Source organism: Aethina tumida, chromosome 7 (genome assembly GCF_024364675.1).
Source record: "Aethina tumida isolate Nest 87 chromosome 7, icAetTumi1.1, whole genome shotgun sequence".
NCBI lineage: Eukaryota > Metazoa > Arthropoda > Insecta > Coleoptera > Nitidulidae > Aethina > Aethina tumida.
The window spans coordinates 15,156,248-15,218,722 of record NC_065441.1 but is presented as its reverse complement, the minus strand read 5'-3'; the positions used below and the strand labels follow the sequence as shown (position 1 = coordinate 15,218,722).

The window sequence follows — 62,475 nt, the reverse complement described above, 5'->3', positions numbered from 1 at the left end:
GGGAATTGAAATAAGTTGTTCCGTTTTATTTAATTTCACCTGATACAACAAAATATTTGTCAATAATTTTAGGGATATTTTTGATTTTATAATATAAATTGACCTTTTCCACAGTGATATTAATGTTGCTGGAAATATTATGTACTCAGAAGTCGAGTGTATAATTGTCTTTGTTGTCGACTTTCTATTATTTCTTAAGATTTTATAGAATTATTTATACACATTTTTGTCATAACAAAAATTCTATACAATTTTAAGAAATAATAGAAAGTCAGTCAATTATAAACTCGACTTCTGAGTACAGAACGTTTTCAGCAACACTAGTATTACTACCAATATAATGACAAATTTTCTAACCTTAATAACATATTGTTCTAAGTTATGCCACTAAGAAAGTAATGAACTAATACGTTAAACAAATACTCCAAAATGTTAAAATATAAATATGAGAAAAGAACTGAGTAAAAGTGATCAAATCGTGATAAAAAATGCCAAAAGACTTAGGTTGTCACTTACTTCACCTCTACTCAGAAGTTGAGTTTTCAATTGAGTGACTTTTATATTTAATCACTTCTACTCAGGTCTTTTATTATATCTGTAATTAAACATTTTGTAGTATTTATTTAACGTAATAGTTCATTACTTTCTTACTTACATAATTAGGGATTCATTTATATTTGTTTTCTTGTCGTTTGTTTGTAAATATAGGTGGTTGGTTGTTAACCTATGTTTTAATTAAATACTTGAGTTTCAAATTAAATACAGTAATCCAATAAGTAAAGGTAATTAGTGACCGATTTTGTAATTGTAAGTAGTGAGAATATTTGTGTGTGAAATATTACTCTAGACGAGGGAAACTGGATAAGTCCACTTACATCTAAGAAAACTGATCGTCAAAAGCAAAGATTAGTGGTACTAAAAATAATATTAAAAGGAAATTATAACATCGAAGACGCTGTGCAAAATCGTGTTAATTTGACGTAATGGGCCTTTCAAAAAGTTTGATATATCCAATGATAAAATTGGCACCGATATGCCGTTACAAAATAATGTCTGTTGTTTAAAATCCTAGCATAATTTGTTTAAATATAAACCGCAAACAAAACTAATTTATGCAACACCGAAACCATAAATAGAGTCGATGGAAATTGGGTACAATTACGGCAGAAAATGAAATTAAACACACTTTAACGTTACACACACAAACAGGTCAATTAAATCTCGGTTTGAATTTAATTAGTCTTTTTTTATATCTAGACGGACGTAAACGTAGATCGAAACACTCGATCCGACCAACTCCGGCCAATCCGCATCCGTAATTAATTTCCGATTAATTAGCCGCGATCCCACGCGCAATTAGACCCCGTTGTTCTGTCCGCACGTTTTGTTTTTCCCAATCGAATTGTTGCAATGTTTCCCATTTAATAGATAAACATAAGGGTTTGGGCTTAAGTTGTCGGGTCATTTATGTCGGGTCCCTAGTGCCGGGAGATTTCAAAACGGAGAGGCTTGACTCGGAAAAATCAATAAAACCAATTTATATCATCTTATTATATACGAGAGCGTGGGTTTGTCTTTTATAAGGAGGATTTTCCAGTTTTCAAATATTCATTTCACTCCAAGTCCTACAATTACATCCGGGAATAACTTATTGGCCATCCTTAAGGGCCACTCTTAGAGAAATCGTAACGTAATAACGAGCGGTTAAGAAATAATAAGAAAATTGGCGACGTGACGAAATGGGAGTAACAATATAATAGTGTTTTTACGGTTTTTATTTCCGCCTTTCGTTTACCGGTAATGCGGTTGTAAAAATGTAAAGCTCCCTTAGTCCGCCTAGGGGCGCATTTTGGTGCTTTCCTCTCTTTAAACTTGTTAGACTTAAGAGGCGTACATTTTAAACTTGATATCGTAAAAATGAGTTTTACACACTCACATTTTACTTGCACTGATAAAATAGAAGCTTAAATGATTAATGGCAACTTCCTAATTTAAAGTTGCACTTCTTTATTACATTTAGTTACAGTTAAAGTTTATGTTTGTTATGTTATTTCATTAAAAGTTACTTCTGTTGTTTTGCAGGGGTATACATTACACATTAATTTTTGTGCACGAAGACAATCACAATTTAAAACTAAAATCTCACTCTTGCTATTAGTGAAAAATGCGTTAATTAAAACACAGGAATATTTTTTTATTCCTTTCCGCATATTTGTACAAAACTTTCCCGGGCAGATTAAATTAGTTTAGTTACTAAATTGCAAATATTCCACTGAAAAAAATAACTTTCAAATTCCGAACGAATAACTGAAATTGTTCCTCTTAAATATCTAGTCGGAAAATTGTTATTACTACAAATATATCGAATTAATTTCGTTTACGTTCCATCGATATCATTTTCAACAATTCAATTAGGATTTTGTTAAATTTAATTTTGAGTGCAATTATTAAACTGGAATAATAAGGTTGGCAACAGTTTTTGAATGGGAAAATTAATTTTGTAATTAAAATCACAATTTTATTTAATAGATTGGATTATTATTAATTAGACATAATTACTAGATAAATATATATATATATATATATATATATATATATATATATATATATATATATATATATATATATTAATTATAATTCATTTCACCATGTTTGTGTTTTTTATTTGAAATATCATGGGAAATATATTATAAACTCCTTTCTTTTACAAAAACACAGATTTTTTAAATAGATTTTAATATTTTACTAACAATTACAATTGGGATGTCTATTTCTATAAATCTTTCTAATTCATATTAGACATATCTGACAAAAATTACTAATATTTCTTTTTCATTGTTTCAACTGCAAATATGTGAGAATTCTTATGAATTTATTCAAATGTTTTCAGACATGTCTTGCAATAAACACTACTAGAACACATCATTTTTTTTTTGTTTTAACTAAAAAAATACTAAAATATATCTTTTTTTATGTTAACTTCAAAACTTTGAAAATCCATAAATTATTAATTTAATTAGATACACGAATTAAATAATAAAAATAAATAATTGTGATTATTATTTTGTTTAGACATTTTTGTGATTATTCAATATCTGTAAAAACTTTAATAAATATTTATAAATTTATTCAAATTTTTTTAATCATATCTTGCACACTAGAAGAGTCTAGAGAGTATATTATTATTTAAAATATTTCTTTTCTTTTATTTTAACTTCAAAACTTTAAGAAGAAAATTTAATAATTTATTTTAAAATATTGGAAAATATAAATTATTAATGTAATTAGATTAATTAGTTGGTTTAGCCATTTTTGTAGAGTTTTTTAATTTCTGCAAAAATTATTAAAATTTGAAATATTTATAATTAATAATCGTAATTTGTTTGGTGACATTTATAAATTTATTCGATTTTTTTTAAATATGTCTTGTAAAAAGTACTATAATACTCCTTTCTCTTTTTTTAACTTCAAAACTTTAAGAATTCATAGATAAATTTAAATATTTTAGTTGAAAATATTGGAAAACTATAAATTATTAATTTAATTATATAGATCAATTAAACATTAAAAATAAATATTTATGATTATTAGTTTGTTTAATCACTTTTCCACAGTTTTTCAATTTCTGCAAATTTTAAATATTTTTAATTAATAATTATAATTTGTCTGGTGACTTTAATAAATTTATTCAAATTTTTTTAAACATGTCTTTCAAAATTACACTAAAATACTTATTTCTCATTTAACATATTCCTTTCTTCTTTTTTCAATTTAGAAAATACTCCTTTTTCTTTCTTTTAACTTCAAAACTTCGTTCGTCCTGTTTTAATTTCAAAAATGCTAAAATACTTATTTTTCTTAGTCTTAACTTAAAATTTTTAATGATACATGAAATGAATAATATAAATATTAGTTTGTCCAGCCACTTTTATACATTTCTTAAATAATATTAAAATATTTATAATTATTAATTATAATTCGTCTGGTCATTTGGAAATTTATTCAAACCCTTTTAGTTTTTTTCTTTCATGTTAAATATATGTAACAAAAAATATTAGAATCATTATAAAATGTTTTAAATGCAAACATACTTGGGAATTTTTAATGAGATTTTAAAATTTTAGTTCATAATTATTGACGAAGCCATAAATTACCAAGTTAATTAGATACCACAATTAAATAATATAAATAATATGGTCTTTTTTGTATTTTTTTTATCTGTTACTATCATGTCATGTCCTGCCAAAAATACCTAAATTCTTCTTACACTTTTTTAATTACAAAATATTGACAATTTTCAAATAAATTTTAATTTTGAAATAAAGAAAATTAATTGTATAAGTGAATGCAAACTTTAGTTAATATGTGTATTCTAACTATTTATTATTATTATTTGTTTATTTTAGGACATAATAAAAATATATTTTATTATAATATTATATTATAATTATATTTAATAAAAATTATTGTGTATTATTATAACTTAATATAAGACAGTTTTGAATTTAATTAACAAGTAAAATTTATCATTCAATTGAATGTCAGATATTTTTTATGTAGGCAGCAAAATAACAAATTTAAAAACTCAACTCAACGATAAATTATTAACAAGATGCGAAGATATAAAATATAAGTTGTGAGAAAGTAAATTTGAAAGCATTTTATAACGGAACAACTTGGCAAAGTCAATTTATACCCGACAATGCGAGACTCGCACGTCAGAAATAATAAACCGTCGTAAAAATTTGAAAGCAACCGTGAAAAATGCCACCTGAAAACTAACACAATAACGCAGACCGATCCGTCTTTTAACCGCATCCGAAGAAAAACGGCGGAAAACGACGCGTCCCAATTTCATCATTCGCAGACGTTCGCAACGAGAAAAGTGGCAAACTTCCGTCTGGCATCCCATACATTATGCACACACGAATCAACACGTGACATTATTTACATCCGTCCATTTTTATTGCGTCCCGGGACGAACGCGTTTTAACGGCGTTACGCGGTCCGTTAGCACGTCATAACGTCGTTATGGGAATTACGTCCGCAAACGAATCGTTTGCGGATTGCGTACCCCAATTTCTATTAGGTTAATTAAATAATACGCAACGTGCGTACGGGCCCGACAAACACAGGCAACGATTTAATTAATGTTATTGTTTTAAATACAAACGAGCACCTATGGCAAACGGCATATTGAACAGAAAAAGGTTTGAAAGAGATGAAAGAATTAATAACATTTTCCATGGTTATATAAAACATATTTTTATAATCTGACCTTCTATCTAAATCATTAAGCTATATAGAGCTGATATTAGACATTAATTTTGGCAACATTAATATGGGATAATTCCTTGTCTAAATAACTTATAGATAAATATTGGAAATTGTAAAATTTATTATGTTGTAACCGCAACATTAATTACAGTTCAAGGCTTTAAATATTCTTAAATTTTACTCATTGCAAACTTTTAACGGCTTTTTATCTTTAAAAGGATAATAGACAAATAAATTTTGAAAAACTCATTTTGAGGGTTCGAAGTCAACTTACCTCAATTTATATCGGCGGGGTGGCCACTGTAACCTCAATAACTTCAATAGCTCTATAGAACAAGTTATCACTTATTCAAGGGATCTTTTAATTCTCTTAACGATTCTTTATTTTATTTATTTTCCCATATTTTCAGAAAATACGCATTTGAAGGGGAGCAACTAGAAATTGTGACGTAAAAACAAAAAAACTGCTTAAATTTACTACAAGATAATACTGATGAAACTCAGAAATCAGTGAGATACGGATGGAAAACTAATGCTTAGTGAATAAGAACCTTTACGGACAAGCAGGCAAATGGATTGGCCGAAGAGGACCGTTAGAGTGGTCCCCAAGATCAACGGATTTAACTCCTTTGTACTAAGATATATGGCATCAAATAGTTGAAGCAGTACGTCATAATAATCATAATAGTCTTTATTATTGTCTCAAAATAACACTTTGAACATTTAACTAATTAATAAAAATACTTTACATCATCACAATGACAATTAATTATTTCAATAAATTCATTTTTTTGCAGACTCGTTAAGAGAATTAAAATACCTTTTGAATAAGAGCACACAATGGAAGATTTTGAGGTTAGGGTGGCTACCCCCAACGGTGAAAATCGAGATGAGTAATGTTCTGCGTTGGTCCCCTCTCACAACCCTATTTTTCAATTATCCTTTTAAAGTTTAAAGCCATTGTTAGTTTTCGGTGGGACATACAATAAATTGAAGATAAGTTAATAACTTAGCTGGAAAAAATTATAGATTTCAATTTTATTATAATTAATATAGGATTTTCGTATTAAATATTTTTTTAATTAAGAAAACAATTTGTTTATTATTGTAAATCATTGAGAGGTTTCGGTACAACACACAATAATTATGTTTTAAAATTATGCGAATGCGTCGGATTACTGAAAACAATTGTATAAAATTTTGATCAAAATGTTTTTATCAAATAATTAGAACTTGATATGAAACAAAAAATATTTAATTTTACTAAAAATTTAGCTAAGATATCGACCATTGATAATTTACGATGGGACACACTATATATAATATATGTTTATTAGAATTAATATGATAGAGAATTGGATGATTACCCAAAATTGTACTGTTCTATTTTAGTCTGATTGCAAAATGTTATAAAATATTACATAAGTAACATTTAGCAAATCTGATACGTTAATTTAAAAATACGTTAATAACTTACCTTTTTATATAATTAAGAAAAAAAATTAAAAATTAATTAAATAGTCATAACTTTTATCTTTATTTAAGTAACTTTAAATATAACAAATTGAAGATAAATATTTTATTTAAAGTTTTATAACGTAGTTCGTTCAGGTTTCAAATGTTTAAAATGAACGATTTCAGTGTTTTTTATGTTACTTTTATGAAATATATTTAATTAAAAATTAACAATTTTATATAAAATTTAAACAATTATTTGAATATTTGCAGTTCTGAAAATATTTTAAATCTATTATACATTTTAAATATTTAATATATACAGAGTGTCCCAGAATATGTGGACAATCTCCAGGATTCAGATAAACATATAAAAATAATAGAAAAAGTTCCTAAATATTCTTTTCTTTTAGCCTTCTTTACGGAGATATGAGCCCATAAAAGATGTCTCCGGAAATCGTTTGTTTTTAAATAACATTTGAAGTACTAGGTGGAATTGAATAATATTTTAATATGATGGTAACCTTAGAAAGGGCCGTTTAAATTACGTTTGGCCTGTTTAGTTTGCCGAGAATCGGCTAGTTATAACACATTAATGCTATTTTTGTTACACCCTATATGATGAAGGCACAGCAATAATATTTTTGAACAGCATAAACCTTAAACTAAAAAAATGTACTCCTGACATTGATAAAAGGAACCGTTTACGAAAAAGAAAGTTTTTGTACAATATGATTTATGTTGAATTATTTTGTATGTGGTTTCAACAGGATTTTTTTCTATTCTTATGCTCTCCCTAACTCTAAAAATTAAAGACTGTAGGACCCTCTAGAATGCCTCTACATTAGTCCTTATTTCGTCACAATAAAAATTAATCATTTCCATTATGTTTTCTCGATTGGTTATTGGATTAGCTTATGACTAAAGTCATAAAACCTAATAGATTTACGTCAGGTGATCGAGGATTTCCGAGGGCGTCCCTTATGGTGCTGTATCTTCATAAAGATCGTATTAAACAAAATTTGTCCTATTATTATATTATAATGTGTTCTATCTGAATCCGGGAGATTGTTCACATAGTCTGGGACACCCTGTATATAAAAATAATTAAAATTAATTAATAATGTTGTGTTGATTACATTTTGTACAGTTCTGTCTCAATTTGTCTGTTGTTTAGCACCGTAACATGTCTCAAAGAGACTTTCTTCTGAAGATTTTGCTTTTATAATTACAATTACGGAACATGACAAGGCAGTAAAATTAATTAAAATTCAAGGTTTAAGTAGACATAAATAAGTTTTATGCATTTATCTCAATTAAGTTTTAAATTATAACAGTCCTAAGTATTATAATCCCATAAACCCATGTAAAGTTAGAATTACTACATGAGCTAGTCTGTCATAAATTTGCTCCGTTATTATTTTGGTTCTGAAATATTTACGAAAAGTCACGTGATTAACATATAGCAGAAGAATAAGGAGAATGTATGAAAATATATGACTGTTCTTTATGGATATAAAAAAAATATTAGACTATTATACTTTTTAGACATAAAAAACAGTTATTCTAAGGCATTTAAAAATCGTACGTCACCTAATAATCCCATCCAGTGCAGCGCATTGGCGTGTTACGTATACGAAACTAATATCTCAACAAGTGTTCCAGATCCTCGCCGAAAAACGCGTCCCAGGTGTCCCGGAACTTCCCATCGTCCTAATGCGGCATTAAAACGGGACGGTCACCACCCACCGAAAACCCCCACATTGTATCCGTCCGGGTTTATAAACCATTAGGGCCGACTCCGTATCCGGTTTTAAAACGGCGCGCAACGTTCCGGGTGCCTGGAATTGTGAAATTCGAGACGGCAGCGGCGGCGGCGACGGCGGCCGCATTGTGCAACTTTACGAGCGCGATATTATTATTGCTTGACTTGGAAATTATGCTGTTATCACTCAACTTCTTCGCTCGGAACCGATGCGAGTCGTAACTTTTGTCTTTATGCGATTTGCACTTTCGGTTTACGATCTGAATACTACCGTTCCCTTAATCTAATTAGTTTAGTAATAATTCGTTGGCTTTTTCGTTTTGTTGATGCTTTATTTCGAAATATAATCAGATAAAAGTTCATTAATTGGATTACCTAAATTAATAATACAACAAACAAACTGATATTTTAATTATAAATTTGTTCATTCGAAAATTTATTGACAACCTCATTAACTCATTATTTTCCTGTTTAATGATTGCCCATCAAATTAAATTATAATAAAACGTAATTGAAGAGCTGTAAACTAAATATTATAACAGAGAATATTAATTATTTTGTGACTAAACATTTCACTCTTCCAATTACTGGTTTTTAAAATTATTTTTTTTTATTATCGACTTCTATCCAATCATATTTAATGTTTTTATTTTAAAATATTGTAAAAATAAATAATAAAATGTCTTAATTTGATAAATTTAGCGGTCACTTTTATTAATAATACATCTATATTTTTACATTTATTTAATTCATAAAGATACTAAAGGCTTTCTATACTCTTCAATATATTAATGTAGTTTTGTTAATATTAATAGTCAATAATTTAATAAGTTTAATAAATACAGTATTTCTACTTAAAATAGATTAAAGTAAATATTAGTACACATAATTTAATTACTTACTAATTCAAATAAGTATTTCAAGAGTCACCCTTGAAATATGTGATATTAATCCTATAATTTTGTTTGTCTTAAAAGAAAATTGTTTGAAATCACGTTCTTTTAAACTCTGATTACATTAGGTGTTCATGCCAGTAATATTATAATCTCTACATTTCTGGTTTAGACATTTCTTTTAATTAGGTTATGTCAATATGACAAATCCCAATTAATTTTTTCTCAAATAGTTGCTAAATTATTTTAACAAATCGAATAAGGTTTTGCCAATATAATTATTGTACTAAAATAAAATAAAAAGTTGAAAAAATCTACGTCATATTATTTTTTTAACCAATTAAAAATATGGCGAATGCGCCCTTAATTGATTAAAATATATTAAAAGTAAAACGTTCATATCATGTTACTTAATTATTATTGACAAAATTAATTTATTTCAAATAATTTTACAGTTTCTTATATAAGTTCTATAAATCCTTTTTAATGATAATTATTTATTTGGTGCATATTTTACATTTAGAATATGTTTGAAAACTTTCTAATCTACGGAAACAACATCGAAAGCTTCTGAAAATGTTTTATTAATTTGGAAAACAGTTTGAATTTTGCACAAATATAATCAATATACGGAATTTTAATTAAATATGGAGTTTTATATGGGTTTATTGCATTTTAATTAAATTGTTGGTTTCTCAACGACGAATAAATTCAAAATATTTGATGCTTGATGGAAAGTACACTGATTGTGTTATTGGTAAAACCGACGTAACATTATTAAATAAAAAAATATCTGTAGTATGTTTGTTATTTTAATAATTGGTAAACTCTGTTAAGTATTTCCACAAATTTTGCAGTTAAAATAACTTAAAATATATATTTATAATATTTCATAAAAATAGAAGTTTTGAAGTAAATTTATATGTATTAAACATTAATTTATTATAATGTTGAATGATGGTAATAAAACTTATGAATATATAAAGAAATAGATTCCATTGCATAAACATAATTAATTAATAATTAAAAACGCAATTTTCGTTTTACCACTAGAATTTAAGAGCTGATAATTTTTCAAATAGTTTTATGATTCATTATATGTTTTATAATTTATTTTTAATGATAATTATTTTTCAGTTAAATAATTTATGCCTAGAATATGCATAAAAACTATTTTTTTTTAATTTAATATATAAAGCATTTAAAGTTGTATTGTCAGTTTGAAAAGTTCGGAAAAGTTCGAATATTACAGAACCATGCAAAAATATTTGCAAAATAATTTACGTGCATAGTTGTGTTTTTATTAACGGAATTTTAATTAATTGTGAAGTTTTATATGGCTTTATTGCATTCTGTTTAAAACTAATTTTTAATTTATTTCTCAATGAACGAATAAATTCTTTATATTTTAATATTTTAAAGTTTTAAATTTTGGAAACAATAAATAAAAAAAAAACAACTAAAAATTTAAAACGTGTGTTAATATTTAAAAAAAGCAGTTATTAGTTTTCAACTATTAATTACCACAAATAGTTAATTAACTAATTTATATATCAATGTTAAATATTAATAATTACTAAAGAAATAACACTATTTATATTAAATTTCAATGAATACTTTGTGTGTAAGTTGCCAATTCATTTCATAAGCAAATCTTAATATTTCTATTTAGTTCTTACATTCGCGCATCTGACTCTTGTTTCAATGGTAGGGGAGCTGAGGCGTGCCTCTAACCAATGAGATAACTCCAAATATCGAAATATCAAGTTCCCGAACATTGCCGAATTTTCAGTTTCAAAAAGTACTTGTGAAAAAGTTTTTAAGTAGTAATAAGACTCAACTGCATTTCTTATGTTAATAAGCGGATTTTTAATTAAATATTAAATTTAATATATGTGTTTTTCCAGTTTAAATTATTAAAAGCATTCAAATTGGAAATTATTAATTATGTGTAAATAAAAATGTTGCACCACTAAATAAAATTATAATCAAATTTAATAATAATAAAAATAAATAATAATAATAAGCAAAATAATAATTATTTATTGCAACTATTCAAAATAAATTTAAATAAATAATAAATGACATATTTATATTTTTTATGTTATGGTTTAATTCGTCTATATAACCTTCTGGCAGTGGGAATATTAGGATTTGTACTATTTAGTGTCTAAAATAATATCAATAAATATATAAATATATAAATAATTATTAATTTAAAAAATTACCACTTCAAGAGAATCGTCATCAAACTTGTAAACTTTCATCCCGGATACTCCACCGACTGTAAAAGTTGCAGTTATGGTGTTATCTTCCAATTTTGTAAATGTCTGCAAAGAAAAAAAATACAAATACAACATGGGATAATATTGAAGGAAAGGCGTTACTAATTGTAAGTAATAAAGTGCTTTGATCAAATAATTTTAAAGATAAAATACCTATACACGTTGATAATTAAGATATTATTTAAGATAAGAAGAGACAACTTTGTTTATTCTATAAAGGTTTCTTCTTTTAGAGAATTTTAGACATATTAAAAGAAAAATGTTACCGTGAGAGTTCCAATGGGTGTTTCTTCTGTAATTTCTTCATTGAGAACAAACGTGTTGGAGGAATTCGGAAACTTCGACGTACTGATGAGATGAATTTTGTTGTCCTCTCTCTTAAATTCTACAGTGGGTCTTTCAAAAGCGGCCACTGACGCATAATCATCGGGCACGCCTTCAAATCACACCTAAGATAATAAAAAAACCAAATTACTAACACAAAGATAACTCACCAACGGCCAGAAGGTATTCCAAAAAGTTTTCGTTGCATTCGAACTTGTACATGCCAGTAACGAGATCCATTGCTCTCCAGATTCATCGGCGTCCAAATGAACTGTGACAATGTTTATCTGTCAATGTGACGTACTGATAATTGCGTTGATGATAACGAAAAATTGTAAATTTCGTTAAATCATCAATTAGCTAAAGGAACAATTGGATCATGATCATGATGAATCATTTCGAGGTTTGGAGAGGCCCGAACCATTGACCAGAACACCGTTTGAAAAGAGCCCGGAATGAATTAGTTAATAGCGAAAGAGGACCATAAATCATTTCGACGAAACGGCACAACGGGACAAATGGCGACGTTGATGGATCGGTTCCTCCCGTTCCCGGAACCGCGATGCATCACAGTCTCTCCATCACGTCGCGATCCAGATTCCCGTTCCTAAAGGATTCGTGTTCTGTTGATAAAAATGTCGCTGGTATTTGTTTTCATCTGCGCGGATTACGGGTTATTAATAACTGTCGGCGTCGGTTATTATTTTTCATCAGAGGCTGAAATTAAAAATAATTTGCGTGTTAAGAGGATGGATGAATAGTTTAGTGCGGCATCAATTTCGTGGGTCGTTTTAAGGGGAGCGACTCTTGGGAGCACTTGGGGTCTTTCGGCGCTTCCGGTCTTAATTGAGTAATTTCCAGGAGCCAACTTAAGCCACCTCTTCAACAATTCTACAGGAAGACCAGCAAATTCGTCTTTCACTTTGTTACTATAATAATCCTCACTCCTTATCTTCTCTATTAATACAATATATGGTTTCACATGATACGTTTCCATTGTGACTAATTTTAGATGTCAGATGTTAGATAAGTTATTACTTGATAATTTGCCCTAATTTAGATAAATGTGGCACCAACTGATTAAAATGTTTTATTAAAAAATTAGGAATCATATTAATTAATCATATACATGTATAATTTAAATACAACTTATTTGCAATTTGAGATTTTATACAATAAATTTGAATAAATTATGTGACTAGAATTAATTTTATTTCATCAGGCCATCTTTCATATTTTAATAAATAAATTTATTTAGATTATCTTCACATTCCTTTATATATGCATATATTTTAATTCTAATTTAAGACGCCCCAAATATAATTTTTTTTGACGAATTATATAATTATAAATAATTATACTAAATAAAGGTTTTCTTTATATACACATAAAATTTAACTAAAATTTAAGATTATATGATCATAGAAAATCCGAATCAATTATGAAAAATTCTATTAAAAATTAAAATTTTAATTAATTCTGTTAATTTAAATCTTTTTTTTGACTAGGATTAATTCTATATCTTTTTTTATTATTATTTAAATATAATAATATATTATAATTAAAATTAAGGTCTCCATAAATATAAAAAATATAACTAAAATTTAAGATTTTATGAATTTAGAAGTTTGAATCAATTGTGCCATTATGAATAATTCTGTTAAAACATATTTTTCTGCAATTTTCATTAAATATACATAGTTTAATATTAGTTGTTCAATTTCATTTTTTAAAATTTATTTGAAATTTAAGTTTTATACAGTAAATTATATATTTTATAGAGTAAAGTTCTTTAAAATTTAACTCTATAACTATAAAAATATAAATTAATAAAGAATTGAACTAACTAATTCATAATTATAGAAAATTTTAATCAATTATATAATTATGAAAAATTCTGTTAAATTAAATATCTTTTTCTTTAAATTTTTCTTAAAATTTATATAAAATTTAGGATTTTATAAATATAGAAAATTTGAATAAATTATTTGACAAGGATTAATTCTATATATTTCTCATATTATTCAAATAAATAAACTAAACAAATTTTTATGAATTTTTTATTATTCATTTGTTAAAACATATTTTTCTTCAATTTTCATTAAGTATATATATATAAAAATTTTACTTAATATTAATTGTGTTAAATTAAATTTTTTTCATTTTTTTAAATTGATTTAAAATTTCAGATTTTATAAATATAGAATTAGGATTAGTTCTATTTAATCAAATTCTTCTTCATATTTTTTAAACAAATAAATTATACATATATTTAGATCTTTTTTTCTTTATCCTTTAAATATAATCATAAATTTTAATTAAAATTTAAGACTTAATAAATAGAAAAAAGTAATATATTATATAATTATGTATAATTCTGTTAAGTGGGATTTTTTTCATTATTTCTTAAATATGGTATATGTATATTATTCATTAGAATCAATGAATCGATTATATAATTATAAACATTTTTGTTAAGACAAAACTTTATTCAATTTTCATTAAATACATACATTAACAAAAGTTCGTTTAATATTAATTCAGTTTCAACTTTTAATTTATTTAAAATTTATGATTTTATAAATATAGAAAATTTGATTTAATTATATGACTAGGATTAATTATAGTTAATCAAATATTTCTACATATATAAAATTTATTAAAAACATTCATAGAAACAGGAATGAATATATTAAAAATATATTAAAAATCAAATGTTATAATGAAAAAATGTTGTGTTACTGTTATTAAAAAATAGTTTTATTAAATTCTTATGAAAATATAAAAAAATTGAATTACATCTAGCCAAAAATTATTTTTTTTTTTGAAACTTGACGGAAAAAGGCACAATAAACATGCATCGGAAGCGATTGTAAAAATTAATATTTCGCCCGTATAGAATTTCGAAATGGCAACACACACAAAGGGGAGAAACGTCAACATGAATAAAATGCAATATGTAATTTCATACTGTCGGTTTATTAAATTCGCGCCGGGGGGCGAACATTTTCCACCCTACGTCGATTTTACCACGCACACATTTTTGTCCTACGCGTATATTGTTTATTATTACATGTCGGTAATTAAATTTACAATCCGTCTGCTTTTCTGGTACGAGAGAAATCAATTTTTGATTCTGCATTTTTTTTATATCGGATTAAATGTATTTTAGTATAAATAAAATTTGACAGTCATACAATTAATCATCTAAAGTTTATTTACTTTGTAAACAATGTAAATAATTTTTGCACGGTCATTGAATCTCTCAACAAATACGACTTGTTTAACAAGGATTTTCTATTTCAACAAACACCCATGACAAATTAAAATTATATCATATATAAAGACTGCCTTACCACTAATAAGTACATTGTGAAAGCTCGTAAAAATGGTGCAAATCGCAGGAAAATACGTGCAAGAGAAGCAAGAGAACTTTGTGGCTTTTCTTTTGGCAGTTGGTTAGTAAAACTCCAAGTTAAATTATAACTAACAAGTTTTAACAGCAACCAAATGTCTTAGGCATACCGGAGGAATATGCTAAGCGTGCGGAAACGGCAAAAACCGAAACGACCATCGCAATAAACGGTAAAAACATTGAAATCTCCACAAAGTCGCCTAACTTCTCAAGAACTGCCACCTACATTGACGGCGAAGAAGTTGACGACAGCACCGAACGCCACAAGAATACAAAAGTAATAAATTTAATTTTCTCAATTTCGTTTAATAATTACAATTTTTTGTTTGATTAAAGAGTGTGGCCGTTTTGAAAGGAGACGTCTTGGAAATCACATCAAAATACGCAGATGGCAAAACTGGATTGAGAAAATACACATTTACTGATGCTGGTTACACTCTGGTAAGTTAATTTTTAGAAGGGTTGAAATTTTATTATTTTTTTGCTTCATTACAGGAATTATCCGAAACTGATGCTCCCAACGCTGTTATTTACAATAAAAGAGTCTGATTGAGTACATATCGTTTATTGTACATGCAAATAATAATAAAACAATATAACTAAATACAGTTTTTTATTTTTAATATAGAAATTTTAATCATTTTTCAATTTAAAAAAATCATACGATACATTAGACGGTTCAACGATGACACACTCGATTCTTATCAATAGACGGAATATTATAAAAGATGAGGTGGTCTCGAAAATATTATAGTGTACTTTTGTAATAGCACTGCTTAAACAATCGAAAATGGTCACCATTGCAGGAAAATACGTTCACGAGAAACACACCAATCTTGTTGAATATTTGGTTGCAACTGGTAATTATTAATTTCCAATTTAATTACTCGTAATAATTATAATATTTCTTAGGAATTCCTGAGGAACTCGCTAAGAAAGCTGACGCATCCAAACCAGAAGTTGTGATCGACGTTGACGGCAAAAAAATCCAACTGGTAACGACATTCACCCCGGAACATGTTTTCACCTCGAATTACGTTGACGGTGAGGAAGTTGACGAACTTTCCGGCACAGTAAAGGATGCTAAAGTTAGTTAAAATAGTTAAAAGTTTTTGAATATTTTATAGTATTATTGAAATTATTTTAGAGCACTGCAGTAATCAAAGGTGACGTTTTGGAAGTCTCATCGAAATACAATGACGGAAAGGTTGGATCGAAGGTTTACAAATTCACTGACGAAGGATTCACAGTTGTAAGTATTTTATTACAGTTAATTAGTTGAGTATTTGGGAATAACTGAAAATCGTCTAATATGTTATTTTAATTTTTGCTTTGTTTCGTAGACTCTGACCAAAACTGGAGCTCCAGAGGCCACCCTAACCTTCAAAAGATCGTAAACCTACAGTAAGTATTAAAATATGTAACCTCTCTCTTAAAATAACGCGTCTAAATTTTTGTGGCTTTCATTGCATTTAAATTATATATAATTAATAAATTTACGTAAGATAAGACCTGTGACCTTGAATAATTATATAACATGGTATTCATATCATATTCAATATCAATTTATCATTAATAACCAGATATAAAAGGTCACGTTTTTGATATGTTAAATAGGATCATATTTACTAACGTCAAATTCGTCAATCAATTTTTTTCTATATTTTTATTCATTGCAGGGGCTATCCAGGATTTATCCAGGAGTGACGCACCATCCCTTGATATTGTTATTAAAAGAATTTAATATGTTAAAATTTATTTATTCTATATGTATCAATAAAGTAATATAATTAATTATAGATATTTATTTTGCATTTGAAACATGGATTGTCATGACTTTATTTAGGTCTAGTTAATTAACCTCTAAACGCTGATTTAAGCTAAGAAATGTTTTAATTCAATAAAAAAACTATTTAAATTATATATAAATATGCACATTTATAAAAAAATATGATATACATTAAAATGTGTTAATTTCTTAAATTATTTAAAGTAGAAATAAATTATATTTTATTCAAGGATTTTTGAATTAAATATAGCTATCTAAATAGTAATAACAAAAAATTAAATTTATAAACAATAGATCAATATTTCAATTATTAAATACTATAATTTACAAACAATAGCACAAAAAGCAACCTTCTTATCTTATATGTCACACTGTAAGTATTTTTTAATATAATGGATACAGATAAATTAAGTAAGTCAAACGGATTTTGATGAGTAGAAGATACATTTTTGAATTAATTAATTTATATTTGTTCCTATTATTGAAAAATTAATTAATTTATCAATACAAATAATAATTTATAAAACTAATTCAGTTAAAAAGTGAACAATGTCAAAATGAAAATTGATCAAAATAAAAATGCTCAAATAAATTTAAATAATATTAAATGTAGTGAGTGAACAACTGTTTAATTTAAATGTCCTCGAATCATGTACGTTAATTAAAAGGCACAAGTAGTAAATTAAAATGCAACACTGAACAAATTGTTGAACGATCCGAGGCAAAGTGTGGTTCGTCAGTTTGAGTTGTCGCTAACAAATCGTTTTGTAACAGTCATCACAAAATGTACTTCAACAATTTTATATGTCAGTGTTTTTGTTCATTTAACTTTAATATATTATGGAAATAATTTTAATGTCAAATTAAACATTGAAATTTAATAGTATGAAATAATTTATTAGTACGAAACATATCAATAATAAATTTTGATAATGTAGCTGTCACTATACACATCAAATAATTATTTCATTATATATATTAATTAATAATTACCTTCACACTTTTCAAAAAGTCTGTATAAATATTGTTACAATAATTCATCTAGTAATTTACATATTAATAATCATTTTTTACGTTTAATATGTAACAAACATCTACAAAAAAATTAATAAAGGTAATATCAGATTGTTTTTATTGTTTGTGCACATAGAAAGTTTATCTTATCTCTTTATTGAGATAATATCTATTTTATTTTAGTCATAAACTTTCCATTTATGATTTTAAGTGGGTGTGAATACGTTTGTAGCTCCCAGATAATTGATATTTGGTAAAGGAATCGCAAACATAGACAGTAAAATCTCCTGTGGGATACCAATAAATTCCCGACAACAGGTGCAATTAGTTCTGATTGCTTTTCTATTAAACGTTTCCAGCTTCTATTTATTCACTCCTTCACAATTCTGTTTGTCTGGTGCACTTTTTTTTTTGAAGGCCTTTCATTACACCCTGGAAAGTTCGAAAATAGTTAACAATTAACAATGCAAATCGGAACGTTTGTTGTCCTTTTGGAAGGTTTTAATTAAGTTCTTGGTGGGAGTAGAAAAAGTAGAGAGGAATTGTTTATTTTATTTTCTGAAAAGAGAGAAAGTTATAAATAGATATAAAGCCTTATCAAGGACTTTCGGTAATATTTAAAAAAATCTTTATATTTTGTTCTCCACGTTTTATTTAATACCAAACGTATTTAAAAAATTAACTAAATAAAATTAACCTTAGATAAAGGAAGTTTCATTATAAAACTATAATTAATTTTTCCAAAGTTATTATATATTGTTTATTTATTGTTAACCTAAAAAATTATTTCAAAAGTTACCATTACTTAATTTTTCAGGAAACACGTCAATATAAGTATTACAAAAAAACTGAACAAGAAGAAAATTGTTGACTAGACTTATTAAATTTTTCTAAATACTTTTCTAAAGACTACAACTTTTTATTTATTCTTTATTATTTTCCAAAAATTCTATATACTATATATATTTATGTTAATTTTGATAAAAAAGAGATTTTATTTATTATTACAGAAACAAATTAATTAAATATAAATATTTAAAATCTTGAATAAAAGGAAAGTGTTAATGACACAATACAATTAAAAAAAATGCAGGAAATAAAAATATTAGAGTGGACCATTTTAAGAAAGTGCATACGTTTTATTTCCCATTTGTTGTTATAATCAATATTATCAATAAACAAAGTTCATAATTAAGTCAGAGTGCAAGGATCACCTATTAAGAGGTGTGTTACATTATTATGCACTATCTTATCGTGTCATAATATATAAAAGGCCATTTTTTGAACTAACAAACCGTAGTCTGACTGTGAGTGTAAGAGTCAACAAAACAAAACAACAAAATGGTTCAAATCGCCGGAAAATACTGTCTGCAAAAAAATGAGAACTTGGTCCCCTACCTTGTTGCTTTGGGTAAGAAATTGTAATTACAAACCCTTTTAATTGTAACTACAACACATATTAAAATGTAGGAGTTCCGGAGGAGAAGGCCAAAGTCGCCGACGGTTTGGCCAATGTAGAAATCGAAGTGATCATCGACGGTAACAACATTAGCATCAACAGCAACTCCGGAATTGACAACGCTTCATCCAAATTCGTTGTCGGCCAAGAAGTCGACGATCCAATGCCACTTGGTGTCACCCTCAAGGTACAAAGCGAATTAACTTGTACTTATAGTAAGTCTAATAAATATTTCTAAAAATTTTAGAGCACTGCCAAATTGGAATCTGATGCTATCATCGTTGACTCTAAAGGACCTGACGGCAGCACCGGACAGAGAATCTACAAATTCACTGACGCTGGACTCACTATTGTAAGTATTATTTTCCGTGATAATAAACCATTAATCACATTAACACATGTTAGTTTAGGAAGAATTTTAATCAATATTTTTCTGTTTTCTAATCACTACTTTTGATGTTTCTAGACTTACACCTCTTCCAAAGGCGCTGAAGCTAAGAGGACTTACAAGAGGCTGTAATTTAATTTTTTAAAAACATAACGGATTTTTATATTTTGTGCATACATAAATCAATAAAAAATTTTGTATAAATCAATCTATTTGTTTTATTGATATGATTTTTTATATATTCACTGATGACACTCAATTATTTGCACATTTGTTATCGCTGGTAAATTAAAATGCATTCAAACAAAACGTAATAATAATATACTTTAAAATTCACACACTGAAAACGAGAGATTTAGTTAAATTTTCGAAATATATTTTTTAAATACTAATAATAATAATACATCTGCAAATAGTTTATTCAAAATTTAATAAATTAATTAATTTTATTATAATGATGCAAAATATATTTTTAGTATAAAATAAATTAAACTTTAAACAATTTTAACATTATTTATATCATATTTTTTAATTTATAATGTTATTAAAAACATGTTTAAAGTATAACACAATGCAAATAATTAAAAAAAATAACGAAATATAAAACATAACATTTTTCATAAAACATTATTTTAAGGGGATGTGAGAAATTCTATTGGCTCAACAATCAATCAATGAAGAAAACTTTAGGAACTTACAGGTGATAAAAATATTAGAGTGGTTTATTTTTAAAGATACGATTTTATTTCCCACTGGTTGTTATAATCAATTTAATCAATAAACAAAGTTCATAATTGAGTTGAGAGTAAGGAGTACCTATTAAGAGTTATGCTATATCTTATCGGTTTTAATATATAAATGGCCATTTTTTGAACTAACAAACCATAGTCTAACTGTGAGTGTAAGAGACAACAAATCAAAATGGTTCAAATCGCCGGAAAATACAGCCTCAAAAAGAACGAGAACTTCGTCCCTTACCTTGTTGCTTTGGGTAAGTAATTTTAATCACAATATTTTTTAATTGAAACTATAATACACATTAAACCACAGGAATTGAGGAGGAGAAGGCCAAAGTTGCCGACGGTTTACAGAATGTAGAAATCGAAGTGATCATTGACGGCAATAATATTACCATCAACAGCAACTCCGGAATTGGTAACTCTTCATCGAAATTCATTGTCGGCCAAGAAGTAGACGATCCAATGCCACTGGGCATCACCCTAAAGGTACAAAGTATTAATTTGTATTTATAGTGAATCTAATAGGTCCTTGTAACAATTTTAGAGCACTGCCAAATTGGAATCTGACGCTATAATCGTTGACTCTAAAGGTCCTGACGGCAGCACTGGACAGAGAATCTACAAATTCACTGACGCTGGACTCACTATTGTAAGTATTATTTTCCACGATATTAAACCATTTATAACATATATAGTTTAGAAAGAAATTCAATCAATATTTTACTGTTTTTCAATAATTTATTCTTGTTATTTCTAGACTTACACCTCATCCAAAGGACCTGAAGCCAAGAGGATTTATAAGAGGCTGTAATTTTTTAAAAACACATTTTTATATTTTGTTCATACATATATCAATAAAAAAAATAGCAGAGATTAATTAATTTGTTTTATCAATATGATTTTTTATTTAATCACCGATGACACTCAATTATTTACACATGAGTTATCACCAATAAATTAAAAAACATCCAAACAAAACAAAGTAAGTGCATTTATAACGAATTTTATAATTTATACCCTGAAAAGGGCAGTTTTAATTAAAATTTCGAAATATATATTTTAAATATAAATAATAATATAACTGCAATTAATTTATTTCAAAACTTAGCAAATTCATTCATTTTACTATTAATATAACGATACAAAACATCCTTATTTCAACATAAATTAAATTAAATTCCAAACAATTTCATAATGTATTTTAAATTTATTTGTATTACTTTTTTTATTATTATTAAAAGATAATCAAAGTGTTGAAAATTTAGAATACAATTTGACTGAATGTTAAAAAAAATTAGTGAAACATCATTACTTTTTTCATGAAAATTAATATCAAGTAGAGGTGAGAAATTTAAACAAAAATTTCAATTAACTTTTATCATTTTTTCTATTTACTCAATAAATATTTGAATAAGAAAACTTTCAAAACTTAAATTAAATTACCATAAATCTTAAAATAATGTTATAAAATAATCTTCTTCAAGGGGATTTAACCAGGTACAGATGTTGCTAACTTAATTAAATAAAAAATAAAAAAAAACAGAAACATGAAATATATTTTTATGTTTTAAATTAGAAAAGCATCTTTCAAACGAACCACTCTAAGCAAGAAAAATTGCTGAGTCGAATCGCACCGAAAGTTCCGATGAAAAGTACAATGTTTGTTGTATCGATTGGCTAGGGTCAAGTGGGAAATCATCTCGCCTGGTCTCGTCTCGTCGTAGTGGAAACGCGAAAATGTGTCAACGTGTTCAACTTTGGTCCCGAAAAATATTCCCGACATGTTTCCACTCTTCTGATCGAATATTTCCATTTAGATTTAAGACATGGCTATAAATATCACAATTAGGGCTGATTACAATTCTAAAAAGCTGTCTTATTTTTATCTGCCAATGAATTGTGCAATTTTCAACTACACTAATAGTACATTAAGTTTTTTCTATTTGTTAGAAATAAATTTGGGAGTGGCACAGTAACAAATTTTATTTTAGGAAAGGTAAAGGTCAAATATTTTTATCAGCACTCGGTTATTGATATATCTCTTGTTATCTAAACATTTCTAGAAACAAGAGGACTCATTTTTACTTTGGTAATTTGGGAGATTCAAGAAATTGTATATTTGGTTTAAATATCGCCTTGCACGAGTCATTAAACATAATAAGCTTCATTATTTTAAACACGATTCTTCCTTCATTTCAATTATGCGTCGTCTTCTAGTCTTTCAAGGGTTTTTTGTAAAAACATTTAAATTTAATTCACGAATAAATTAAGTATTCTGGTAACAACAGTGTTAAGTAAAAAATTAATTTACAATGAAGCTACACAAAGTGAGACTTGTGTAATAACTGGTATGTAAATTAAAAAACAAATGTTAAATTTGTTCAGGGAAAAGAAAACGCAGATCTAAATTGTAATCCTGAAATATAAAAGGAAGGTTCCCCCGGAAAAAGAAAATATTTGTCCTTGATAATACGTTATTAAGTTGTTGTTAAAAGGATGATACGTTCTTTCGAGTCGTTTGTTTACCTGTCCCTTTGTTCTCCCTGTCAGGACGCACTTTACCTCTCTCATATTTTTCTCATTAATCCCACATAATAACGTTAACGTTATGGACCACGTTACGATAAGATTAGACACACGGAAACACTTCTCCCGTTGGGCCAACAAATGTATTTCTTATCTAATTAGATTTGAACAACGCGAGTGTTATTAACTTTGGTCTTATTTAATACTCGGATTAAAACGGGTAATTGTTGCAAATTTAATTGCAAATAAAACACTCAAGTGCAACTCCAGCTACAAGGTCGAAGATTTATCTTCTGATAAGATTTGTTACAAAGTGTGATAAAAACATGATATTGACATTGATGTTATACAACAATTTTGGGATCGTGCCATAATTAATGTACAATTGAGACCAAAATTAATACCGTCCTTAAATTGTGTATCAAATTCCCCCCATTAAAATTTAGTTACATTTCCCAGATCAATCTTTAAGGACATATCGTGTTACAAAAAAAAATATATTTAATCAGTGGCTTTTGTTGGAAAACTTATTGCAAAAAAAATTCATTATTTCATTCCGTCATTCTCAATATTCACACTTTGATGTCGAACCAAGTTCTTAATTAAAACATAAATTGCAAGCCACTTTGATTAATTAATTGTTTTTTTCCTGCAGTGTATTAATAGAGTGTATAATAAACTTCTCTCTATAAACTCATCCATAATTAGTTATAGTTACTAAGTAATAATAAACAGAGGACTTTTAATCGATTTGATTGTCGGCGGGTTTCGCTCCCGCAGGATCCATTATTAAGTTAGTGGTGCTCTGGAAGTTGTTCCTGTTTCCATTCCCGAAATATAAAGATAAACACATCACTGATGAAAGGAAATCGACACACGTTAAATAGTACAACTAATTGTGAGTTTGTTTTAGATTAATGTTGCGAGATTCGATAATTAGAATTGATTTGCACGAGGGAGGGATAAGTTTTGATGCGTTGGCGAAACCCGCTTTGATTCATTAGTACATAAATGGAACTGAATAATCAAATGTGCTAAACAAGAGTTTATGAAAGTACTTGTTTTGAACAAGTAAATTAAATTTTGAAATTATAATAAGTTAAATTTATTTTAATTTATGTAACTATGGTTACTTTAAACTACTTCTGCAGTTTAAATGATGATTCCCAGACATTTATTTCCAAAAAATCTATTTTATTCAGTTCGTTCTTAATTTATCTGTCATTTAGCACCTTAAAATGTGACAAAAAATGAAGGTCGTCAACGAGAAGACGGAAGACATGATTCTTTTCTAATTATTTCTGTTAGCCAAAATTGCTCGTTATTCACCATCAGAAGAATGTTGCATGAAGCTGGTTGTCTTCTTTTATTTGAATTTATTATTAGAGTATAGAGAGTGGAAGCAGTTCCTAAAGCAAGGGGGGATTGACTAAGTACTGATTGGAGAGATGTACTGGTTAAAATTTTCTTTTCGTTTTCATTTTAATATATTTTATTATATTAATAATATTATTTATTATATTAATAATAATATATATTAATAATTTCGTCTTGTCTTTTAATAGCTGATTTTGATACTTCTAGACTCTCATATCTTCCTTAGATCCAGAAGCCAAGATATTTTACAAAAGGCTTTAATAAAAAGACAATTCAGTTATTTAAGTCCAAGTTTCAAGTTAAATCAGAGTTATGATAATAAATATATTTATTTAGTATAAATTATTAGTATATAAATGTATAATTTTTATTTTAATTAAAATACAAAAATAACAAACATAAAAGTATATACTACATGTTATATTAGCTTTCATTAAAATATTTAATTAGATTTTAATTAAAAGAACTGGCTTTGTTTAACTACTAGTTATTTAAATCAAGAGTATCAAGTTTGTGTTAATTAATAACAGTAATGTGGTTTTATTTATATTTATATAAATTTTCAGTGATTTAGTTCCATCCAGATTTGATTAATTTTATGTATTCAATTTCAGGTAAAAGAGATTGAAAATTTAGGCAAAAATGTATAATTAATAGATGATCAACGATCTAAGAAGGTTGCCAGTTTTCTCCTGAGGTTCATCTTTCTAAGTCTTTTCTATTTGAAGCTAAAGTTTGCGGGGAGCTCTACACGTGATTGAACATTGATAAATTCGGAGATCTTGCTGGGGGTGGAAACTAATTTATATCGAAATGTTGTAAACATTCCAAAGTAACCTTTACAATATGGGGTCGAGCATTGTCTTGTTGGAAACCTGGATTTAGGAGGATTCTAAGATATGATAATAAACGAGGTATCAATGGACATTTAAATTATCTCTAATGAAAGTTAAGGCTGACCAACTGTAATACCTAGTGACACCCTTAACTCCTTTTATTCGATGTACAGGGTTCTCAATAAAAAAATGACACAGACAACAAACAAAATTAGGTCACATTACTGAACATAACCCCTTCCAAAGCACATTTTAAAGCTGTCGTTTTGTGCACCACTCAAATCTTGCAATGCGAGTCCAAAAGGCCGGATTTTAAGAAATAGGAGCCTTGTTGGTATTTGCACGAGTGGTTACAAAATGATCTTGTAGAGCTAAACTTCTAAGGAGGTAATTTTCACGTTCACTTGTCGCTCGACATGTTCCTAAACCTCTCGTACGTCGGTCACGACTTTTTCAGACCACACTCTCAAATAATCCCACACAGAGCTTTGACTCGGATTCATTCGATTGACAATTTCAATGAATTCTTTGAAAACGATATAACTGAAATGAATACTAAATACTGAACTATGCCTGTTTAATGTGAATATTTTTTACTAAATATTTAGTGAAACATTAGTTTTTAATTGTGTTGTAGGACAATAAAATTTCAATTAGCAAGTACATATTTTCAGTGGGCGGAATTCAGAGAGCGCCGTATCAGTTTTAATAAAATATCTGAAATAATTGGTCAAAGCTCGTTGAATTCATCCCCGCTGTTTATTCATTGTTTCTTTTACGTTTTATATTTTCATTTCAACATCCAATTAGTTGATTTTCTTGCATTCCTAAATTTATCACTCAAGTTATGAATGTGAAACATTCAGGACTGCAAATTGAATAAAACATTAAACGAAAAAGGTTTCAAGTTCCCGAGGGAAGTGAGAGGATGTGTAAGCACTTTTCAATTTTACATTTTTTTATACATACAGAGGGACGGAAAAAATATTGGTAGCTAGTCGATACGTCGGCAAGACGAACCTAAATAATTTAATGGAAACAAATGGATAAAAAATGATGTATGAGAAAGTATTACTTTCGTTCGTCAAAAAAAAAAAAAAAAAATGTATTGAAGTGAAACGTTTTATACAGTATTAAGCGAGCCTACAGATCACAATGAGATAATGTTTTTACATTAATAAAAAAAAGATTACAGCGTGTTTATTCAAAAAAATTAAAACGCCAACAGTTTCGGGCATGCCTCGCCGAAAACGGTCGGAAAAAGGGAAGCGGGGCCCGCGGGGGTGAAAAATATGTAATTAAGGGGCGAAGTAGTCGGTGGGGGACGAAACGTGACGGAGGGGTCGTCCCCTGGAAAATATTATATTCAGTGGTGGCTGGTTCGTAAAGCTCCACGCATTTTTCGGTTGCCGCGGCGCAGAATCAATACCTGTAACATGCGCAGACCCCGAACCGTCCCAAACGCCTCCAACGTTCCCGGTCCGTCCCGGTCGCTCTCCCCCGTATTTACATCGGCTAGACGGAACGATAATTAGGCTGGAAACAACCTGTAGCCCCGTATTCTGTCTCTGCCGCCGTCTCGCTTGCTCTTTGTGTGCATTGTGTGTTGCTTACCCACGTTCCCCCCCAAAACGGAACCCGGGGGGACGAATCTGGACAGGGAAAGGAACGGACGAATTTATTAATTAAGGCCATTTTCGTTAAATGGTTATCAAAGCCAAAGACGAATGCTAATGGAGTTAATTAACTTTTATTAATGACTTATTTGTTTTCCGTTGTTTAATTTAACATTAGTTTCATTTCTATGTAAATTATTTTTGTTTTCTTTTTATCAAACTGCGTCTACAGTATTTATTTCTCTTTGATTTTTTATTTGTGTGTACTTCGTTTTGTCTCTATATACAATTAAATATTTTCTTGGAACTGCATATCAAACAGTATAAATTTACAAAGTCCTATTTTAATTAAAATTTAAAAAAAAGAAAGTTTATATAATAATAAAATTTTCAAGGAATGAAAATAAATGTAATTGAAACTAAATAATTAACAGTAAAATGAAATTCCATTAATTGACAAATAATTAACAGAAGCACTACTAATGACTTTAAATTAAATTCAATGTTTTACATCAAAGCAAACTTGTAAGTTTTCAAACAAAATATTCATTTATTAAAATTAACTTTATAATTTTTTTATGAAAAAGAAGTATTAAGTCAATAAGAAAAATTCCAAAATTACAGTAATTAATTTACCATTTGTAGCTATTGTTTGTTTTGCTATTCCTGAAAATTGATTTAAAACCTATCAAATAAAAATAGCTTTCCTAAAACTTTAATTTTATAAAATATTACACTTCAATAATATAAAATACTTGTTACTTTTATTAATTTAAGATTAGCATTAGTAAAAACTTTTCAAATTAAATTAAATTCTTTTCTTATAAACTATAATGTCTCAATAGACAATAAGGCATTCCCGAATGTTTATTATTGTTTGACTGTGACTTGGATTGATCTACATGCTGAATGAATATTATTTTTGTTTTTCTTTTTGTTTTCATTTTACATTTGATTCCATTTCCTTAATTTCAAAATTACATATATATATATATATATATAAAATATTAAAAACTTTATTTAACTTATTTATTCAGATATATTTTTAATTAAATATTTTTCCTTTAAAGTAATAAATATTTAAATTTTTTGTACAAATGCTGTAAACAAAAATAAAAATAATAATAATTAAATCTCTCATCTGTTTCAATAAGTCAAAAGTATGAAATATTGAACAAACATGTTGGGTTCAACATTAGAGATTGTGAACAATAATCTTTGTAATTCCAAACACGAATATAAGCTACTTACAAGATCTCCTTTTAATATAATTACAACATTTTGTAATCATATATACTACTAACATTATTATATTGTTAATGTATTATATACGATTTTCATATTTATTGTCACTCAGTTCTTTGTCTTGTAAGCTTGTTGACTTTTTGGTCTGCTTTAATTCCAACAGGCGATGAAACCCATAGGAGGTCAACTTTTTGTCTCCACGTCTAATAAAACCTTTATTACTTCTTTGAAGTATCTGACAAGAAGTTTTTTCGAAAGCAGGAAATAAGAAATGTTCTGCATTCTATGTGATATTAAATTTTGAAGCCTATATATAAGATATTTATTATCTCCATGATGAAGTTGCAAAGTTCCTGATTTGTAAAATCAAACTTCAATTTTCATAGTAGCGAATTAACTCCGTTAGAATTCATAATTAGTTTTATAGATGTTATAGGGATAATTTAAATATATATGGTAATTTTATTCTAAACTTCAGTTTTAATTTAGTTTGAATTTAAATACACAAAATTGACTAGTAGATTGTTGAAACAAATGCAAAAGCTGCTAACAAAAGCTATTAACGAATATTTTACAAATGTGTGAAAATACATAAAAACTAAAAACCTTTTCTAGATTGTAAAACTGAACAAAACTACGGTTTAATAATTTGTATGACCTCCTCGATTAGTCGTCGTCTGGGGATGCTCAGAATTAGATTATCGATGTCCTTTTGGGAAATCTCATTCCAAACATCGTGAAGAACTAAAAAAAAGAGTTCTTCTATTGTATCTTGGCTTTTCCATAGGAAGAAGTCTTCTTTGAAGCTTATCTCACATGTTCCTCTCCTCTATATCGTGCATAAAGTGGTGAAATCACGGTTGACTCATGACACCCTCCAAAAGACCCATCGTCCTTATCATTTATTCTCTAGTTAAATATCTTTGCTTCATAGTTAACTAGCACTATAATGACTTACACGAATAAAATTAAAGGTAAACAATGGCTTGGAAGGAAAATTGAACTAATCATCAACGAAGGAATGTTTGGTTTCATTTTAATGTAAATAAACACAAGTGTAAAATTTACATTGTTCAAATTTTTAAACTAAAAACTAAATTATCCTATATCGTGGTGGTGTGTATTTGTTGGTTTTGGAGGTCATGTCTTATATAAGGATATGGTTGGACATTAGATTTTGTGATGTAATTTAAGGTATCTTTTGAGATGTAGGAATGGTTCGTCTGTTTAGTAATAAAAGCTTTGAAAGCACCCATTTGTTTATGTAACTTTTCTTTTAATTATCAGTTTCTATGCCACAGGATATTAGTTTTGCTGCTCAACAAAACAAATTTTAAAATAGCGATTTGGGTCAATTGTTTCGGAAATAATTTGAAGACAAAGTTTATTTTCCATTTCGTTTTCAACCAATTGATGAAAAAACATCGACAGCCAGTAAACGAGTTGCATTCCAAGATTTGTCCCCTGCGAAGCGGAAAGTAAACTAATTAGGAAAATGGAGAGACGGCTCGAAATTGAGATGCGACAATGTTTTCTAATCTCGGAACGAAATGAAAAAGTTGTTCGGCTCACGCAAAAACCGCTTCCAGTAACGAAGTCTACGATGGTTTATTTTCGACGTGGAAAACGTACTTTCATCAAACGGACGGAAATTCTTTTTCTGACCCGTGATTCGTGTTCGTTACTACTAAATTAAAACCGCATCCCTCATTTTCATTTACCATAATTCTTCGGGAAACGTAGATTGGTAATAACCAACTTCAACCGGATGTACAATAAATGTATATTCTTTTAAAAATCCTTGCACGAATGCCACAAACTGGAGATTTGCATTTCCTTCTTGGATAATCCCTTAACGGATTCGTTTTCTCTAATATACACAACTGGAGGAATCCCACTATCAATTTTCCGGTTAAGAGAACACTAACGACCTTGACCACTCCTTGATGGAAATATAATAATAACTGGAAATAAAAATCCGGGAGTTTTGTTAATCAGCAGTTTTATCTTTTATTGGTTCATTCGATTCGAATTTTCTATTATTGCCCGGCTTAACGTAACATAATAAGTCGTTTTATTATCTATTATTATTTGCTCGGATTCTAATCCTCATAATTACTCAACCATTTTCTTTTATAGCTTCCCGTTTAGTATTCTATAAAATAAACTTTGAATTTAACAAAAATGATTGATTTTATTTTGTAACTTTCAAATCCCTCTCCTCATTTTTGCTTTATAAAATATAAAAATTATTTTTTTTCTTAATTGTTTAAAAATATTTCAAATAAATTTCTATAGTATTTAATGAATGTTTTAAACATTTTATTTTACAGATATATGTTTTTAACAACTAAAAATGAAAATCCGGGAGTTTTATAAAAAAGCGGATTTGTTATTGGTTCATTCATTTCGAATTTTCTATTTATTGCGGGGCTCAATCGGACAGAGTAAGCCAATTTTTATTATATATTATAATTATTCGGCCGGATTTTAAAATTGGTAATCGCTAGGGTATTTTTTATAATTAATATACTACTTGTAAATTTACTTATTAAACGATCAATCTACTATAATAATACTACATTTAAATTTCTTAAAGTAAAGCAAATGTATATTGAAATAATTGAAATTTTTAGTTGTTAATACAACAAAATATTTTTTTCATTTGTAAGTTACCATTTTATGATTATTTTTGTTTATTTTTAATTTAATGTACTTGTTAATGTAGTTTGTTTTCAATAGAAACTTCAATTTCATATCCTTGATGTGAACTTAGTAACTGTTTTAACAGCACCAGGTGTCTCAGAATAATTTGGTACTTTGTCCAGTTGAACTTCATTGTCACTTTCGTTGTCAGAACTTTGAAGATCATTCAATATCTTATGTGAGTGAAGTAATAATGTCATTATCGGTTAAAACTCCGTCGTCACTATATTATCATCGACTGTTTGAAAGCAATCCAGCTCAAGAAGATACATTTCTGTCGGAATTTGGCTACTGAATATTGTAGTTTGTAACCGGAGTAAAAATAATTAGTACTTAATATTCGATAAAAATCAATGTATTTTAGCCGCATCAACAAAATGTGTACGTAATAATCGGAAGTACTTTATATCCCATGTTATTCCCGTAGTACACTGTATAAAACTGTTAGTTGTAAACATAAAATAGTGATTTTTTTACAATTACACTTTTTTATAAATCTCTCAATTTTATTGCAAAATTTTAGTAATAAATATTTCCAGTTTTTGAAGTGAAAACTTATTTAGCCGCTTTGGGCACTTTTTGGTAGGGGAAAATCTTATGGGTTCGCGTCACCGACATGTCCGTCCTTCTTTTGTTAATAATAATAATAATAATAATAATAATTCAGACAAAAGAAAAAAAATTGTTGATTTGGCTGGTAACCTCGGTTACTAGACCAACAAATTATGTGTTTGCCGGAGACCAGAAAACTAGACCTTAAGAATAAAATCCTAGAACCAGAGGGTGAGTTATAGCTGTACATTTGAGAGTATTTTGAAATGAGGTAAAATTTTACTAATGCAGTAGTTTCATTAAAGGCCCTCAGCTAAGTCGGAAATATCTATTACTGTTTTGAAAGTGAAGGGTTCATAGAGGAGAATGCCGTCTGAAAGGAATATAGAAATATTCAAAATTTTCAGGATCATCTTTATTTCTGATGATTATCGTGGGCGTACGTTTAGAAGATAAATTCACTAAATAATCGTTCAAGATCAGAATTGAAATGTTTATTAAGCAAAAGTAAAACATACTTGTAACAAAAGTGTGTAAACTGAAAATTAACCTTTTCTAACAAATAATAATATATTTAATGTATTTTTAGAAGTGAAAACTTTTTTAGCCGCGTTGGGCACTTTTTAGTAGGGAAATATTATGCGTTCGCGTCATTGACATGCTCATGACTGGCGCACGCGCAGTATGCTGACACTTTTTGGATGGGTGTTCGCGTCACCGACATGCTTATACCAGTATATCTGTAGCTATACAGTTGACGTATAGTTCTGTGTATATTTTATAAGTGAAATTGAATGGATTTAGTGAAAAATTTATATATAAATATCTAATGATCGAAAACTGAATACTACAAAACATAAAACGAGAATCGATACCGCTCTTACGCGATACTTCATTTCTTACTTTAGTTACCATAAGCCTATTGTATCTTTTTTAGAACAAAATGAAATAATTGAAAGTACAAAAAGTCTAAATATTGTTGAAATTAATGATGACAATGATGCAAATAATTAAAATAATGTTAAAAATCAAGTACCTTGAGATTTAAGTAAATACAAATACTATCCATAAATAATATGATTGTATATAAATTGTTATTTCAATTGAATTGTATTGATATTTTGTCATGATTTTGTATAACCACTAATAAATTGAATAATAAACAAGCATATAATTGTTGCTCGGAGTGTCAATAGATGTGAAAACCAGATTGATGTTGATAAATTTAATTCAAACATTAAGAAATTTCAAATTTTAATTCTCTAAGTTTTCACTTCTATGGGCAGTCTCTATAACTGCCAACTTTAATTTTTTTATCAGGCATTAACTACAATGTATTATGTATAAGTGTATAATGTTATTTTTTATTTGTTAATTTATATTTTGTCATTAATGGCAATGAATATTTCGATTTTTTTTAACCACCATTGTCTTAATGGTATCGTAAAAATATAATATTTTACTTATTAAATTATATTTTTTCATTAATCATTCATGTTTTTTTAATTATTTAATTTTCGGTTATGAATAATTAGAATTTTTTGTATTTCATTATTATATAAATGTTTTATATTATTTTTTAATGTACCCCCTTGTAGTAGTAATTTAGATTTATCTGAATTTGAATTTTTACACTATGATCATTTTTTTAACAACTTTGAATATTAAATGTTTTTGATAATTCAAATATAATAATAATAGAATTAAAAATTGATGTTTTTCTAAATTTTCATAAAAAATTATAAACATTTAAATTTTTAATTTTATTCAATTAGTTAAATAAATCATTAAAGAACAGACTACGTTTTTAATATTTGCGAAATAATATTAGGAGAGTTTTGTTTTATCTTTTGTTAGTTCATTCATTTCGAAGTTCCTGTTATTGCTGGTTTTAATTTAAAACAGTAAGCTGGTTTTATTATCTATTATTATTACTTGCTTGGATTCCAATTCCGATAATTGCTAGGGCATTTTCTTTTACAACGGCATCTCGTTTCAGTCTTTTATTTGTATAGAAATTAAGTTGTATTGCACAAAACTACGAAATAAAATCGCTTAAGCAATTCTTATAAGATCCTTAAATCAAGGATGGATCGGGTGTATTAAGAATGGAGTAAAATAGGTCAGTTGGAGTTGGAGAGTCTGCGTTGCAGGAAATTTAATAAAACGGGGTCCCCGCTTTATTTCAATTACGTTACATTTCTTCTTTGCTTTACTGTATATTCTTGTATATATTGACATTCCTAACACGCTTTCAAATTTTCGAATCGATAGAGGATACGTACGAGTGTTATTAGATTGGGCTGAGCCCCGCGAATTTAATAATACCACCCTCCCACTCTATTTTATGAACGTTAAATTTCAAAATTCGTAGGAAACTGATGATGTGAGGTACCATCGGAAAATTTAATACCGAAATAAAAATGAAAAGAGTGTTGTTTAAAATAATTACGTTGAAATGCAATCCGGTCGGACAGGCAGAAAAACTGCGAGATAATGAAGTTTCCGATTTGATTAATTAAAATCGATGATCCAGTAAAACTAGTGGGGTCTTTAAAATCTGAACATTCGAATATCGGAATAGTTTTCCGGTGTCCAAATGTCTTGTTCTTCACCGGAAACGGTGTCAAATCTGAATTGTTCCGGATTTTTTCCAAATAAAAAAATGAACTGAATTTGATGTACTCAACACGGCGTACAATAACATAAAAGCGATTTTGCATCAATAAGAACTTTGAAATTATGCCTAACAGCAACAATATGGGCCATAACCATTCCAATAAACCGATCCGAACGCTAAAATCCTGCAACAATGTCGCTTTTACTGCGTCCGTTACATTCTTCCGCCGGTTTAACGAAGTACAAAGTAAATTATACGCCATACGCGTTACTACTCTAATCGTTTACACGATTTTGTCGTAAAACAAACGCGAAACGTGATCGAAACTTAAATTGTAAAGGTTATTAATGAACGCGAATGTTTCAAATTACACTTCATACTGTGGGTCAGTTAGTTATTTCCAAATTTATGGTTCAAATTCGTTCATTTTAATTAATTGTGATATTTTTCTGCAATTCATACAAAAATCATGGTTTTTAATAAACATTCATCCAGGTTGGTTATTTGATTTTAGTTATTTCCTATTTAAAATTTATTTAATTTTTTACAAATTTTATTTCATCAACCCAATGTATTTTTAAACATAAAACGAATATAATATTCTATATATTTCAATAATTGAATTTTTAACCAAATGATTTATTGGCATTAATTCAGAAATCTTGTATTTATAAAATTATTTTTTGTATTAACCGAAATAACCACTTAAGGGTTATTAGCGAATATGTATATGTATATACATTTTTACATTATATCTTGTTATACATTTGAATATCTTTTAGGTATTTTATTAGGTTAGTGACTGTTAATTTGTCCTCTAAGATTTCTTGGATAGTGCTGGGTATGTCGTTTTCTGTTCTTTCTTCTCGAAATTGTTCACATTCGGTCAGTATATGTTTTACAGTTAGTCGACTATGGCACATCTCGCAAAACGGTGATATTCTTAATTTAATAAAAATATTTAACATCAATACTAGCTGCATAAAATATGTCTGTCATATTTTTAATTTAAACAGCTTTTTTATGAATTAATTTTAATGCAACTTTTTGTTAGTTTCATTATTGTTTTAAAATAAAATAAATATTTTTAATTTTAAAATAAAATAATAAATTATTTTGTAATCGTATAATATAAAATTCTTAATTATACAATTTTGTTTAAAAATATAATTTAAAAAAAAATACAACATTGAAAAAAAAAAATTCTATTTTGTAAATAAAATACGATAATTAATTAAAAATAAATAATAATCTTTTAATACATTATGTATGTACATAAATATATATCTGAACATCTCAACAATAAGTTTCTTATTTATTTTATAAAAAATAAAAAATAAATAAGAATTTATTTGTGATTGTAGTAGAAACTTTTGATATTTTAACTAAAAATATTTGTTTTAAATATAATGTATAATGTGTTCTTTACTAGAATATGGTTTAAAAATTAAAATTTATTTGTTAAATAAAATGTGAATATTAGACTAATTTATTCAAATTAAATAATGTTTGTCTCTATACCACTAATTTACATAAGTTATTTTATTAATTGTATGCATATTAATAAAAGAATTAATTTGTGGCTGTAGTAAATATTTTTTGATATTTTAAATAAAAATATTCGTTTTATTTATAATGTGATCATTATAGAATATTCCTTAAAAATTGAAATTTCTTAAAAGGTTATAAGAAGTACATTTTTTCCATATGTTAAATAAAATATGAACATTAAACTAATTTATTCAAATACTTTTAATATACTACGAATTTACATAATAAATATATATTTAAACTTTAATCTTAAGTTTTTTATTAATTATTTCAAGTTTTTTTATTAATTATTAATCAATTATCTTAAGTTTTTTATTAATTATATAAAAAGTAAGAATTAATTTGTGATTCTAGCAGATATATATTTCTAATATTTTAAATAAAAAAATTGTTTGAAATGATGAAAAAGATAATCTTTGTAGAATATTTTTTAAAAATTACGATTTATTTAACGGTTATAAATAAGTATATCAATATGAACATTAATCTAATTTATTTAAATTAAATAACGTAGTTTTTTTAATAAATTATGAATTTACATAATAAACATATATATTTAAACTTTTATCTTAAGTTTCGTATAATTTAAATAAAAACATTTCAAATATAACGTAAAATGTTTTCTTTATAAAAAAAACATGAATATTTTACCAACTTTTTAAAATTAAAACATATATCATATATATTCTTAATGTAATAAATTAATATTTACTAATTAAAACATTAATTTTCAAAATTAATGTAATACAAATGATTGTATGTAAAATAAAATTAATTAAATTTTTAATTTACAAATACTAAATTTTATAAAATAAAATAAAAATATATTTTGTAGATATAATATTTTCTTTTAATTTTTAATTTGATAACAACCATTCAAGTTACATATATAATTTAATAAAACAATAACAAACTTATCATGAATTATTGTGGTTGATAACTTTTTAAAATATTAAGCAATATTAATCGAGCAATAAAATATTTGTTATAATTAATGTATTTTTGCAGCGCAACTTTTTTTTTTTTAAATTAAGTAAGTTTATATGCATAATAAATGTATATTTAAATTTATATCTTTTTTAAATTAATATTTTTAATTTTTAATTTTAAATTTCAAATTTTAATTAATCCAACAAATTGTAAATAAAGTTAAATATACTTTTAATTTACAAATACTAAGTTTATGCGATTAAAATAGATTTTGTGCATACATATTTTTCTCTTCAATTTGATGTAAAGGATTATTCTACTTAAATTTTTAAAATTTATTATGGCTGATAACATTTATAAAATATCATGCAATATTTTGTGTAATCCGACCATAAAATATATGTTATAATTAATGCGTTTTTTTGTCTTTGCAACGAGACTGTTTAATGAGGTAAAAATGAAAAAGGATATGCAAATAAAACACGGAAAATTCTTGCGTTTATTTTTTCACTGTCGTGAATTATGTTCGCATAATTTAAATTGTGAACCGGGAATGGGAAAAGTGGGTAACGAGAAAATGTAATCCAGTGTATTTTCTTATAATTTAAATAAGAGTATCGTTCGTTTGGCCACTTTTACGTTTGTCGGAAGTTTGTGAATTTCAATTTGCCTGAGAAACAACGGTTTAAGCCGAAATGAACGAGATCTAGGTAAATTATACTTACAACTTGTGTTGTAAGTATGTACATTGTGCAAATTAACTTTGTACTTTTACTGAAAAAAGTTGAGTGCTTTTACGCTTTCTGAGAATCTTACGAAGACACTTTGATTTTTATATATCGAATTGGTTTCTTGTCTGATTCACGTGTGTGTGATTTTGACGCTTGCCGCGACGCCCTCGCACATCCACTCGCCGTGGGGTCCTGGCGGAGGAAACCGGTGCGGGGGATCGGGTTAAAAATAGAAATGTGGGGCAGCAGCGGAGCGACACAAGAGGGTGAAGGTCTCCCCTTTGAACCTGAACTACCTGTGGAGCGGCGCGTTGCGAAAATGCGGGTTTTTCGGGGACGACTCCGCTCACCATTCGGAACAGCCTCACTTACATCATGTCGCTTTTCTCTCTGCATCCGTGGATGCGAGTCGGATTTTACAAATGATCACCGTTCACGGTGAAATATTCGAACTGGGAATTTTCGAGCTCGGATCCTTTTAAATATGCGCACCATATTTTGTTTTACAACTTGTCCTAATGGCTTTTATTGCCTACTTTTATTTAGGGAAAATGTACATTTCAAAAACGAATTAAATGTCGCTAAAATGTAAATTACGTTAATGTACGCGAATGTTTTTGTTTTACGACTTGTCGTTTCAAGTCAGGTTTTATATTACATTTAAGTGAGATGAGGATATAACGCGTGTTACAAAATGCAACAAAACAGTCCATAGAGTAAATGTATTTAATATTAAATTCAAGGTTATTAATTTTAAAAGAAGCTTTACATATAATTTAGAGTAAAAATATATTAAAATAATTGTTTTCTGTAAAAATTAGGAGACTTGTAAAGTTTCATCAGCAATTAATATACAATTCTACAGTTTTATATACAACTAATACAGATGAGAAACTTCAAAAGCGATTTCAAAAGCAATTTAGAAAGTTTAACATTCTATGTAATTAAAATGATTTAGGGAACCTTCCTACATAATACTAAATGCAATAGACACTTCATAAACTTTCATAGAGACATTTGACTTTCTAAATATTTCTGTATACATCAAGAAATTTAGGCGAATTTGATATTTTCTAAGCAATTTTATATACCATTTAATTAATTAATTACACAAGTAATATCTACTTAAATTAGTATTCAAAATAGTATTATACACAATTAAAAGTATTTTAAATATTGTTTACAGTTGGGAACATGACATAAATAATTTTTAACGAATTACATAATTAAAATCTCTCTGTACAATTAAGAGAGTCCTGAAATTTTCTAAGCAATATTTTAAACAATTTGGGTAATTAAAATCTTAAATATTTCATATACGATCAAGACAGTTCTAAAACTTCATAAACAATTTTGTGTCAAAATAAGACGGTCTTATATACAGTTAATATTCTTCCTACATAGTTTAGTTTAGAACTACGAGTATCTTGAAATTTCTTACATTATAGTCAATTAATACTGTCCTAAATAATTTGTATACAGTTAGTTACAGGTAGTTTTAAAATTTCATACAACAATTAGAAGAATCCTGAAACTTTCTATGTATTTTTTACATAATACTGGCAGTTAAAATCTTAAATATTTCATTATACAATTAAAATAGTTATGAAACTTCATAAATAATTTTATATAAGCCTTTTGAATGTACTTGTATTTATACAATTAGTTTGCGCATTCACATTGTTTAAACATTTATTAAACACCAAAATCATATTTTTTATACTATTTTAAACGTTACTTTACTGATTAATTAAAAAAAATTAAATAGTACCTGTTAAAAATGGATCTAACAGCGGATAAAATAAATTACTTTTAATATAATCAACTTATCCTTAGAATTTGTTTAATAGTAACTAATTATTGGATTGGTGGCGCATTCGCCATTTTCAACAACAGTTGTAAAAATGGTGGATGCGAAACAAAAAACTTAATTAAAACATTTAAATGAATTAGGATAAGATATTTGAAAACATAAAATTAATTGCCTTTTGGATGTAGTTGTAATCTCTCCACTCAATTAAGATAGTCCTGAAACACTTTAAACAATCTTTTAAATAATTTAGTTAGTTAAAATCTTAAATATTTCAGGATACGATAGTTCTAAATTTTAGTAAATTAAATTCTTCTTAAATAGTTCTGTATACAATTTAGACAGTTAAAATGAGTGTACGATTGAGACAGTTTTGAAATTTCATAAATTAAAATCTTTTTAATTAGTTCTCTATGTAATTTAGACAGTTAAAATCTTAAATGAAACTTCATAAACAATTTTGTGTAAAAATAAGATCGTCAAAAACTTTCTGTGTACGGTTAATATTATTTCTACACAGCTTAATTTCCAATTAGGGTAATTCTGAAAGTAATTTTATAGAGAACTTTGACATTTAATTTTGTCCCAAATAATTTTGCTGCAATTAAAACTGTTCTAAAATTTCATAAGAAACTTTGGATACAATTTAGAAAATTAAAAACTTCCTAAATAGTTTTTCATTCTACTAGGATAATTTTATAAGCAAATTTTTAAATAATTTAAGGAGTTCAATAATTAATATCATTAAATTCAAATACTGAACCGCAATTAAGTGAACCTAACCTTATCGTTTAGAGTATTTCGAACAATAACCACTGAGAAGGACATCAATCAATTATCGAATCCCTCTTCATGGGCATTCCATGTCCTTTTGTCCACATTTGAATTGACTCTGCTAATGAAGAACGTAATATAGACTTTGATGTGGTTTTTGCTCGGACAAAAGCCCCACACGCTTTGTAATTAGGACGTTTACTTTAGAAACGTATCAGAAGGTAAAAACATGAAAATTATTGAATGGGGAAAATGCATTTCGCATTTTAACGGATTATGGTTTTTGTTTGGGTGGATTATTTCAGTCTGAAACCGCCATTTATTATTTGTGGGAAACATTAAACGTACCACTCGATGTTTATTATGAATTAAACAAAAATTAATGAAGCAGGTGGAAAATGAAAATGTGGGCATTTAACAACTTTTCGATTCCGTTTGTCGAGATTACAAACATGAATTAATTTAAATTTTATTCGGAAATTGAATAATGAAGAAATGAATCGTGACACGAAAGCTGAATAGTGGGTCAGAATTAAAATGAGGGACAAGACGAGGCAACTTAAAGACAAAACACCGTGTACAAAAGCACAAGTACTTAAAATAATGAAAAAGCTCGCGAATTTTTCCCAGTTTTTGCCGCCGCCGACAAAAATCCATAATGACTTCTTTAGCTACGGCCGACTCGGAGTCCCGGAGACTGATTTAGGTGCCAGCAACAAACGTCCGCGTTTCTAATGTTCTTTTGTGGCCGGTTCCTAGAGACCATCCGTTTCGTTCTGTTTCCCTTTTGCTTTGACGGGCTTTACTATGAACCTCGCTTTGTAAACACTTTTCCGCCGTACAAGTTTTCACTTTGTAGCATTCCGCCTACGGACCCGTTTCTCACGGTCGTCTTCTTACTACTACTCCATTACTAAATACGTTACTCGGATAACAAAATTTGGAGTTGAATTCTTCGTAAATTCACTCTACTCAAGTGAACTTGTGCATAATGCAGGATTGTCTTTCATTTATTTCATTCTTGCTCAATTTTCAAATAAAGCAAACTTAGAATGTATCAAATTTCCTGAATAGCTTTGAATATAATTAATTATATAATTTGGAGGATGTTAAGGCTCCAAGAATTCCTATATAGAATTAAGGTGGTTTTGAAAATTAATAGATAAGCTTTATATATTATAGAGTGGTTTCAATATACTTTTCTGTAATATTTTATTCAACTTACACTTTCTAAAGAGGATTTTATATAAGGAAAGTAATTGTGGAACTTTATAACTAATCCTTTTCATAAAATAAACTTTCTCACACTTCTTAAATAGTCTTGTGTAAAATTAAGATAGTTGTGAAACTTCTTAAGACAGATTTTATACAATGTGGACAGTTTAAAATTTGATGAACAATCTTGTGTATAATTGAGATAGTTTCAAACAGTAACATTTTATATACAGACTCTTTCCAACTTTTTAAAGAGTCTTATATATAGTGAAGGTAACGGTGGAACTTTATAACTAGTTTCTTCCATAAAATAGACTTTTACATAGTTCCTAAACAGTCTTGTGTAAAATTAAGATAGTTGTGAAACTTCTTAAGAAGTATTTTATACAATGTGAACAATGAACAGTCTTGTGTATAATTGAGATAGTATCAAAAATTTTTCTGTTACATTTTATTTAATACAGACTCTTTCAAACTTTTTAAAGGGTCTTGTATATAGTGAAGGTAATGATGGAACTTTATAACTAGTTTCTTCTATAAAATAGACTTTCTCAAACTTCCTAAACAGTCTTATGTAAAATTTAGATAGTCATGAAAGATTTTATACAATGTGCACAGCTTAAAACTTGATGAACAATCAAGTGTATTATTGATATACTTCCAAACTTTTTTCAGTAACATTTTATTGAATACAGATTCTTTCCAACTTTTTAAAGAGTCTTATATATAGTGAAGGTAATGGTGGAACTTTATAACTAGTTTCTTTCATGAAATAGACATTTTCATACTTCCTAAACAGTCTTGTGTAAAATTTAGATAGTCGTAAAACTTCTTAAGAAAGATTTTATACAATGTGAACAGCTTAAAACTTGATGAACAATCTTGTGTATAATTGAGATACTTTCAAACATTTTTCAGTAACATTTTATAGAATACACATTTTTTCCAACTTTTTAAAGACTCTTGTATATAGTGAAGGTAATGGTGGAACTTTATAACTAGTTTCTTCCATAAAATAGACTTTTTCACACTTCCTAAACAGTCTTGTGTAAAATTAAGGTAGTTGTGAAACTTAAGAAATGTTTTATACAATGTGGACAGCTTAAAACCTGATGAATAATCTTGTATATAATTGAGATATTTTCAAAAATTTTTCAGTGTCTTTTTATATAATTCAGATTCTTTCAATAGTCTTGTATTTAGTGAGTCTAATTCCGAAACTTAATAACGATTTTTTTCCATAAAATATATCTTTTCGAACTCCTTAAATAATTTTGTATACAATTAAGATTGTTATGAAATTTTTTTTTATAAAATGTAGGCAGCTTAAAGCTTGTTGAACTGTCTTGTATATAATTGATATAGTTTCAAAGATTTTTCAGTAACATTTTGTAGAATGTAGACTCTTTTAAACTTTCTAAACAGTCTTGTATATAGTGAAGGTAATTATGGAATTTTAAAACTTATTTGTTCCATCAAAAAGACTTTTTTGTACAGTTTTAACTGCTGAGCAGACTTCTATTTACTTAGATTTAAAAATTAATGGATACTTCTAGAAAAGAAATGAATTTAGTTGCATCGCAGTTATACGATTCTTGGAAAGAGATTTAGAAAGGATGAAACCTGTTAAAAGTAAAGTCATTATTGATGGCACAGATTTATAACAAAGTTCGTTTGTAAGCACTTCGAAGAGAAATAAAATAAATCGTCAATGACTGAAGGTGAATGGAACCGGGAACTGCTTCAGAATAAAATCAATTAACACGCGATGATCGATTAGACGTAAAACTAATTTTAAATAAATAATATATTTTGGCCATTTTCTATAACGTTATACCCGAATTTCTATTTCCCCTTTACGACGTCAGATAATCGTTTCAGTATTGGAAAAAAAAGAAATTTCCGCGTGTTCCCCAAAATTACATTCGGATGCGTCCACGCGAAAAGATAGAAACGAAAAACGGGAAATTAACGCCTTTCTCTTCTCACTGTCGAAATTTAAATTGCCATTATGTCGACATCGAAACCTTTAACGCGTTCCCCACACACCTTTTGTATTTGGTCAATTGAAAAAAAGTCCATCTCCCTCTGTTTCATGCTGAACAATAAATGTTAATTGGAGTATGTTTGTGATTAAACGTTCTAATAGTAAATCTATTTTAACTAATTTAATACTAGAGTACTCTAACATGTATGCTGTTTAAATTTAATTATTATTTAATTACTTAATTTACATTTTATTAATTAAAAAAATTGTTTATTTATTATTTTTGCTGGCAGAAAATCGATTAAACAAATTGGATGCTTATGTTAAATATAATGTAATATTCGTAGTTTTGAAGTGAAGTGGATAATGTAGTTAGTTAATAGTTGAGAAGACTTATTAACATATAGATCATTGTCTTATAAATAATTCATTCAGAATAAAACGTTATAAATATTTAAACCTGTGTGAATTCAAAATAGATCTTCATTAGTGCCGATCTATTTCAAATTAGGAGACGTGAATTTCGAACATTCGTGAGAATAATAAATGAGCCCAATTTCAACAACTCATTATACAACTTGTGCTGAGGAACTTTATAATCGTGTTACATTGTGTTCACTTCTAAATTATTCCGATTCAGTCACATCATTACTTTAGAATCGAATTTTCTTTTTGCACTAATATTATTTTTCTATCGAAAAATCCCCTTCTGTAACCGCCCAAAAGGGAGGCCGGAAGCCCACGTCGCTTTCTTACATTAAATTCAAAAGAAGCTTATATTTTTAATCAATAATATAATCATACTCGTTAGCAACAACTTTTAGCCATCTAGTATGCAAATTTTCAGTCCAGGACCGTTAAAAATCAATTGGTTTTTAAGTAAAATATCTCGATATGTCATTTTGAACATGATCCGAAGGTACAATATCGGGTAAGTATAGTGGGTGAGGCAGTACCTTCCAACCTAATTCATTAATTTGTTCCAGTGTCCGTCTTGCATGATGTGGTCCTGCATTGTCCTTTTCTGTTGACAATCGCCGGATATTTTTCGACTAAAGATTGGGTCACTCCATCCAATTATTCACAATAAAGAACTGTATTAACAGTTTGTTCAGGTTTTAGCACTTCAAAGTGAACAATTTGGCAAATACTCCATCAAAAACACAGAAGAACCTTTTTGGGATGTAAACCCAGCTTCGCAGTACTTCATAGAGATTCATTTGAGTTTTTGATTATCCTATAAGATACATTTTTCATCTACAGTGATCAGTTGGTTTTGTTCTCTAGACTCCCAAACACTTGTTCTGCTTATTTTTCCAGTTTGCTGTAAATGTTCTTGGATGATCGACCAAGAATGGTTAAGGGTGTTTGACAGTTCTTCGATCTCTTGACATGGATTTGCTTCCACTTCTGCTCCTTAGCATGTTGTTGTCTAATGTCTTTGTTCTTCCTGATCGATATGAGTCAGAGAGATCAAAATTACCAGATCTGAACTTTGAAAACAATTTTTTTTTTATTCAATGGATCGCAACTTGAAAACCATAGAACGCTGAATATGCTCTTCTGGTATTAGGCTGGTTATTTCACCCCAAACTGTAAAAATGTTTAATATTAAATTACTTAGATTATTACTTTCCGGAACCCCAAATAATAACGTGAGAAATATGCTCAATATTAAACGCAACGTAGAAACATTACCGATACGGCCGGAATGTGTTATGAGGGATGATAGGGTTCGAAAAAAAAGGTGTAAACGGGATCGTAAACGAAGCAGGTGGTTTCGCACACACTAGTCGTCCGTTCGATCTACTTTCGCTTCGCCCGCGAGCAACAGTTTGTCGATAAAATATAATTTCGGTTCGTCCCGCTGCGATACTTCCGGTGTCTTGTTTCCGACGTTTTTCGAACGCACCGGAAAACCGTCTCCGGAGTATTAGTGTCGATTAGGCGAATTGGGTCGTCACAACGGCCGTTTGGGTAATTCGCGAAACGCGATCTTTCTTTTTGAGTGGTTCTTTCCCATTGGAGTGCCACACAAATCGTCTAAAATAGTGGTTTCAAGATTACGAGCAGTATTCCAAGTTTTCTTTATAAAATTTACACATTTGGGAATCAATTTTTTTACAATTCAGATAGTTTAAACTTTCTAAGCATTTTTATTTATACACATGGTTGTGAATTTTCATTAACATTGCTTATTTATACAATTTAGGTGGCTTTAAACTTCTTAACTAGTTCTGTATACATTTAGACAGTTGTAAAACTTCCAAAGCAAATATTTATACAATTCAGACAGTTTCAAACTTCTGAGCAGTTCTGTATACAATTAAGGTAATTGAGAATCTTTATCAGTAATTATTTATACAATGTCAACAACATTACCTTTTGTAAGTAACTCACTATTCAATTAACATAGTTAAAAATTATACAAATATTCGGAATTATTTATACAACTTGGACTCTTAGATTTTTTAGAAAATCTATAAGCAATAATTTTTATAAATTGGACAATTTTAAACTTCCTTAATTATACCTGTTATAAAAATTGTTAAATTTTATAAGTAATTATTATTATTATACAATTTTATCAGTTTCAAACTTTCTGTATAATTTTGTATAAAAATAATACAATTGTGAAATTGTATAAGTCATTATTTATTCAAATTGGATAGTTTTAAACTTAAATAAGTTGCATACAATAATAAAATTCTGAAACTTTTTAAGGTATCATTTTATAGTTTGAGCGGTTTTAAATATCATTGATGATTCTGTGTTCAACTAATAAAATTGTGAAATTATTTATACAATTACAATAAAATACATCACAATTTTGTGAAATTTTTTAAGCAATTATTTATACAATTTGGAATGTTTTCAACTATACAGAAATTCTGTATACATTTTGAAAAATGTGAAAATTTAAGCATATACACAATTAATAAAATTGTGAAATTTTATAAATAATTATATAATTTGAAAAGTTTTGAAATTCTGTATATAATTTGTGAAATGTGAAATTTTAGAAGCATTTATTTTTAAAATGTGAAGACTCAATACACCACTAACACAATTGTAAAATAAGCAATTATTTATACAATTTTAAAAGTTTTATACTATACATTTTTAAAATGTGGAGAATTTAAAACTTCCTTGATGACTCTTTATACAACTAAAACTATTGTGAATGTAAAGTTCTTATTTATACAATTTGGACAATTTAAATAAGTCATAGGTAATTCTGTATACAATTAAGAAAATATTACAACTTCATAAGCCATAATTTTTATAATTTGGACAGTTTTAAATTTCTCTGATATTTTATTATACATTTAATAAAATTGTGAAATGTTACGAGCAATTATTTATACAATTTGGAAAGTTGTATGCTGTAAACTATAATTCTGTATACAATTTAAAAAATGTGAAACTTTAGAAGTATTTATTTTTAAAATGTGGACAATTTTAAACTTCCTTATGATTCTGTATTCAACTAACACAATGGTGAAATTTTGCAAGCAATTATTTATACAATTTGGAAAGTTTTAAATTGTACATAAAATTCTATTTACAATTTAAAAAAAAAAATGTTAAACTTTAGAAGCTTTTATTTTTAAAATATGACTAATTTAAAACTGCCTTGAGGACACTGTATAGAATTAATTGTAAAATTTTATAAGCTATTATATAAACAATTTGGTTTTTGGTTTAGTTTTAATCTTCACAATTCTGTATACAATTAAGAAAATATTGAAACTTTATAAGCAGTACTTTTTATAATTTGAGCAGCTTTAAACTACTCTGATAATTTTGTATACATTTAATAAAATTGTGGAATTTTAGAAGCAATTATTCATACAATTTAGAAAGTTTTAAACTATGCAGATAATTCTGTATACAATTTAAAACATGTGAAACTAACACAATTGATAAATTTTATAAGCTATTATTTATACAATTTCGACAGTTTTAAACTTCATATATAATTCTGCATATAGTTAAGAAAATAGTGAAACTTAAACAATAATTTTTATAATTTGAGCAGCTTTAAACTTCCCTGATAATTTTGTATACAATTATAAAATTGAGAAATTTTAGAAACAATTATTTATATCTTGAAAATTTTTAAACTTTATAGACAATATAAATTGTATTTTTAAACTAAGTGGATAATTTTGTATATAATTATAAAGAGTAAAACTTTAGAAACATATTTTTAAAATGTAAACAATTTTATACTTCCTTGAGGATTTTATATACAATTAAAAAAATTGTGAAATTTTGTAAGCAATTATTTGAACAAAAAGGACAGTTTTAAGTTTTTCATACAATTCGGTATACAATTAATACAACTGTGACATTTTTATAGTAATTATTTATACAAATTGGACAGTTTAAAACTCAGTAAATAATTCTGTATACAATTTTAAAAAATGTAAAACTCTAGAAGCATTTATTTTTAGAAAGTGGACTATTTTAAACTCCCTTGATGACTCTGTAAACAACTAATAATATTATGAAATTTTATAAAAAATTATATATACAATTTGGACATTTAAGAAAATATTGAAACTTGACAATTAAGAAAATATTGAAACTTATTAAACAATAATTTTTATAATTTAGATTGTTTTAAACTTTGCTGCTGTTTTTGTATAAATTTAAAAAAATGTGAAATTTTATAGCAATTATTTATACAAATTGGACAGTTTTAAATTTTGAATCATTTACTTTTAAAATGTGGACAATGACTCTCTGTATACAAATAATACAATAATCATGATGATGATACTTTTTGATGGATAATTAAACATTTCTTAAGTAAAACAGCAATTAAACTTTTAGGTAGTCATGTAAAATTTAATTAATAATATCAATATTATAAAGTGGTAAACTAGGTAAAATAATGTTTTACTATTAATTCAGTTTTCTGTTGCCCTTCTATTAATAACGTAACATAACAAGTTTAACATCACGTAAATTTGCACGTGAATGCTCGACCGGCCAACCAAAAGTATTCTGACACATTTTGGTGGAGTTCTACATATATAAATTTACGGGTTTATATACAAAACAACTGCGCGGAGTTGTTTCTATAGAAACATTCTAAAGCAGTTTCTGCGGAGTTTGCTGCACACAAAACACGCAAAACGAATAGAATATTTTGCGCATAAAAGAATCTTGTCGATTCATGAATTCCCATTATATCAAAATTATGTGGAGTTAATTTGCACATGGATATTAATTATCCCCAAGCGGGTAATAATGAAATATTCCTGTTTAATGGAGCTTAAATTCTCCTTTGTCAAATTATCGATGAGATTTACACCAGGAATGTATTATTTTAATAGATAATTCGGCTGCAGGAACAAATTTCAGTAGCAAATTAATATTTTTATTACATCAAAAACTTTGAAAATTAATTTAAGGTATAAATACTTTATCCTATGAATACTTAAACTTAATTTATTAATTATTCAAAAGTATAGTAGAACAAAACACGTATTTCATTTTAACTGCAAGTTTCTAATTAATGAATAATTAATTACTTTATGTAACAGTTAAAAGTATAAATTAGTACAACTTTTCATTATCACGACATTACAGAAACGTTTCCCTATTTAAACCAATTTAGAGGTATTGAGGCAACCCCGCACAATTCTATATTCAACGGATGTAAATGTAAACATCTAAGTTTGCATAAATTCAAACTTTCAGTTGAACCGTGAACCTATTAAATTTTAGTACACCATGTTGATTTTCCATTTGTTGTTACATTTAAAGTACAATTTGCGCACATCGGTTTTGTTAATTCCGGCTAACATGCGAATGAGAAATTAAACGATCTTGAACATGCGGAGTGTAAATGCGGTGTTCCTGCCTAATGGCGGGCTTAAATCCGTCTTTGTCGAATTATCGATGGAATTTGCGGCGGGATCGTCTTGCTACAACCTTTGTTAGCGGTCACAGAACATGAACATCCATTCGCCCACTCAATGAGTTTGTAAGTTTTAGAGTTTGTAAGAATTTTATAAATTTCTGTAGAGTTAATTTTGCTCTTTTTTTATTTAGTATTCCGGGAAAATCCTTTTAAACCTTTAAAGAGACTATATTGAATTAAATTAAATAAATTAATTAATTTAAATTATAGACATGAGTGCTGAAATTTTACTTTGAACTTTTATTGGACAAAATTATTTAAAACCTTAATAATAAACTACACAATGTGAATAATAGATTATGGAGAGGAGTCACTGCTTGATAAGATATTTAGTATTTTAAAATATTATATAAAAATAAAGATAAGCAAAAATAAAATTAAACAAAAATTTATTAATTAAAACATTTAATTTTACGTACAACCTTAAGTTTGCTATGTTATTTAATCATGTAATTAATTAATAATTTATTAGAATTATGGACAATAACAATTACTTGTTAAAATATTTAATCTGACGACATTATTTAAATGTCTAATAAAAGTTTAAAATAAATGTTTATTAATATGATAAATATTATTTATTGGTGAAATTTTATTTAATTATTAAACATTATACTTGTGTAAGTAAAAATTCGAAGTTAATTAATTCAAATTATGGACAGTAACAATTACTTGTTAAAATATTTAATTTAATGACTAAAATTTTATTTAATATAATAATATTATGCTTAAGTAAATGTTAAACAAAGTTAATTAATTAAAATTATGTCAAGCAACAATTGCTTCTTGGAATATTTAATATGACATTATTTAAACATCTAATAAAAGTTTAAAATAAATTAAATTAAATTTCTTAAAATAATAAATGTGATTTATTGTTGAATTTATTTTTTAGTTTTTTAATATTATACTTGTATAATCGAAATTAATTAATTAAAATTATGAAAGGTAACAATTACTTATTGGAATATTTAATTTGATGACAAACTTTTAATAAAATTTTAAAATAAATTAAATGACATTTATTAATATGATAAATATATTAGACATGAAATTTTACTTTCAATTTAACATTATTAAATTATTATATTAACTATAATAATAATAATAAATAAATAAATAAATAAAATGAAATTTTAGTTATTTTTTAGTTGAAATATGAGACAGTAAGATTTATTATTTGAATTTTACTGATGAAGCTTAAAATAAATTGAATAAACTTTATACATTTAATAATTAGTTAAAGAGGGTTTAAAATAAGTTAAATATATAAATTAAAATTACAGATTGTGTACTTTAAATAATACACGAAATTAATTAATTAGAGTTATTGGAATTTTTTATTTCACAATATAGTGTGAGTAAGTAATTAAAACGATCACCGAGATTAATTGCGGTTTGTTAAACAGTTCGTTTCCTGTTTGTCAGGGAAAATATCAACTGTCAAAATGAATTTCAATTTCCGCTCATCACATTTATTAAATAGTGTTTGGTTTTAATGCTGTTTTGTGACACAGTAATAGTGTAATTTCGTTTTACCTATGTCAATTTGAATTTAAAATTTCCAAAAATGACGTGATTTTATTTCGTTTGAGTATTTAGGGTTTAATGATTATTAATCAGGTAAATAGTGAAACCAACAAGGCAACCATACATGTAATGAATGGTGATTGTTGGTTGTTTGTTATGCAGGAGGTAAAACGACTAAAACAAACGCTTTCGAAATGGCGGAGAACAGAAAAGTGGAATTAGCATCATGTCGAAAGGTTCGTAGCACAAATCATTTATTTTGGATTAAATAAAAAGGTTGGCCCTCGGGCATTGTTCGTAACAATGGCTGACGGATGCCCTATTGTATTTATCGAATCATCTACTCTCTCTCAACTCTCTATTCTCTTTAATCTCCCTTTCTCCCTCGCCATGATATCTACTGCATATTTGTGTGCGTGTGTGCGTTATTATTATCTGTCATGTTTGCCGCGAATTAATTCAGCTTTTTGTTTTATTGTTGGTAAATACTATCAATAATCAGTGTGCCGTTGGAAAATGCGGGCCGGAATTAAATTTAATTGAAATTTAGCTGTTTGTTTTCGATTTAATTGTTTGATAATTTTAAACACAACTTTATGTTTTGTACATTTTATAACATTTAACTATTGCGTCACTAAAAGTAATTCGTCGTAAATTTCCTGGAACATTTTAAAACCGTAAAGAAGTAGTTTATATAATAAAGTAAAGTAAAATTGTGCCGGTGCAGAGAAAGAACGTCAAAGAAACGACGCCCGAAACAGCTGAGGTCCTTTGAAAAACTAAGTCCGTGTATCAAACACGAACATTCTTTTGAACCTGTTTGTTTGTTAACCGGATTTTCGTGTCCCGGATTTTTGCTTAAGTAAAACACACATTAATACAAGACAGATCAATCAGATTTAGGCAGAATCCTCTTCCGTTTTAAAAAGAACTCGAAACGGAAAGAAAACCAGACAATTATTAAAATAAAATAAAAAATATTAGGCGCAGGAAAAAATAATTTACGTTTTTGACTCGTGATTTATTTTAATGATGCTTTTATGACACTTTTTAACTAAAGTATATATTTTCTACCCCGTATTTTTTGGCTTATAAATTATATTTCCTACTGCTTTGCAGAAGACTCTGTGAGTGATGAAATATCTCGTACAAAATCCCCATGACACATGCTTGGTTGGAGAAATGTATTTTTCATAAATTAATTGAGGATAACAGAATTAGGTATTCGGCAATTGAAAATTTTCCTATTCATTCATCGTATTGTTATATGCAATCTAAAATGGGTATTTATTATTATAATTATATTCTTAATAACTGTTGTATTTTAATTATGTTGTTAAAGTATTTCATTAAATTTTGTAAATTAGCTGAAAAGCTCAAATGTAAACATTAATTGGACAAAATATATAATATATAAATATTAATTTGGAAACTACTAAACAAACTAAAAACAAACTAACTAAACAAAAATAATAAAATTTCTAGACTAAAACATTTATTATCTATTAATATTTGAATATTAAGCAAACATTTTATTGTCCAACTTGTATTGTTTATGTTAAAATCAAATATTTATATAATTTTTACCTAAATTTTTAATAAATTTTAAATTATTTTCATTTAAATTATTCAAGTACTTCGTATAAAATTTTAATTATTTGATTAAAAGTTTCAAATCAAATATTTAAGCATTTGTTTACTGTAATGTATATAAAATATGTATTTAATCTTTGGTAATACGTTGCGCATCCACCATTTTTTAAAACATGTATTTTTAAGAGTATATAATATTAATTATTTCGGTTTGGTTACATTTATTGTCTTAAAAGATAATTTAATCTATGTTATATATATTTTTTATAAAATATTCTGTTTATAAAAAATTTGTTCTCTCTCAACTATTAATAAAAGCTTGATAACTAATTGAAATATATATTTCTTTATTTAAGTAAGTATTTTTTTTTTCTTCATTTTCTCACAGTTGTGCGTAATATATACAGAGTGGCGAAAGATCTGTATAGAATTTTATAATGAACTCTCGATGTGAAAATCTTGGTAATGTTGACAATTATGAAGTTACAGATTATCAAAGTTATCAAATTTACTTTCAATTTTTTTCATTTTTCAATGCAGTAATAATATTTTATATTCAATAATATATATATATATATATATATATATATATATATATATATATATATATATATATGTATATATATATATATATATATTATTTATAAGGTTAAAAAAGTAACAATATTATTTAATGATTTTATAAAATTCAGAAATAACCAAAATACTGAAACTTTTTATCCCCATTTCTTAATAGATATTCCAAATATATAATAAAAAGTTTATTAATAAATAATTACAAATCGTATAAACAATAATCATTTTTAGGACGGAGATGAATGAACCCTTACATGATTGTACTCGAGTCTGGTCTTCTGTGTGTCAGACGATTCAACTATTCAGTATGCAGTAGTCATATATGATATTGCCATTAACAATAATAAATATTCATACTCTGCGGAATTGTTTGTTTTAGTACCAGATAAAAGTATACAAAATCTTTATATCAACATCATAAAGATCCACACCAATAAAATAACACAAAAACCAATCTATAACAAAGAAACAAGTCCAACTAGAGGTCTTATCATCAAAATTTTATTTCACGAAATTGTTTTTAACGTACAGCTTCCACAAGACACAAAAACGACAATGCACATCTATAATAAATAAGCTTATTTTTAGCCCCACTCTCATATTCCAGGAGCTTTTGCCTCTGTGCAGTTTCATTCAATAACTTTTCCTATAATTTTCCTACGGAACGGGCAAAAGCACAAAGAGTTAGGAACTGTATATCAAACACACGACTAATAAAATTTAATCTTGTACTCACAAAGAATTGTTTGTTTCATGGAAATTTTGACGTAGCTTATTAATTTTTTTTTTCGTCGCTGTACTTTGTTATATTCATTTATGTTTTTTGTTAATACGAATAAGTTTGTGCTTTTCAATTTTAAATTTTTGTACAAAAAAAATATAATTTAGAAAGTAATTAAAGTTACAATTACCCTCACCACACGAACAATTTTAAAAGGCACTTTTCCAGCGTTTCAAAAACACAAAAAGTGTGCGTGAAAAGTTCGAAAATAAATTGCGAGCTGCGTATTAAATTTAGTGTAGTCAGGTAGGCATAGATTATTGATTTATGGTCCGGGGTACGTTTCGCTCAGGCCGTCGTGAGTGCAGAAAGCAGATGAACCCCTCGCCCGCCCCATTATCGGCCAGATAGCGGAAACAATGGGACGCCGAAAATATCCCTCTCTCATTATCGAAACGTCGCGGCACGTTTTTACTCCCATCCCCCGTCTCCGAGTCTGGATGTTTTACGTATTTTATGCGAACGTTGCACCTTAATTAAACCGCACACGGAAAGGTTTCTCTAAACGTTTGATCGACAATAAAACCACATGAAAGGGAAATGTTTTGTGTTTTTGGAGACACTGGTGAGAGCACACAGGACGCGATGTCGCACTTAATTAAGGAAATTCCCCGATAAATAACCGCCTCCTACTCCGAAAACCCCTTTTGCTTATCTCTGTCGCAATTTAATTAACAACAAACGTGTTTGTGTCGACGTGTACGCATTGTGCTTCTTGCTGGGCCTGCGATCCGGAACAGTTGTTGGCAATCGCAGGGAATTTGATAACAAGGAAACTTTCATTCGAATGTCTGAAACATTATTATAAGTACTATTATAAGAAAAGTGACCTACTTCTTAAAATCTTTAAAAAATAAAGTCAAAACGGAAATATCTTAAAAACGGCTGTGAAAATCAAAATTAATTAAAAGTACTTTTTTTAATAACTGTGCAAAGAATATGAAAAGGTTAATAGTTTTAAAAAATATTTAATGGCGTAGAAAATAGATAGAGAAAAAGAGGGGAACTCCCAAAATCTACGCTATTATTATGAAAAAAGTTAATTACATTAAATTGTAGATGTTTATTTTAAGATAATATACACCAAATTTTACCAATACCAAATAGGAAACAATTTTTTAAATTTTTTAACAAACTTAAAATTTTTTATTATAAAAAAGAATTTTATAATTATTTATTTTGAATTTTCAGAGTTGCACTGATGTGTTTGAATATAACTTATTTGAATATGATTAAATTGGCCCCTTTGGCTGATTCTCAACACTATGTAAATGAGAGTTGTAGAATGTTTATGTTTAATTTGAATGATTGTTATTAAATTATCAAAGTAACTCAATAAAAAAAGGAAAAAAATTCATTGTTCAAAAATGCTTTCATAAAAAAATATTTTTGTGATTTTCAGGTTTAGTGCGCAAAATTTAGGAGAATCATGGTGGGATATAAAACGTAGATTTTTTTTTTTTAATTTGTAAACTGCTATTTATTAAAATCACTGACACTTGAACTATTGGACCAATCTCAAAATTAAAAAAATATAAAAATAAAAAATTCATTGTTCAAAAATGATTCCATAAAAAATAATTTAAGTGTGATTTTCAGATTTAGTAGGTCACACTTACAGGAAAATCCTGATGGGATATAAGAGACATATTTTTTTCCAATTTGTAAACTAGAGTAGTTATTAAAATCACTGACACTTGAACCATTGGACCAATCTCAAAACTATGTAAATAAAAGTTGTAGAATGCTCATTTAACTTTAATTTGAATGATTGTTTAACTAAATCGGATAATTAAATCTCTAGTTATATCCAAAAATGTTAAATCAACTCTGGAAATTAAAAAAAATCAAAGTTTCATTGTTCAAAAAGGCTTTCATAAAAAATATTTTAAATGTGATTTTCAGGTTTAGTGCTCAAAACTTTATAGGATAATTATGATGGGATATAAAAGACAGATTTTTTCCAATTTGCAAACTAGAGTAGTTATTAAAATCACTGACACTTGAACTATTGTACCAATTTCAGAACTATGTAAATGAAATTGTAGAATTTTAATTTATCTTTAATTTGAATGCTCGGGTAATTAAGCCTCTAGTTATATGTTAAAAATGTTAAAGCAAATCTAGAAATTAAAAAAAAATCAAAATTTTATTGTTAAAAAATGGTTTCATAAAAAATATTTTAAGTGTAATTTTCAGGTTTAGTGCGTAAAACTATAAGAGAATTATGGTGGGATATAAAAGGCAGACTTTATTTCTTAATTTGTAACCAAAAGTATTTATTAAAATCACTGACATTTGAAATATTGGACCAATCTCAAAGCTAACTTAAGGTCTATTAACTAAATCCGTTAATTAGATCTCTAGTTATATCCAAAAGTGTCAAAGCAACTCTGAAAATTAAATGAAAAAAATTTTAAAAATTTATTGTTCAAAAATATCATACAGGGATATAAAAAGCAGATTTTTGTTTCAATTTGTGAAGTGGTAAAGTTATTAATATCGCTGGCAACTACTGGGCCAATCTTAAAACTATGTAAATGGAAGTTATAAAATGTTCATTTATCTTTAATATGAATCTTTCTTTAATAAAATAGGTTAATTAGATCTCTAGTTATGCTCAAAAATGTCTAAGCAACTCTGGAAACTGAAAACAGAAAAATTCAAAAACTATTTCTGTTTATAAAAAAAATGGTAATAGTGGGGTATTAAAGGCAGATTTTTTATTGTAAACCAGTGTTAATGATTCGTTTTTCCATAATTTGTATTGTGTAACAGTTTATAATTTATTATTGTTGTTAAACTACTCTAATAGTACATAAAATTGACATTTTTAACAGTAAATGAAACGTATACATTCGATAATTAACTAATTAAACTAAAATAACACAAGCTTCTATAATAATTTATAACTGTTATACAAATATAACAGTGGTTTGTTGTTATTTTTAGAATTGGGTGGTGAATATTGAAATTGGGGAAGGAAGTAGGCGGTGTAGTTGGTTATCTAATTGGGTTAGATGGATGTATAATATAACCACTAACAGCTGCGTTGATGGTAAAATTCAATTACATATCGGTCGGGACCTAAAACTGGATTTCTGCGGTGTTCACCCCTACAACGACCCATTTTCATAGTGGCTCCACCTCTCCCTTTATGTGTCTTTTAACATGAAAAGTTAATGTGCACTATTAAGGTTTTACTTTTTAGTTCAGTTTAGTTATTATTCTTTTACTCATAAAGTAATTTTTCTTAGAAGAAATTGAGTTTTATTTTAACAGGCACTTCCCGTCGCGATGCATGCAACTTTTAATTACTTTCCTGCCACAACTTGATTAATTTGCTCTCCCGTTTTTACACGACACGTAAAAACCGCCAGCAAAATATCAAGCCGACAAGTTTCTCCGGCCACTTTCTGATATGATAATTCCTGCGTCCCCTTTAAGCGTAGACGCACGGTCGGAAATTAATTAAAATGAGTGGCAAGTCGGTCCTTAATTAGCGTACCGTGCATAAGTTAATTAATATTTATTTTGTTTCAGGTGGTACATGATTAAATGTCTGTTTGACGTGAGTATGAAAGCGATGCGGATCGCGCTCTCAGCCATTCTGCCTTTACTCTCCACGTTCAAGCATTCAAACTGGCCCTGGAACGATACTCGAAACTACCATTAACGTTATTAACAAACATTTCAGTCTGCTACATTGCCTTTTGCAAAACAACGACGGATTATTTAATGTTTTAATATTTGTGTATTTCGAAACGGGTCCTTTTGTCCCAAATCCAGGTGATTACAGTCAAACCTTATTATTATCCTCCGACGGCGATTCATCATCTGAAAAGCGACGGCAAGACATCCCCCCAAAACATCGTGCATAATAAACGAAACATCAACATAATTTCACGCGTTCGAATCGAGTCTGGAAACCGAAAAACATTTGTACTTGTTGAGTCCCCCTTAACACCCTCGCATTGTGTCCATTGTTCACTTGACAAATGCTTGGTAAACAAAAACATCCCCAACAAAAAATGCAGCGTCAACCGCGACAAAGGATAAAGTTTTCAATCGATGAACTTGTGATTTGACAAAAACGTAGTTAAAACTAATCTGACTGTTTTGCAATTGGGATTTTTAATTGAATGGTTGTTCAGCCGCACCGAGGACTGTCTGAAGCCAAATGTTTCGGTGTGTCCAAAACTTGAAACATTTCAATGCCGATTTTTGTCTGAGAGTTTTGCTTGTACAAGACTCCCTGGACATTAATTTTCAAAAAACAAATATTTCATTACATTTAGACCAATTTGGACTTGGACCAAGTGAACACAGTACCAAATTTTGGATGCAAATATTCCTCTGTGCGCCGACCTTGTTTACCGTATCTGTTTGTTGATGTGTACACATCTATGTCCCTGATTGTATTATACCAAATCAACACTGAGTGATAATATCGTGTTTGTTTCCGGCTGAATGAAACTTGTGTGTGGATTAAAATCCATCACGGTTTTACCAGCAAGGAATTTATTCAAATAATTCGTTACGTGTCAGGTCGAGTAGACACGTTAATCCGTCTTGAGTATACAAAAGTTGATTTTCGGTCGTGTTAAGTTTCTGAAGGTGATAGTCGACGTGGTCGTGTGTCGTTTCCCATTAAAGTCGCGGTGAATTCCTCGTTGCAAGAATGTTTGGCGTGTCGACGTTGGTAAATCCTTAGAGACGTGACACGGCAATGACGTCGGTGGAATGTCTTGAACACTCTCTTCTAACGTTAACAGCTAATTTTAATGTTTTCACTCAAAAGTTGTCAGGTTATTACAAACCTCTTGCTTTATAAAAAAGTGTTATAGCAATTTTTTCTTATTGGTTTTGATATGTATATAACTGTCCAGATATGTTCTCTGAAATTTAAATTTCAATATTTTTTATTAAAATATAGGGACAACGGGATGGTGAAAAAAATATATTAAAAAATAATTATATATATATATATATATATATATATATATATATATATATTATAACATATGTTATCAATAAATAAAAATTATTATATAAATCATCATTTTATTTTTAGAATTATTATTATTAATCAGAAAATTGATATAATGTATAATAATAATAAAAAAATATTTTGTTCAAATACTAAATATTCAAATTTTCTTTCACATGTAAATGTTATTGAGGTAAAAATTTTAATTATTAATATTTTTTAATATTTTCTTTATGTATATATTTTATTATTATTAAATTATTAATATTAAAAATTTATAAGAAAATAATAATTTAAATTTTTATGTTATGAATTATTATTTTCAATTTACACTAATCAATATTCTGTAAAATAAAAAATAAGAGAATTCTTAAATAGCAAAATTTCACTTACTTACATTTTTAAATTTGTTCTTAAAATTAAAATTTATTTTTTTAATATATACAGTAAATATTCCTGATGAATCTTATACAAAAAATTTCTTTTACAATTACTTAAAATTTTTATTTATTATTAAATTAATTTTTCAATTATATATGTGTATTATTGAAACTATTTATTTTTATTATTAAAATTTTAATACCTATATAGGTTATGAGTTATTTTTTCAATACAATTAATTATATTTTCATAAAATAAAAAATATTTTCTAGCGAAATTCTTAAAAAGCATAATTTCAAAACATATACAGTAGAGAAAGAAAATGCAACAAATATTAATATAATTATTTTATTTTTTGAAGTTTGTAGCTTAGTTTTTTTATTAAGACAGTAAATATGGATGTACGTATCCTGTATAAAATAATTCTTTTGTAATTACTTAAATTTTTTAAGTAAAACTAAATTACTTTTTAATATGTATTTCTTTATTGAAAATATATATTTTTATTATTAAATTTTAATACTTACATACAGGTTACGAGTTACTTTCTCAATACATATTAATTAAATTTTCAAAAAATAAAAAAAAACCTCATAGAGGAATTGATAAATAGTAAAATTTCATAAAATATATAAAATTATAAAAATTCAAGAAATATTCTTACTATAATTATTATAATTTTTTAAATTTTTATGCATAGTTTTTTTTTGTTACTTAATTTTTTCTTAAAATTAAAATTAATTTTATTAATACTTAGATTTATTTAAATTTAATATACATTTTTTTATACTATTTGGAGATTACGAATTATTTGTTCAAATTTTCTGAAAATAAAAAAGTACATTTTATATGGGAATTTTTGAAAAGCAAAATTTCACAAATATATATGGGAAAGAAAATTCAAGAAGTATTCTTATTATAATTTTATTTTTTTTAATTTTTATGTATAGTTTTTTTATATTAAATTATCTTTACAATTATTTAAATTTTTCTTAAAACTAAATTTAATTTTATTAATACATATATACTTATTTAAAGTATTTTTTAAATAAAAAAACTTTTTTAATGGGAATTCATATACAGCAAAATTTCATAAAATATAATAAATAATATAAAGTTTTGAGAAAGAAAATTCAAGAAATATTATTTTTTATTTTTTTAAATTTTTATGCATAATTTTTTTATTATAAATTATTTTTGCAACTACTTAAATTTTTCTTAAAATTAAATTTAATTTTATTAATATATTTTTATTTATTTAGAGTAAATATTTCTTTTATCTTATTATTAAAATTTAATATGTATTTTTCAAGCCTGTAAGGTTCCGAATTATTTTTTCATTAATTATTAATTAAATTTTAAGAAAAACATTTTATAAGAGAATTTATAAACAGCAAAATTACATAAAATGTGTCGTAAAAGAATATTCAAAAAATTATTTTGCATAATTTTTTTTTTATTATTCTTATGCACAGTTTTTTATTATAAATTATCTTTGCAACTATTTAAATTAAATTTAATTTTATTTATTTAATATCTTCCTAACTCATTACTATTTTTTTAATTTCTTAAAAATTGTAAATTGCTGGTAGAGTAGTAACTACCATCTACCTATTTCACACTCCTTCCTTCTTAAAATATGCCAATTTGTAGTGATTTTGCTAAATTAGGCCAGCCTCATAGTTAAAATAATCCCCCCACGTTCAAATTAGTATAAAATCAGCTTATTTCAGCACGAGTACTTTGCGATGTGTAATCGGTTCGCATCGCATATTGACATAACTAAAATAGCAGGATTTAAATGTTCGGGAAATTGGCTGCAATGGAATTTAATTAAGTCGATTCGACCGCATCTGTTTACTTTGTTCCCGCGTCCCGAATTCGTATCCGAAATCGTTGCAATACATCATTATAATTAGCAACTGTGGATCTGATGTAGCGCAATTATCTCAAGTCGCTGTTCTCGAGATTAAGATGGGGCCGCATTTCGAACAGACGTACCAAGACAATGACATAATTAACATATTAAGCCGGGCGGTTTTCCGACTTTCCGCGACCGTGGTAGTAATTTTAATGAAATTCCTCCTCCTCAACTTATGTAAATCGTTTAAGCGCCGCGGAAAACAATGTGCACGCACAAACGGAACCGTGTATCAACTATTTCATCAAATATTCATGAGCGCCGGCTTGTTGTCCGCCTTTGTGTCCTACACGGATTACGGCACATAAATTGTTTTGTTAAGTTTTCGTTTTTGAATTTCGAAAAATTTAAAAACGACCGCCAATATTTCAGCGTCGATGTGAAACGGCAACAAACGGAAAATAAAACGTTAACTATAACTCATCCCTATCGGCACGGGCGGGTCGTTTTCCTGTTTCACTCCCCACTGATAAGGCACACTTTTAAAACCAAACAACCCGGAACAACCCCAGAAAATTAAATCACATGCAAAACTCTATTCTTTCTTCTGCTTGTACGTTTTATTAAAATTTAAACAGAAATATTTTCATCGGATGCTTAATATTACTTAATTATAAACTAAATATAATAATAGTTTGTTTAAGCTTTTTATATTGTGCTTTTACATTTTATTAAAATATGTAGAATGTTAGTGGATTTTTAATTAAATAAAAAGTATTTTATTTAATTATAAAGTATTTACCTAAACCGTTCTCATATAGAGTAATTTTTTAAAGACTGATAATTAAATTACTCTCATTACTATATAATGTTAACTAGCACTTAATTAAATGCAATCAAAATTTTGTATTTGTTTATTTAAAATATATACATACAGAAAAAATATTTAATTCTAAATTTTGTGCTATTTCTATGTATGTGTTATTTGGTATAGTGCAAAATCATTTGTGGGGTCTAAGGGTGACATTTAAAAATATGATAATTTACTACACTTATAACGACAGTAAAATTCTAGTTAAAAATTAAAATGAGGTTCAAGTTTGCAATTTTAGAAGAGTAATATAAGCAAGCAATAATTATAGAAGACATTTATTGTTTTGGATTCTTCATTCTCAGTAATTTAGAGATTTTAAGATAATTTTTTCTTTTAATTAATGGAAAATGTTTAAACAAAGTCAAAAATAATTGAAAAAAGATTTTTAAAACCACGTACATTGTTTTACATTAGGGTTTCATAATAAGGAGATTCCTAAATCACTTAGGCAACATTATTGTTAAAAGAGAAGAGACCTGTTAATTTCACTGGTTAAAGTGCTGGTTTTGCTGAAGTCGCTTTGCCCCATAAAGATTAAGTCGCCATCTGCTTAATATTCTCTAAATGTCGAGTTTATAAAAGTCTGGTTTGTATTTGTTTCATCTGATTTTACTGAATATCTTTTAGAGGTTTTACCTAATTTATGTCGAGAAATGATTTTATTTAGAACA

General features: G+C 27.2%; 5 protein-coding genes across 5 annotated transcripts; 4 read left to right on the top strand and 1 right to left on the bottom strand.

Moving 5' to 3' along the window:
* Window positions 1–11,468: 11,468 nt before the first annotated feature.
* Window positions 11,469–12,940, bottom strand: LOC109600766 (fatty acid binding protein 1-A, liver-like). The gene is made up of 4 exons (XM_020016943.2): window positions 12,170–12,940; window positions 11,942–12,111; window positions 11,619–11,720; window positions 11,469–11,560 (listed from the first exon to the last, which is right to left on the bottom strand). Exons 1-4 carry the CDS (start codon window positions 12,237–12,239, stop codon window positions 11,495–11,497), a joined length of 408 nt encoding a protein of 135 aa, XP_019872502.1. The 5' UTR covers window positions 12,240–12,940; the 3' UTR covers window positions 11,469–11,494.
* Window positions 12,941–15,356: 2,416 nt separating this feature from the next.
* LOC109600760 (fatty acid-binding protein 1, liver) lies at window positions 15,357–16,018 on the top strand. Its single transcript, XM_020016940.2, has 4 exons — window positions 15,357–15,457; window positions 15,519–15,691; window positions 15,751–15,855; window positions 15,910–16,018. The coding sequence occupies exons 1-4, from the start codon at window positions 15,388–15,390 to the stop codon at window positions 15,961–15,963; spliced, it is 402 nt and encodes a 133-aa protein (XP_019872499.1). The 5' UTR covers window positions 15,357–15,387; the 3' UTR covers window positions 15,964–16,018.
* Window positions 16,019–16,139: 121 nt separating this feature from the next.
* LOC109600762 (fatty acid-binding protein, liver-like) lies at window positions 16,140–17,147 on the top strand. Its single transcript, XM_049969727.1, has 5 exons — window positions 16,140–16,274; window positions 16,327–16,502; window positions 16,562–16,666; window positions 16,758–16,818; window positions 17,094–17,147. The coding sequence occupies exons 1-4, from the start codon at window positions 16,205–16,207 to the stop codon at window positions 16,809–16,811; spliced, it is 405 nt and encodes a 134-aa protein (XP_049825684.1). The 5' UTR covers window positions 16,140–16,204; the 3' UTR covers window positions 16,812–16,818; window positions 17,094–17,147.
* Window positions 17,148–19,497: 2,350 nt separating this feature from the next.
* Window positions 19,498–20,272, top strand: LOC109600763 (fatty acid-binding protein, liver-like). Its single transcript, XM_020016942.2, has 4 exons — window positions 19,498–19,628; window positions 19,688–19,863; window positions 19,924–20,028; window positions 20,143–20,272. Exons 1-4 carry the CDS (start codon window positions 19,559–19,561, stop codon window positions 20,194–20,196), a joined length of 405 nt encoding a protein of 134 aa, XP_019872501.1. The 5' UTR covers window positions 19,498–19,558; the 3' UTR covers window positions 20,197–20,272.
* A 658-nt stretch (window positions 20,273–20,930) lies between these two features.
* On the top strand, window positions 20,931–21,698 carry LOC109600761 (fatty acid-binding protein, liver-like). Its single transcript, XM_020016941.2, has 4 exons — window positions 20,931–21,055; window positions 21,115–21,290; window positions 21,349–21,453; window positions 21,562–21,698. Exons 1-4 carry the CDS (start codon window positions 20,986–20,988, stop codon window positions 21,613–21,615), a joined length of 405 nt encoding a protein of 134 aa, XP_019872500.2. The 5' UTR covers window positions 20,931–20,985; the 3' UTR covers window positions 21,616–21,698.
* Window positions 21,699–62,475: the final 40,777 nt, after the last annotated feature.

What these genes read in the sequence shown, in the direction of transcription:
- LOC109600762 (XM_049969727.1), top strand. Translation starts at nt 16,205, where the DNA reads ATGGTCACCATTGCAGGAAAATACGTTCACGAGAAACACACCAATCTT. An exon ending in GCACAGTAAAGGATGCTAAA is followed by an intron (nt 16,503 to 16,561) that starts GTTAGTTAAAAT and finishes AAATTATTTTAG; the next exon opens with AGCACTGCAGTAATCAAAGG. An exon ending in CTGACGAAGGATTCACAGTT is followed by an intron (nt 16,667 to 16,757) that starts GTAAGTATTTTA and finishes TTTGTTTCGTAG; the next exon opens with ACTCTGACCAAAACTGGAGC.
- LOC109600766 (XM_020016943.2), bottom strand. Translation starts at nt 12,239, where the DNA reads ATGGATCTCGTTACTGGCATGTACAAGTTCGAATGCAACGAAAACTTT. An exon ending in CACCCATTGGAACTCTCACG is followed by an intron (nt 11,721 to 11,941) that starts GTAACATTTTTC and finishes TTTTCTTTGCAG; the next exon opens with ACATTTACAAAATTGGAAGA. An exon ending in ATGACGATTCTCTTGAAGTG is followed by an intron (nt 11,561 to 11,618) that starts GTAATTTTTTAA and finishes ATATTATTTTAG; the next exon opens with ACACTAAATAGTACAAATCC.
- LOC109600763 (XM_020016942.2), top strand. Translation starts at nt 19,559, where the DNA reads ATGGTTCAAATCGCCGGAAAATACTGTCTGCAAAAAAATGAGAACTTG. An exon ending in CCCCTACCTTGTTGCTTTGG is followed by an intron (nt 19,629 to 19,687) that starts GTAAGAAATTGT and finishes ATTAAAATGTAG; the next exon opens with GAGTTCCGGAGGAGAAGGCC. An exon ending in CTGACGCTGGACTCACTATT is followed by an intron (nt 20,029 to 20,142) that starts GTAAGTATTATT and finishes TGATGTTTCTAG; the next exon opens with ACTTACACCTCTTCCAAAGG.
- LOC109600761 (XM_020016941.2), top strand. Translation starts at nt 20,986, where the DNA reads ATGGTTCAAATCGCCGGAAAATACAGCCTCAAAAAGAACGAGAACTTC. An exon ending in CCCTTACCTTGTTGCTTTGG is followed by an intron (nt 21,056 to 21,114) that starts GTAAGTAATTTT and finishes ATTAAACCACAG; the next exon opens with GAATTGAGGAGGAGAAGGCC. An exon ending in CACTGGGCATCACCCTAAAG is followed by an intron (nt 21,291 to 21,348) that starts GTACAAAGTATT and finishes TAACAATTTTAG; the next exon opens with AGCACTGCCAAATTGGAATC.
- LOC109600760 (XM_020016940.2), top strand. Translation starts at nt 15,388, where the DNA reads ATGGTGCAAATCGCAGGAAAATACGTGCAAGAGAAGCAAGAGAACTTT. An exon ending in GGCTTTTCTTTTGGCAGTTG is followed by an intron (nt 15,458 to 15,518) that starts GTTAGTAAAACT and finishes CAAATGTCTTAG; the next exon opens with GCATACCGGAGGAATATGCT. An exon ending in AACGCCACAAGAATACAAAA is followed by an intron (nt 15,692 to 15,750) that starts GTAATAAATTTA and finishes GTTTGATTAAAG; the next exon opens with AGTGTGGCCGTTTTGAAAGG.